Source organism: Cryptomeria japonica, chromosome 3 (genome assembly GCF_030272615.1).
Source record: "Cryptomeria japonica chromosome 3, Sugi_1.0, whole genome shotgun sequence".
In the NCBI taxonomy this organism is placed as follows: domain Eukaryota; kingdom Viridiplantae; phylum Streptophyta; class Pinopsida; order Cupressales; family Cupressaceae; genus Cryptomeria; species Cryptomeria japonica.
Window position 1 is genome coordinate 785,424,795 of NC_081407.1, and position 72,089 is coordinate 785,496,883.

At 35.5% G+C, this 72,089-nt stretch overlaps 2 protein-coding genes across 14 annotated transcripts; one reads left to right on the forward strand and one right to left on the reverse strand.

The window, feature by feature from the left end:
- Window positions 1-1,178: 1,178 nt before the first annotated feature.
- Window positions 1,179-50,501, reverse strand: LOC131069610 (uncharacterized). Of its 13 annotated transcripts, none has more exons than XR_009372100.1 (9): window positions 50,050-50,495; window positions 37,510-37,614; window positions 34,553-34,694; window positions 34,150-34,441; window positions 5,956-6,091; window positions 5,712-5,799; window positions 4,598-4,687; window positions 3,991-4,455; window positions 1,434-2,519 (listed from the first exon to the last, which is right to left on the reverse strand). XR_009372100.1 is itself a non-coding variant. In XM_058005138.2 (5 exons), exons 1-4 carry the CDS (start codon window positions 50,171-50,173, stop codon window positions 5,792-5,794), a joined length of 360 nt encoding a protein of 119 aa, XP_057861121.1. In that variant the 5' UTR covers window positions 50,174-50,495; the 3' UTR covers window positions 4,694-5,429; window positions 5,712-5,791. The 13 variants fall into 13 exon arrangements, 2 of the variants coding, with proteins under 2 accessions (XP_057861121.1, XP_057861120.1); XR_009372101.1 differs by lacking the exon at window positions 50,050-50,495 and adding an exon at window positions 41,610-41,698 and having other exon boundaries at window positions 37,523-37,614; XR_009372098.1 differs by having other exon boundaries at window positions 1,435-2,519; window positions 37,523-37,614.
- Window positions 29,012-31,038, forward strand: LOC131069609 (receptor-like protein kinase HSL1). Its single transcript, XM_058005136.2, has one exon. It carries the CDS (start codon window positions 29,175-29,177, stop codon window positions 30,843-30,845), a length of 1,671 nt encoding a protein of 556 aa, XP_057861119.2. The 5' UTR covers window positions 29,012-29,174; the 3' UTR covers window positions 30,846-31,038.
- Window positions 50,502-72,089: the final 21,588 nt, after the last annotated feature.

Sequence of the window (72,089 nt, forward strand, 5' to 3'; positions counted from 1 at the left end):
AAAATTAGATAACCTTACAAGTTTGGAAGACTCAACAAGTTAATTTGTTGAAGAAGGTAAAGTTTTCAACACATTTTTAAGACTTTCCGCAAATTTGAAAAAATCACTCCCCCAAATTTAGGGATGTGACATGATTAGAAGAATTAGGCTAATTAATGAGAGGTTAGAGGGGTTCTAGAAGAGTATCAGCATGCTAATGAAAAATGTAGGAGAATGCAAGTGGAAAAAAATAAGCATTTTTAGATAAAATAAAAAGAATTATTTTAGCCAAAAGGAATGCAACTTGCATTTGTAAGATTTTGCAAGTGGGGGGACTATTCACAAATAAATAATGATTTATTTAAATGCAAAGGGATTTTAATCAAATGTAAATTCAATTAAAAGGGAAAAAGAAGATTTTAATTAAATAAATAAGACTTATTCAATTAAATGGCTAAAAGGTACTTAATCAAACCTTAGTTTAATTAATAGGTTAGACTAGAAGAAATGGATTTTAATGAAGTGTTTAATTTGATTAATAGGCTGATTGGAAGAATAAGCATATTAATTAAACCTTAGTCTAATTAATAGGCGAATGAATGATGCTTAAATGAATTTATTAGTTGTGCATGTTTTAGGTGTACACAATATTTTCTTCTTTGGAGCTTTGAAAAGTGTAGCATGAAACTTGAGGACATCCTAATAATATTTCATTATAAAATTTGCTTCTATTGCACACAGTCAAGCCCTGTTAATGTTAACTTTATTCGTATTTTTGGAAATGTAGCCATCAAGATTTATTTCATGAATTTAGTGATTGATTGTAAAACTTACATTACATTTCAACTATTTGCATACATTCTTCATCTATAATAGAAATACACACTCATTACAAACTTTGGCCTTCAACCAAATTATGCAAACACATTTGTGTTAATGTACTCTGAAATTTACTCGCTATAATATTTTTTACTCAATGCAGGGAACTCAAGTTAACATTCACAGGGAAAGCCATGTATGGGTACAAGATCCTGAAGTAGCTTTGGATTGATGGAGAAGTTAATAAAATCAATGGACCTTATGCTACAAACCAAACAATAAAATGCAAAGATGGTAAAAAGCTTAGACACCATACAACCATCTTTTGACATCTTGTTAATTTCATATTCGCTCTTTATTACATGAAATATTGCTATTTTATTTTTCAGCGTAATCCTTTTTCAGACATGTAACTAAACAAAACAATATAAATCCCATTCATACCAATTTTGGTCTATGTATCATGTCTCTTGTTAATAGAAAAAAACTGGGAATATATCTATAGCTCTCATTCCTTAAACACATTGGCACACTTGTATGATATGCATATGATGAACCAATACAAAAGAACAAGTATTGGAAACCTCAGACCTCATCTTTTTGTTATTGCAGATGATTCCTACAGGTACACAAATTTTTAATGTGATCAAATTCTCCATACGTTTGACAGATTTTGAAATTGACAGCACCTACATACATTGCGTCTTTCATCTGTTTCTTTTCAATTGATGTATAAAATACAAAAAATACATCATGGGACTTATAAAATATTTCCCATTTTTATTCACTCTAAAAAAAATACAATTGTTGTATAGATAATTACTTACAAAAATAAAGTCTTGCAATTTCTACAAATTCACTAATTTCTGTTGTAATCTTGTGGGCTGATTCCACACCTTATTCAAGACTAATGCAATGCTTAATGCATTCAGTTCCAGCTTCAGTTGTCCCCTTCAAACCATCTTGCTATGTTGTCTAACATATGGTCTGTCGTGCATAGTTTCCTGTGTTTGAACGCTATGTTCATAGTTTCTTTTGGTCTATATATTAGAACATGTGAATCCAATGATTAATATCCCTTATATGAAGATCTGGTTCAGGCTATTGATTCTGGTATGTTTACAATTACATATTGTTGCATAGTAATTCCTTTCAGTGGTTGCAAATATAATTATTTTTGAAAACAATGCAGTAGAAATTACAAATTTGATAAATGTGTTGCAAGCGAACTTGACAAATCATGCATTCTGGGAGAAAATCTGCAGTTTTATATAGTGATGCAGTCACCGGTTATGAGGGACCTCAAAGAGATCAATCCGGACCGGTCAACAAAAGTAAACAACAACGGAAACACAAGGATATGATGGAGGCAATGCATAACAAAATGAATTATGAAAACTAATTACAATCAACCGGAAACATTCGGGTTACAATAACCGGTCTACAGGCCTGCTCAAAACATGCTCAATACAAAATAAGTCACAACCGGGACCTCAAAACTTAAGATTTAGCTTCTATGTTTTGTCTACCACCTTCGATACATTCTAATGCCCAATTACAATGATTTATACAATCCAAGAGGATCCGAACGGCCCAAAAAAGGATCAAAACTAGAATAACAAGACCAAACATGTAAAACCAATAATAAAGTCTTCAAGCAAAATCCAACTCCACAGATTCTGGTGAGCCAAAGCCAAAAAATACATAATGAAATGCTGAAACTGCAAAACAGAAAGCAAAACAGAAAATAATTTTATTTATTTTTTGTTGATGCAAGATTGCCAAATTAGTTGAGATTACATGCTTGCTGAAAATATTTGATTTAAAAAATATAAAAAATCAATGAAGATGATGAAAAATTAAGCTAAGAAATTTTAATTTTAGTAAATTTCAGCAATGAGAACCATGATGGAAATTACAATGAGCATAGCCTGATAATATGAAAGGAAAACACCTTTACAAAATACAAGAATCAATTAGGATGATGGTGCACAAATAAGATAAGAAATTATGATTACGTGACCTCCCCTTCTTGCTCATGCATTCTTTGCTACAAATACAGTTCAATCAACTCAAACAATTGAACGGAGTAACAATATCTCTTTTTCTTGCTATAATGGAAATGTTCAATGCATTTTTCTCTTTTGTCTCAAGCTCCATTTTTTATAGCAACAATGAGGATTAAGTTTTTCACTTCCTCCAACAAGTAACAATACATTTCATGCATCTTAAACTTTCCCTAAAATTCTCTCGAACATTTTAAACCTTTCTTCCACATGCTCCACATTAAAGCCTCCAACACCACACCATCGGCAGGAACACGACACTTGCGTCCCTTGTTACCAATACCACTAAAACTTTGCTTCTACGTTGCTATACTGTTTCTATAGGATCTGATTTGATCATATCCTCTCCTTCACCGTTTTACTACATAGAGGGGGGTTTTAAGACAATATTTGAGACAATTTTTGAGTGAATTGTCTTAACTTGAGACAATATATAACTTACGTATCGTCTTAAATATTGTCTTTAACCGAGTGTCTTAAATTATTGTCTTAAAAAATTGTCTTTATAAAGACAATAAAAAACACCAGAATTATTGTCTCTTGAGAGACAATTGTAATTTTGTCTCTATAGAGACTATACCTATAATAGAAAACATATTGTCTCTATAGAGACAGATATGTAGATTTAATCCCACTTATTGTCTTTCTTAAGACGATAAAAATATTCTCATTAGAGAGTACCACTTTTGTCTCTCAAGAGATGATATTAAATAATGAAGTTTCAAACATAAAATATCTCACTATTCAAATAAATCAATATTGTTAAATATAAACTACAATATCATTGATTAATTCATGTTAGGGCACGATGGAATTGAACCACCATCCTCCTACTTGTAAAGTAGGTGCTCTTCCATTGAGCTAGCACCCTTTAAAGAATAATTTTACCATCCAGAATCTTGGGTCTCAAAACACCCTTTGGTTTAGTAGTGAGTTTTAAGGCTGAATAATGGTTGAGAACATGTGAACATTGCCAGTGATTTTGTGTTTTTATATTGAACAAATTTTCATTGGATTGTTGAATTGTTTAAGGCTAGACAGTAGACTCTAATATTCTTGATTTTCATTTGAAAAAGCACAGTTTTTTACATAGTCAACGAATGTTAACTAACTAGCTTGAGCTCACCGTGTGTATAGTCGATTCATAATATGCATTGTCCACTTCTTTACTTTCCACCATTCCCAAGATTTGTGTTGTCCTGGATCAGTTGGTTGCCCTTGTGAAGGAACTGGCCTTTCCAACATAGCTAAAAATAGGACCATCCAAGCATTAAAGATGTTGGGATAAAAGAGTTGCTTGGCCACCTCTAACTGCATGACCACATCACTACATAAATTCAAATCTAAAATTGCAGAAAGCAATAAGGTGCACATTCAAAAATAAGTTAAGTAATTTAATGTACATTTTGAATGCAAAAGCATGCATATGTATATAGATGACCAAAATATTTTATAAACAAGCTTGATAAGCTCTGCTATATCCAAAGTAGGATTTGAAACTTGAACAAGGCGATTGAAACTATTAAGTAGAGGAGGAAATGCCTCATCAATGATAAGATATGTAGGAGTTCGCTCATCCTCAGACTTGAACCTTGACATACACAAAATAAAGAAAATTCTTAGTCAAAGATTGACCTAAAGAAGAAGCCAAACAACCAAAAACGAATATTTATTCATACTTCATTGAAAGAATTCTCAGTACATATAAAGCAGCATATACTCTTTGATCTTACAAATTATGTTTGACCCAAGGAAGAAGGCTAGGCCATTGCTCTAGATAATATGCATTTATAATACTTTTATGGATTTCTGCAAACTGTGCCCTGTACACACAAACAAGATATGCAAATCAGTTGTATTACGACCCTTAAAAATGACGAAATAAGATTTTTGCATCTACAACTTGTAATGTTGATGAAAAAATAAATATAACACCAAAAGGAAATTAGCAGAAAATCCAAAAAACTGTGTACATGTAATACAGATTAGAAAAAGAAATCCTGTGATTTTGACATAACTCAAAGCAAAATGTAGTAAAACATTAAAAATTAAAGTATATGTTTACAAAATAGGCATATCTACAACCATAAGAAAATCAGATCAGAAAATCGAAAAAAAACACAAATGTTTGTAAGACAAAAAATAAAGAGTCCAACGAGTTTGGCATTACTAGGATCAAAAAACTGTAATTCATGCACAAAATGAAGTAATTGTTTACAAAGTAGGTGTAAGTCAAACCTTGAGCAAATCAAACCAGGAAAACAGAAATTGTATAAATAATTTCAAGGAAAATTAGAAAAAAATCACAACTGTGGTATCACTCAAAGCAATAGGCAGCAAAGCATGGATAAGATAACATAGTATGTTTACAAAATAGGCATGTGTGCATTCCTTGAAGTCATGATTTTGAGTTATCAAATAAAACATTTCAAATTATGTACCTTGATGCATAGAAAACTAGAGTCTACATCAACAGGCACAAAGAAAATATCTTGAGTAATCCCCCTTATAGGCATTCAAGAGTGTCCTAGCCCCAATCTAGAGTGGTGGAGAGTTCCGACAAATCTGCATGTGACAATACTGAACAACTATTTCACAACTAAGAAAGGAATTTATCTTTGTTAAATTGAGATAAGAACATGGATTTGAGCCAATTAGATAGCGAACTTTTACAATAAGAATAATCATAAACATATTTGTACGAAAAAATAAATCAAGATAAACAAGTGATAGAACCGTAAACATATTTGTAGGAAAAATTAAATCAAGATAAACAAGTGAAAGAAAGATAAGTAATTGCAAGAATAATCCATAGCTAAAAAATTTTAACGTGTACTAACTACGTACCTCAGCAAAGGAGGAACACAGGCTATGAATTGAAGAAGATTTTCTCTAAATATTGCCTTATCGGCTGGTGATATCTTCTGCTATTCTCCTGCCACCATGTTGCTCAATTTTAAAAAATCAGATATGCAAATAAATTTGGCTGGTGAAATCTTTTGTTGTTCTCCTGCCACCATGTTGCTCAATTTTAAAAAATCACATGCAAATAAATTGAAATAAAACATAGATATGGTCCATATAGACGCACTAGGTTCATGAGGTGCCCAGTTTTTGCCTATAGGGTTCTTGAAGTGGATGCTTGCAACCTGGGGTACTGTCAAATCACAATTCCCATCAACAATAACTTGTAGAAGCCTGACAAGATGCTGAGGTGTGAACTGATACTGTAACACAAACATAAGCATCATGAAAAATTAGTTGAATAACACATAAAGCATTAATAGCAAGCAAAGACATCTTACATCAAAGATGTCTATATATCTTACAAGCAAAAGAAGCCTAATAACAAACCAAAAAAATATTTCATTATATTCAATTCCAGAGCTGCCACTGAAATAGATGGAGAACACCAAACAATACTTAAAACTAGAAAACTAGATTATTTAATATGCTTCATATTCAAAGCATGTTGTTAACGTACTCTGAAGTATCAAGTGCCACATGCCATCACTACAATATTCCTTCCATCAAAAAATTAATTTTCTAAATTAAAATAATTTTTGATACATATCTAGCGTAAGCTAACACTCCATTGTTAATCTAGTCAAGACAATCCCCTGCATTCAGAAAACATTTATTGCAACACATGGTGTTTGTAAAATGCAACAACAGTGAGACACTATAATAAAGACAAGATCATCTATGTTAGAAAAATCTTTCTTGATTAGGTTTACTGATGTCATGTTGAGTTCATCATGTATCCAAGCCCAAAATGTTGTGACTTTGTAATGAAAATGTGCTTATCAGAAGACATTTTTATTATATTACAGGCAACAGATTGGAAACTTCAGCAAGTTGTAAGGGAAACTAATATATAAATGTTATGAAACTTCTAGATGTTACCAGCAAAAGAGGGAAATACAAAAGAACTTTATACATCATTTAATTCTGAGTTTGGTTGTTGTATATGATAATCCCAAGTGGATTGCAATCAAATTTTTAATTCAAAAATTATCCACTGTATCCAAGATAGGGAGACTGAAAAGATTGCAGTGTAGGGACAAGATGGTCTACAGTAGGTAAACAAAAAGAAGGAAGTTGGGATTATTATCAAACAATTTAAATATATATTGTTTAAATTTACAATTAAATTCTTACAACAGAAGTATAAATATTACAAAACTAGAGACCATTTTGCTTGTAAGTTGAGGATGTCTTTTTTATTGTCATTCTAACGGTTGTGGGTTTTCCAAGCTATTTAGGATTAGTTTCCTACCTCATATGCTTGTTCTATATCGACTTTAAGCCTTTATGTATATGAATTTTACACGCATAAACAGTTCATATTCATTCCCAGAGCTTTCAAACAAGTCCCTGCAGCCATTACAATGAGTAGTATCCTTGATAGAATGAGCAACATAAATGATATTTTGGCATTATATTAAGGCCAGGTATCCTATTAAATGTATCATGAATGCAGAGTCAAGTGCAAAGACAAAAATGCACCTCATCGATAGTTTAGATCTTCTCCTACATCTTTGCAGTAGTTTTACACTATATGTTGTGATACAATCGACATTTTCAATAGGCTAGGCAATTTGGAAACAGTATTTCTAAACTAACAGCAGGTTCTGATTGAATAAGGAAAATTAATTATAGTATGTGTAAAGTTTAGATCCATTCCCAAGTATACAATATACTTCATACACTTAACGTCTGGGTTAAATGGGTATTATGTAGGCAAAATACTACAATCTAATAATAAAATATCAGGTTTAAATCCATTTGTATCTTTGAGTAAAGTCAGAATAGAATTCTACAATCTAATATTATTATAATAAAATGTTGGCAAGACAACATCAAAAATTTAAAAAAATTGCACCATGTGAATGATTTAGTTTCATTCGTATATCTTTAGAGCAAGTATGTACCATATGATTGATGTAGTGGGTACTATAGTTAGTTGGACAAGGCGTTCTAAGGGCAAATTCCTACAATTAACAACAAAATACTGGGCTTGAATCCATTCTAGCACCATTGGAGTAAAACTGAAAAGATTCCTGAATAGTGAATTCTAATAATAGAATATCAGTATGACATCATCAAATAAGAAAAAAATTGCAATATATGCATAGTTGAGTTTCATTCCTACACCTTTGGAGTAAATCTGATCCATGAACTTGATACAGTGATCTACATACTTAATATAGTGGGAATCAACAATTACAGTATGTAGTCTGAGGGCATATTCCTACAATCTAACAACAGACAATCATATTAAGAACATTCCAGCATTGTTGGAGTAAGCCTACAAAAAATGCTTGCAATCTAATAAGTAAACATCACTGAGGCAGAATCAAATAGTGGGAAAATGTGCTGATTCATGAATAGTTCAAATCCATATTCCTAAATATTTCAAATTATCTTTGTTTTATGCTTGATGTGGTGTGCAGCTCATACTTGTAGATTAGAACAGATATTCAGGTGGCAGATTCCTACAATCTAATAGGAAAATATCAAATTTGCATCATCTACTCCACGCCTGAATTATGTCTGTAGATTCTTATAATCTTTAATAGTAATAATAAAATGTCACTAAAACAACATCACATAGGTGGAACCTTATGAACAGTTTAGATCTATGCTCACATCTTTAGAGTGAATCTGTACCATATGCTTGATACCGTGAACAATATCCAAGATACTTCAATAGATTAGGTGTTTCTAAAGGGTACATACCTACAATCTAGTAACAAAACATCAGGGCTAGAACCATTTCTGGCATCTCAAGAGCATATCTGCACGGTTTATTACAATTGAACAACAAAACACATCACTTATACAACATCGAACAAAGAGGAAAATATTCTTGGTGGTTCAAATCTAGAACCATATCTTTGTAGTTAGTGTCTACCATTTGCTTGATATAGTGAGATGTATCTGTAATACATTAAGCATCAACATTAAGAGAAGCATGCAAAAGCATGGGATCTGTATCTGTAATACATTAAGCATCAGCAAAATCTTGATACAGTAAGAGAATAGCTTACTGTATGCAGTCATGAAGTATATGTAATAGTCACAGTTTGCAAAAGCATGGGATCTAGTCCAAGTACAAAGACAACATTTGAGTAAGAAGACATTCAATGAAAAGACACAAGCAAGAAGATATAGGTCATAAGACATATGTGACAGAAACTTGAAACAGTATGTAGAATGTAGCCTCATGAAGCATATCAGGAACAAGTACATGAAAAAGTGAGTTAACTGTGAATGACCAAGTGAAATAAAATACGCTAGACACAACCATGAATTATGATAGCAGGGAATAGTTCAAAGGCACTACTTCAACATATAGTGACAGCCGCCGCAAAGCCTGCAGCCGTGGCCCTAGGGCCGCTTGTGTATGCCGCCGCCGTGAAGCCTGCCGCCATTGCCCTAAGGTCGCCTGGGCTTGTCGCCGACGCTGCCCTAAGGCAGTCTGCTGCAACGAAACCGGCTGTCCAGCTCCCTGTACCCCCTTTAACGACTGGTGAGACTGCTCTGCCTGGCTCTGCGACTGTGAATGGGGGCTCTGCAGGGGTCTTGCCTGGTGCTGGGAATGGGGGTTCTATGGGGATCTCCTCTAAGGTTGGAGATACGGTGTTTTCAACGCCCTCTACTGCTGATCAGGATGCCTGTAGCTTGAGGCCTGTGGCTGTTACTGTATGCAAACCTTTGGTTTGCAAGGTGTCTGATGATACTGATATGGAGAGCATCCACACTTCCTCGGTGTTTGAAGCGCATGGTCTGATTTGCAGGTTTCAAGGTTTCTAGCCAAGCCTTCCTCAGTTGCACAATTGGATTTCTCAAAGTTGGGAACCGATCATAAAAGGTTCAGTTAACATCTTTCCTTCTGCCAAGGGTTTTTTCATTTCCAAATTTGAATATGAAGAGGATAGATCGAAAATCTTAGGTATTAATCCTTTCAGCTGGGAAGACAAATTTATTTTGATCGTTAAACCCTGGTTCCCGAGCTTTAACCCATGCACAGATTCATTTAATGAGATTCCTATTGGGTTAGGCTCCCTAACCTTCCCCTTCATCTATGGACGGACTCTCTGCTAGAGGAAGTGGGGGATGCTTTAGGTGAATTCTTAACGATTGATAAGGAATCTTTCCAGATTTATCACTCTACTTATGCTCGGATTTTGGTTAACATTGATGTCTCTAAAGGGCTTCCAACTAAGTTAGAAATCAAATCTTCTTTGGGATCTTGGGTCCAACTGCTTGACTTTGAAGGTATCCCCTTTAGATGTCGAAAGGGCTTCCAGACCGGACATGTTGCTGCACGGTGTGAAACAGATAAAAAGAAAAAAAGATCTGCTACTTGGTGGAAGGGGGCATCCTCTAAACACTATTTTGTTAAAAAGAAAAGCTTCTCCCAGGTGGTGGCACAGGTTCCTCAGGTTGATGAGCCTCTGGTTGCTGCCTCTGTTCCTCAGGAATGTGTGGATGCTTGCACCCCGGGTTCTTCTTCAGACCCTCCTGCGTCCCAAATTGCTGCTGGATCTTTTGTTGTCCCTGCCTTTGCTGTTCCTGCATCTTGGGCTGCTGGATCTTCTGTTTTTCCTGCCTCTCTGGATGCTGGTTCTGTTCCTCTTGATGATGGGGGATCCTCTCTTCTGGTTCCATCCTCTTGGCAAAACGCTGCTGCTAGGGTTGAGGAGGGATGGATTACTGTTAAAAGTAAAAAATCTAAATTGTCCCAGTCCTCTTTTGATATGACCCTTAGATCCCACAAGGGTAGGACAAATTCTTGATCCTTCCTGGTTGGGTGAGGGCTGCTGGCTTTTTGCAGCCTGTTGGGCTTTGGTGGGTGTATTGTTGTTCCCCTTCTTTTGTTTGGTTATGTCGAGTCTTTATTGTGTACGGTTTCTTTGAGAGAACTTTCAAGGTTATCTTTCGGTTCGGGTTATAGGTCCTTCTAAAAACTGTCTTGTAAAGGGTTTCTGGTCCCTTAAAAACTTGTTTTTCCTTAATCAAAAACATATAGTGACAGAGATCCGCATATGATATGATGATAGAGACATTGACAACCCTAGAAATTAACAGATTTGCAATCATTAGGGACAGCCCCTAGAAAAATTAATAGATGATAGTATCAGGAAAAAGTGAAGAGAAACCCCTCAAATTCCTTTGAACAGCCTCTCGAGGAAAACTATATAGCAACATTTAATGGAAAAAAAATAGTTAAAAGATAGTCAAAGGCCCGCACTGTCAAAAAGTAAAGAAACCGACCCACAGATCAAAGACATAGCAACTATAGTGCTTTTTGACAATGGAAAAAGCAGTAAATAGTCTGGGGGGAAAAGGTTTGACAAGCAGCATAAGAGCATGAAAACCATAGGGTTAAAGGGAGTATTTATTGTTTAAGGATCAAAGAAACCCCTCACAAAGACATAATACAAAATGCATAGACCAAGCAAAGATAACTTAGTTTTGTCTTGAAGAACAATGCACCAGAAACACAGTCAAAGAAGCACTAAAGGGCAGTCTGAGATAAAATAAATGAAGGATAGTCTCATGATAATGTTCATTCACATTGAGTTAGTTCATTCACATGAACTAATTTCATTCACATAAATTGATTTCATTCACATGAATTGATTGCATTCACATGAAGGATAGCCTAAGTTAAAGCATTGAGTTAGTTCATTCACATGAATTGATTTCAACAAATGAAAACCCTAGCTTCAGGTTGCAAGGCATTGATTATTCATGGCGGCCAAAGCCTTTTACATCTTGAGCATAGTAAATGCAAAGTTCATCCAATGCATCATTCAGTTTGGAGGGGCGTGGGAAAGTTATCTCAGAGTTTAAAAATGAGTAAAGAAGGCTTCAAGACAAGTTTCAGGCACGAGTGATTCATGAGAAACAAATTTATAAGTCTTACTGTGCCTCATTCCCTTACTCTCACAGATAAGGAAATGTTGAGAAGGTTTGGGTAAGGAATAGATGAGAAGGAAGCATGAGTGTGGATACACGTATTGAATAGTGAGGAGGGTTTAAAGCTTTGTAATGCTTTATACGAGCTATTTTGCAAAGTTTTGACAGTCTAGTAATCCACAAATCAGCCTCTGATGCTATGTTATTTGTAGAACTTTGTTCATGATCTATGATTTTGGTGAATTTTTGTGATAGATGGAATCAAGGGTTTCTATGCAATACTTCAAGAGATTTCTTTTTTCAACCCTTGATATTTCAAGATGGTAATAACATAACCCTCTATGCATGAATACCTAAGGATTTATTTGTTGAACTTGATAGAAAGTAAGGGCAGACTTATTTTTACACAGTGCGCAAAGAAAAGCCTATAAAGGACAATTAGAAAGGGTTGTCTAAGTAGACCAAAGGGAATGACACAAATTCACTATCAAAACAAGAAGCTTATGATAGTCCAACTTCAATCAATGACAACTACAGCAGTCTAAAGACTCTGAAACAATGTCAAAGTCACAATGCATATCAGTCACTGTAAAAGATAGCCAAACAAAGCATATAAGTTCTCACTTCTTTCCCAACTTTGTCAAAAGACTCAAAACAAAATAGTGAAGTCAAAAAGGATAACAATACTATCATGATTGTCTCAGTAATGATAAGAATCACTAATGAACAAATCATGCTTCACATACATCACTAACAGTACCATAGAATGCAGAAATAAGAGAGTGCAAAAAATTTGTCATGTCAATGCATATGAAGTGATGGAGCATGACTAACGCGAAGAAAGTGTCCCAGACAAAGGACAGTCCCAGATCTATCTCTTAATTCAATTTGAGACACAGTAGCAAAACTTCAAAGAGTAAGAAAGAAGCAACCCTCACAAAAGAGAAAGATATCACTGTCAAAAACAGAAAAGATACAGTCTATCAACAAGAACACAGTCCAAAGAAAAAAGTATTGCCAAGCCCTATGAGGAATACATGAATACAGTCATGAAGAAACAATCCATTATTTGGGAAACAGACAAACAATGAAACTCCAACCAAACAGTGAACAAGGAGCAGTGAAGAATCATATAAAAAGACAGTAAAAAGGTTAAGTGGCAGTTATGAGCAACATCCACTGTTATGATAGATCTAATGACCATATTCACAAACCAGTATAAGAATAGCAAAGCAAGGTCAATCAAGGAGACAACCACTGTTCAAGGAGCTATGACTGTCTAAACAGAGCATTCACAGTCATCCTAAGGGCAAACAAAAGACAGCACAGTTTTCAGCTTTTTTAAAATTAATGTTGGGGTATACTTCATCGAGCAAAACTATGGTAGTGTGTTGATCAATACATAGTCCTATAACATAGAGGAAAGATCATTACCTAAACTAACCATATTAGAGGTCTGAGACAAGTTTGATAACAGCAGTGACATTAGGAAGATAATGAAGAGAAAAGATCAGAAGCAATGGTATAGGATGTCAAGTCAATAAGCACAACATAGAGTATCACTCTCTCTAAGCAGTCAATGGGCACAAAAGAATCATAGCTTTTGAGAATCCAATGCATCAAGGACTTGATGTGACCTATTTCACACATCGCCCCATTGCAAATGGGGACCCCCTATTTTTTTTTGCTTTTTAGGGTTCTGTTTTGGCATCGCATCTGCTAATCACCAGTCATTTTACAATGAGGAGTTAGAGTTTTTGAGAATTCATCCCAAGCCAGATTGAGAATTTATGCTTAGAATTGAATTTGAACGCTACCAAAGTGTGCAGAAGGTCTGAAGGACGAAAATCGCAATTGCTTCGAGTCATTTCAGACAACTGCTATTTTTAGAAATTTTTGCTTTTTTTGCTTTTTTTTCTACTTTTTTAAAACTGGCATCTAGGTTTTGTTCTTTGAGCTATTTTATTACTACCCATTTTGTCGGGATTTGAAAATCTCGCCTCGAGATATAAAAAGCAGGGCTTCGACAATTTTGCTTTTTTCTGAGATTAGGGTTTTGTTGTTTAGGTCATTCTGATCCTACCCATGTCTTCATATTCGAAATTTTTTGCTTCTAAGTGTAAAAAGCAAGGGTTTGAAAAAATTTCTTTTTTCTGAGATTAGGATTTTGATCCCCATGTTCTCAAATTTCAAAAATGAGGTCTCCAAGTGCAAAAAGCAAAATGGAAATCCAAATTAGGGTTTTTGTCCAGATGAACCAACAAGGTATGAACATGGCATGAACACTGTTGACCAAGTCAAAAGAAGGCAAGTGGAATGGCACATCGAAAATTTCGTCCAGGATGAAGAAATAAAAATGGCAGACAAGTTCAACAAGGTTCAAGGGTAGAATGGCAGACGATCAGTTAAAATGTGGAAGAAATTTGAGCGGGATCAATTTAAAAATTGTCCAAGAAAAATTGTCCGACAAATATTAAACTCCTACCGAGGGTTAACTAACTCATGGCAAGGGTTACTTACTCTTGCCTAAGGTTAAGCTTATTCATGCACCAAAAATGTCTAACAATTTTTAAAGTGCACCTCATGTCCAAGCTAGAAATTCTTTCCAAGTCCACGTTAAAAACATGGCATAAGGAAGATGTGCAAAATTCGCCAAAGCTTGACAAAGAATGTAGGGCCCACTTGAAGATGGCATAGAATAAAAAATATAAAATTCCTAGTTGGCAATAAAAGATGACTTGGCAATAAAAGATGATATGACATTCCAAGAGAATTAAAAATGGCAAGTAAGATGACTTGGCAATTAAGGAAAAAATAATTTAAAGAAAAAAATAAAATTGTGGCATGCCTTCCTCAAATTCGAATTTCTAGAAGGAGATTTAAAACAAATAAAACTTTCTAAAACATGATGGAAGCTTCTAAGGATAAATTCCAACTTTTTAGAGGGAGGATAAAACAATAAAACTTTTTAATTTTTGAGAATCTTCCAAGCTTCCTTCTAGAAGAAGGCAAAGGGTTTCAATTTTCTAAAGATGGAATAATTATAAAACACAAAGCTTCTAGAAATTGCTAAGAAGCTATAAAGACATGATGCCCATTCATTAATACTTTGTTTGCCAAGAAGAAGTTTGTATAGCAAAGAAGGAAGCATCAAAACTCTGTCAAAATTCGCCAAAGTTGAGAGAAGCTAGTAACTTCAATGCATGATCAGATTATCCAACTTCAAAATCTGTCATGTCTACAGGTTTGGAAATCAAAGTGAACAGCTCTCAGCCATAAAGATTATTAGATTCATGCCAAAATCTAATCATATTATCAGATTACCTTTGCAAAAGTAAAATAAATTCAAGGGTTCGAAGAAAAAAAATTCAAATTCTTCAGAGGAAGCAGCTCCAAAATCCAACTAGATTATCGAATTTTCAAAAGAATTTGGATGAGAAATAAAGCAAAATCAAGGGTTTGGATAAAATAAGTTCGATATTCTCCTTAAATTCACCATTGATAACAGTTTGAAGGACAAAAATTTACCTTGAACATCTCCAAAAGGAAGAATAAAGCAGGTCCAAGGGTTTGAAAGGGACATTCAAAAGGTTCAAGTTTGCCATCACCAAGGTTTGCTGATGAAATTCTGAGTTCGCCATTGATCATCCTTGAATCTACCTTGGAAAAAGAATTCAAATCTGCACATAGATTTCTCATAAATCTTTCAAATCTGCCAAAAAGTAAAATTCATCCAAGATCGTTCAAGACAGCAAATTGAAAGTGGACTTGCCTGAGGAAGAATAAATTCTGCCCTGTCAAAAAAAAAGTAATCTAAATTCACATTGTCAAACTGCTGCTATCACGGTCAGCAAGGAAGTTTTAATCATTTCCAAACCCTCCTTGGAAGAGGAAGATTTTTTATATCCGATATACATGTGATAACCTTCCAAGTTTGAAGCGAAGCATCAACCAAAATCTATCCAAAGATGTGGAAAGTCCGCCCTTTCATATCCAAGGAAGAAAGTCATCCAAAATTTGCTGAGGAATAAGACATGTCCAAAGATTTTGTCCAAAGAAAAAACTAAGCACAAAATTTGAGCAAATAAAAAATTGTCCAAGGATATGAGAACTTCGCCCTGCCAAGAGGAAAGCCTTCGAGCATGCCAAACAATCCAAAGCATGAAATTTTTCTTTCCAAGAAAAAGATGGCCTGACAGATTGGAAGACAATTTGTCTGATCATACTTCCGAAGCCTACCAAGATGACATGACAGAGCAAGACAAATTGTCTAATTATATTTCCAAAATGTGCCAAAGACAAGAGGACATGTGACTGTCCGAACTTTTCCGATCCATAAAAAATGAAGGATGATTGTCCAAGAATATTCCAAGTCCGAGGACAAGCCAATCGACATGAAGCATGCCAAGACATAAAGACTGACACAAATTTGTTCCAAGACACAAACCTTAATATGTCAGACACATTCAAGTTCCTAGTTTAAGACAGCCTAAGAGGGAGAAAACATAAATTGGCACATTCACAGTCAAGACATAAGACAGGACTGAAAATTGTCTAAGCAGGTTGATCAAACTCAGACATGAATTTGTCCAAGGCATAAATGAAATATGTGAAGATGTCGGATCAGGGACCTCAAATTTGATCCATTAGACAAGAAGACCATCAAGCTGGGATGCCATGAGGAAAGACAAATTTTGACAAATTCACATGAAATCAGACCACCAATCAAGCAGGAAAATAAATTTGACAAGCACATGAAATCAAGGGTCAATCAAACGAATGGGTGGATAAAGTTTTGATACATGAAAAATGGCTAAGTGTGGAATTTCCCACAACCAAAAGAATCAAATTTTGACTGAATGTTGGACAGGAAACATGAAGAAAGAAGAAGAACAAAGAAGAAAATAAAGAGGAGATGAATCAAATTCTTCTCCAAATTCAAGACACCTGAAAGAGTCTCCGGGCATCAAGAAAGAAAAGTCTCCAGACTTGGCAAAAGTATGCAAAGAAATTCCAGATTTCTTGAAGGATTTCATTTCTGAAGAGTCAAATACAAGCTCCCACGTGCAACATAAATTGGTGGCAAGAAGAGTATTCCAGACAAATTTTCATACAAGCAAATTTTCCGACACAAATTAGGGAATTCAAGTCAACATGTCCAGGTTCATTGAACACACTACCTCTCAGCAGAAGAAGGGGGTGCAATCCTAAAAGATAGCATCTTGTGCCACTTGTCTCTCATCCGATGGATATTTGATCTATTTTGGGAAACCCTAATTAGGGTTAGGTTGTTTTAATCTCGGTCATTGATTAGAAATCAATCCTGACCATTTAATTGTAATTGGGGAGCCTATAAATTGAACTCACCCCTCATTTGTAAATCATGGGAGCATGTTGCAAAACATGTCGAGATAAGCAATTGTTGCATACAATTGCCAAAGTAATAAGTAATGCATTGTTCGAATTGATGGTGATTACCTCTTTTATTTTGGAGTTGGCATGGTTCTTATCCCTCATCATAGTTTAGATTTTATTTCATGTATGTAGAAGAATGAAGGATTTGATAGTTTAGATTGGTGAAACTTTTTGCTCATACTTTTGTTGGATGGATGATTTTCATTCGATATGCAAAGTTAGTCTGAGCTTTTGATGTGGATGCTTAACTTCTACTTTGAGTAATATTGTTCAATTGTTGGTGTTATTCGTAAGTATGAAAATCTTGAGCACAACCTTAGAAGATTGCACATGCTTTGCGTAGTTGTCCTAATTCTGTCAAACAGTTCACTTGCGTATATATATATGTGTGTCACATCTTGGAAATTAATAGAATAAAACTGCGAAGGAAAAATGATGTACAATGTATAAATTTTGTGATACGCCAAGCCTGGGTTAGCTAGATTATATTATTTTGTTCCAGCTTTGCTCATTCCAACTTAAAGTGGTTGAATCTTGTTTGTTTACTTACCTGTCAGAGCAGAATTCATTTATTTATTTGTTGCTCTTTCACTTCCTTACTCTCTGCGATTTAAGTAAGGCATAGATGAAATCCCATTGAAGAGTTGATAGAGGTCAATGAAAAGGATTGGAACAAGGGGAAAATAAATAAGGGCAATGGCGGAAAACTAGAGTGGGGGTGACACTATTGTTTGACCCTACAGGGTAGCGGCCAGCGTACACCCAACATGGTTAACCCAAAATAAGCGGCCATGATTCCCATGCAAGCTTAGGCATTTATAAACTAATTTATTGGTTACTGTTGTGTTTGTGTGACTTGTATGCATAGGCTCACTTGCAGCATGCATCCTGCATTTGTGCATCAATTAATTGGTTGATTGTAACCAAATTCATTGTATTTCCACAGTCCATGGTTGATGCTATATTTTATTGACTAGTATGTATACCCACTTGTAATATTAAATGAATTTATCGTTGGTGCTGTGTTGGTGTGATTTGTATTTATATCCTATCTTGCAGCATTGTATTTATCTGTGTAGTCTACATTTATGCATTGATTTATTGATCGATGTTGTGTCATTGTGACTTGCATGTATATAGGTAACCACTCCCAGCAATTTTTGTTATGCAACTCGTCTCCCATATGTTTTGTGGTTTAGGAAGTTTTCTTATTTCTAGGCATATATTTGCTATGTTTATATTTGGGGTTGATTAGTAATACATGAACATTGATTATATAGAAAAAATTAACTTAATGAGAAATAATTGAGCTGAATAAAGGATAATTGAATGTGTTATATGTAGTAAATGGAAATAAAATTGAGAATTTAATTTATAAAGTCTACAATATGAAAATTATCTAAAATTTTAGGTTCAATGTGTAGTCACTTTTGACTGCCTTCTTTATATAAAATGATGAACTTATTATGAACTTATTGAAGTGTAAATGCTGTGTTTATTCATTCATAAATCTACTTAAGAAAATAGGGGAATGTCTTTCTATTTTTATATATTAAAATATTTCTACCCATTCATTTTTCAAGAATTTCATATTTACTAATCATTCAATTACTAGACTATCATAATGTGTGCTATTTCATAATGTGCATTATTTGTCGGAAGAGCTGAGATCGAGGAGACACATCCAAATAATCAACTCACAAGGTGCATAAAGCTAAAAACAATCAACACATCAGTGAAGCTAAAAGCTAGATTAATTGAAGTACATAATCAAATGAGAACATCTCAATATGTACAAGATGGGTTTTATTAACAACAAAAATGGGACTATCATTGTGCTCAAAATCTTGCATGATTCTTAAACATTTTTAGAAGAATTTCTTTAAAAAAATTAATTATTTTTGTAATATTAATCACAAATACCTTCCATTTACCTAAATTTAAGACAATTACACTCAACTAAACCCTAAAGCCTAAACACCTTCATACTTTTCGTAGTTTGCCACGCATGTCCAATTTCTCAATTGTTAGTCCAGCTTTCATCTAGATTAATGCACCATGCATAGACGTGTGTGGCATGCTAGCATCCTGCAAAAATATGTGGTCATACTAACTATTGAGACATTACACTTGCCACATTTCAGCAATGTAATGCCTCTGTCAACCTATAATGTCTTGAGAATCCTTCTGACCTTGCTATTTGGTTCAAAACCTACCTCCAACATTCAAATTTTGAACCCGATTCTAGCATTCTTCCATTCTCTTATTCTAAACAATATTCTTACTTGGCTCTCTACAACTTTTCCCAATCTCTAAGTTCATATTGTGCTTGAAAAACTCCATAGATGCTACATTGAAAATCATCTAATACAAGCTTTGAAGAATGATCTAATACAAGCTTTGAAGAATGTTGTTGCTTCCTCACAGTGTTTGTATGAGAGCAACTCTATGTCGCAAGGAATTTGCTCTCTCTTGCCAAGGAAGTGGTAATCTTAGCATATTGTCGTACTTGTACATTTGATAACATATTGTTACTTTCATTACATGTCTATTGTCTCTTTATTTGTCTTGGCTATCTGTGAAAGTAGAAACACCAAAACACTTTAACATTTTCATTACATTTCTATTATCTCTTTATTTATCTTAGCTATTTGTGGAGTGGAAACACCAAAATAGGAGGTTTGACTACAAAAAGCTCTTATATAGCCACCCAAACAAATTTCTCTGGTCTTTTGTGTGTAGGTGTTGGAGAAGAAGATGTTTGGTGAAGGTCCTTAAAGTTGTCCACTATTATTGGTGATTTCTCTCCTTCCCTCTATCATTTTATAGTTTAGCTTCATTTAAAGTACTCCTTTCAATTTTTATAACATGTTAAACCTATTATTTATAATACATTATCGATTCCTGGACCTTCGACTCCATATAGGTTACTCTATTGTCTTTCTATCAACAATCCTTGTTTTCTATCTATATGGGACACTAGCGCACTGCACCATCATCTACACACCATACAAATGTCCCAAGAATTTAATTCAACTCTATGCACACTAAAAAACTATATTTTGCTAAAAATTAGATAAACTTTAAGGTAATAGTTCCCTCGAAATTTATCTAAGTGGAGAATAAGAATCTAAGCTCTCTAATGACAAATTACCCTTCATCGTAGTTCACGACTTTTCACTATAAATTTTCATATTTTTGACATACTAATAGTTTATGTAGTTTTATAGATTAACTCAACAAAATTGTCTAATAATTTAATATTTATCTCTATTAATTGAATCTAAGTGGAGAGTAAGAATCTAAGCTCTCTAATGACAAATTACCCTTCATCGTAGTTCACAATTTTTCACTATACATTTTCATATTTTTAAACTAATAGTTTATGTAGTTTTATATTAATTCAACAAAATTGTCTAATAATTTAATATTTATCTCTATTAATTGAATGAATTTCACAAAAAAATGATTGCATATTCCTCCCCCAAAGAGCTACATAGGATTACTCTCCTAAGACTAACAAAATTCAAAATATAATGATATTTTATATAATTTTAGATTAACTCGTCAAAATTGTCTAATAATTTAATATTTATCTCTATTAATTAAATGAAATTAAAAAAAAATGATTGTATATTCCCCAGCATAGGATTGCTCTCCTAAGACTAACAAAATTCAAAGTATAACACAAAAGAGCCGTCTCTTAGAAATTAATATCTGTGAGGTAATCAATGTGAAAGTCAAAATGAAAATGAGAGTAACTTTTACTATGTGGAATGACTTAATAATGAAAAATGGTCTAGATTAAGATTTCCACCTTCGTTGCACTCGTGGATTGGAGACAACGCAAATTTGAAATAGAAAATATCTAAATGGCACACAACAACTTGGAGATTGAAAATAAATTTTGACAGAGCCTCAAGAAATTAAAATACAAGACCAATAACAACGTGGAGATGGGGGCTTATCTAATGGCCTTTGAATATGTATAGGAAAAGGAATAAGAAATATTGATATGGAGGTTGATTCCCGAGTGTGTATCATCATAACAACTACAACAATATCAAAAATTAGAATCTTCATGTCTAGGTTAATATGTTTTGTTCTCTACTTGAGATGTTGAATGATTTCTCCTTGACACATTTATAGAGAGTCCAACCATGCACTGGATTTTCTATCTAGTTAAGAGAAGAAAATCAAGATTTCTAAACTTTTAGACACGACATCTTCTTTATATGGGTTGGACTTGATTCTTGAGGCAGAGGGGATTGAATCTGTCGACTCGTTCTCAAATTGATATTTTGGGGGGCATATCTTTTGTTGCTAGTCTCTGGATATTCTTGATGGTACTTTTATTCTTGCTCCTGAGACGGTTATCAATGAATGCTTGGGGGCTCCAATTTTTGTGGTATACAAAAATGGAGAATCTGATTCCGTGTGATTGTATGCAAGAAACACTGCCTATTCACATTTCTCAACTTTTTCTCGTTGAGGATGATGGATTCGTCAAGGCTATAGTTGAGATCAATAGGCTATCAAAAAATGGAGATGTTCGAGTGCATGATATAAGTATTTATAAAGAACTTCTAATGGTGGCCATCTTTCTCTTGGGTCAAAAATTTTGAGGGAATATTCTTACACACAGTTTTATCAAGCCCAACACACTAGACTATTCTTTATAGGCCATATCCATTCTCGACAATAACCCTACAGAAGGAATACACCAACGTTTTCGACATCGACGCTATCGAGGAGGAAAAAGATTATAGTAAAGGTATTTTAATCTACATCGTAGAGATGGGAACATCTGTAACAACATGTAGGTGTTTGATTTTTTGGGGGAGTCACTACCTCGACAACTTCTCCCCTGTATAGATAGTGAGGATCTTTGATGATTATGAAGGATTGAGATTGCAAACTACCCCGTGGTTCAATTTATTAAAAATAAAGTTGTAAAATGCATTACAGCTTCTTGCAATGGACTTACCATATGAGGTATTCTCCTTCAAATATATAGCTACCAATATGTCTAAATTATAGAACTCTCTAATGATATTTAAATACAAATCATTTTTCCTAACATTAATATATAACATGAAAGACCAACCAATTAAATATTTCATCAATAAATACATCAAATTAACTAAATTATACTAAAACTAGCAATTGCATTTTGATGTGCAATAAGTACGCCAATGATGTGTAGAAGGGTGATTAGGAAAAAATGGTCTATTTTTTTACATACATTTGTATAGTACATGAGGTCAACTGGTAGGTCATTTAGCTAATGATGTTGTTTGTGCAAAAAAGGTCTCAATGGAGAAGTGGTAGCTTCAAATCAATTATGCATCCACGTATATGGATCCCAACATGACTGCAATAAAATCTCTAAATCCAAAAGACAATCAAGCTTTATTACCACTAGACTCATATTATATTTGCAATAGGGATAGAGGGAGAGAGGAGGATATAAAGAGGGAGAGATATACGGGGAAGAGTGAAAGAAAAGTGGTAAGAATATAGGGAAGAGAGGAAGATGGAGATGGAGATGGAGATGGAGATAAAGGGAGAGAGAGGTATAAATGGAAGGAGAGGGAAGAATAAAGAGAGATGATTGAGGGATGGATAGAGATGGAAGCGATACATATATAGAGAGGGAGAGATATCAGGATAGAGAAAAATTGGGTGATAATGAGATAGACAAATAGGGAGAGATGGATGAATAAATATGGAGAGTTAGAGATAACGAGGCGAACAAATATAGATTCAAAATTATACGGAGAGGTAAAGAGAGAGAGGGAGGGAGAAAGATGGATGGATGCATAGAGAAAAGGAGACATGTTTAGATATAGAGTAGGATAGAGGAAAACAATAATCAAGATAAAGATAGAGCAATAGTGGAAGAGAGTGAATGAATAGAGAGATGTAGAGAGATAGAGGGAGGAAAATATAAGGAGAGATGGAAAGAGGAAGGGAGAGAAAGGATAAGAAAGAGAGAGAATAGGTAGAGGGAGAGAGTGGAGATCGGGAGGAGAGGGAGAGAGATAGATAGGGGGGGGAGAGGGAAGAAGGGGGAGAAAGGGAGAAAGGTAGACGAGGGCAAAGAGATAGGTAGAGAGACAGAGATTTTTTTTAAAATTTAATCAAGTTAAAACTTCAACTAACCTAAACTTTCATTTGTTAATATAAATTATAATATAGTATCTTTTATAACACAACAAAGAATTATTCATGAGAAATAATTTTATAATAAATTAAAACATCTTTTCAAACACAAGAAAAACACATTAATAAGAAATAATTTTTAAATATTAATTTTATATCAAACCCCTCTACCCTTACAGAAAAGTCGAGTAGAAAATAAAACAAAATAAATGCATACTCAATATTAAAGAAGTAATTTCTATTAAAAAAATATATTGAAGAAAATTATATATTTGGATGAATGTTTTAAATGTATATATGTAGGTCAATGTATATATGTTTAGAAGATAAATGAGAGTGTATTGTTAGGTTAAGTAATAAATGATAATTGAGAGATTGAGAGGGGGGGGGTAAGGAGTGTATGTTTATATGAGTGAGAAAGAGATATGGAAAAGATAGAGAGGGAGTGAGAGGGAGAGATATATATAGAGGAGAGAGGAAAAGTTGAGAGATATAAAAAGGGATTGATAGGGAGAGAGGGAGATATAGAGAAACGAGAAATATAAGATAGATATAACCTGGGAAAGATAAAAGGAGTGAGTGAGTAAGAGAGGGATAAATATCTAAGAAGTTAGTTGAAAATTTAGATTATATCATATAAGTTAAAAAATTAAAATTCAAAGTATAATTATTTTATAATAATAAAAAAATTCATAAGACGAGTATAATTATGAATTTAAGAAATCTGACATTAGTTTCAAGGAGGATTGCAATTTTGCATGGTACAATGGTCCATTATCTTTGGCAAAGTTGAGCTCAATTTGTTTCCACATTAACCCTTTTTTTGACTTGGAGGTGGAACTTATGGCTAAGATCGTTTGAACCTGCTTTTACAGTTTTTCTTTGGTGCTTATGAAAAAATTGATAAGTCGGCGACATAACTAACTGGTAGCTTTGTTAAGGTGGATTCTGACACATGGTTTTTAAAACAGCTTTGTGAGAGTATGCACCATAGCTGACATTTTTAAACCCTTGCTTGGTTCCATTGGAATCCTTTCCTCACATCTTGGCTTCAAAATGCGCACTTTAAAGGACTGCCCTTTGGATGTTTCTATTGTCACAAGATTGGGTAAAAAATTGTTGAATGCTTTAATGCCATTCCTCTAGGTTTCTTAATTCTCCTCCCTCTTTTTTACATAAATGGATTCGAAAATCAAGATAGCCAGACAAGGCCTTTATCTGGAAGAATCGCAGTTTGTTTTTGGCTTAAGGGAGAAAAGATCTGAATGGTCCATGTCCTATTCAGTTATGGATATTTTGGGAGATTCCAAGCTTTGTATAGGAATTCTGCTCTTCCCTTTGATTGATTGGGGGAGCCAGGCAAAATCTTTCAGCGAAGGAAAAAGCTGGAAACAATTGAAGGAGAGTTCAACCTGGGTTTAGAGAATTCACAAATTAAAAAATTTACTTATCTGGGTTTGCCCTGCAAAAATGATTCCCAAATGATGGATGATGTGGATTTGATACATTATCATTTAAGGGGAAAAATGAGGAAGATCATTTATTTAACTCAAAAAATTTATTTTAACCATTGCTCAGGACGGTGTCAAAAAATGAAAGCAAACTGTGCGCCCAAAGGAACGTGTTGATGAAGTCTGAAGAGGAGAAGATAAAAGGAGGAAACCACAGCTTATATTGAATACTCTATTAGCAAGTTTTGTTCAAAGGAAAGCTCTCTCTCTCTCTTCGCTTTCATTTGGGCCTGCTGGTTTTGAAAAAAAAAATGGAAAGGTAGCTCACTAGGTAGATTTGAGCTTGATTGCTGATAATCCATAATTATTTTTATATTCAAATCGCACTTGACTAATGCCGACGCTCTATCCTTAAATCGATAGTCTTTATGACTAATCGTTGTAATCAGGGATGCGCAACGTTAATCTTATCGTGCCCTCTCCTGACATAAAAATTGATCGACGGCATTAACCGCTTCCATGATTAATCTTCATTGTCTTAGTCGGTGTTGTCAATTGATGATGAGTTTTCAATTCCTCATTCCCTCATCGCTAAATCAATCCATATCGGGTTTTAAACAATAGTCAACGCACCCATTCATTATGGCCAAATGCTGACAAATGGAGTGTCTTCGTGTCTTTTCACAAGGACATTAGTCTTAACATAGGTAGTCATTCATTCTTATTGATCACAGTTTATTCCCTGATTGATGTGTTTATGCTTTTACGGTTCTTTTTATTTGCTATGTATCTTCCATCTTCCACGCTATTTCAAGGCAATATTCATATTAATATTGTTTATATAATTTAGGAATGCCCTATATGTTGAAGGGTCTTCTAATCTTATATCGGTAGATATCTTCACGTTTACAATCATTCATCGTTGCTTAATGAATTGCAAGTTATCTTTAAAGATAATACAAGTCATATCAACAATATGTGATCAAGGATCAGGTGATCATTTAGAGACAAATATTTTATTACAATTTTTTTTTTATATAGAAATCTTAGACAAATCAATGGACAACTAAAAATTAAAAAAATAATACATATTCATACATAACTATGCTTATCTATTCCATGAAGATTATAACACTTATTTTTAGCTCCAACAAAAATACAATGTAAGAAAAATTAATATGCCAACATGGCTACTAGAAGGAAAGGCATGAACTATTTCAAGTCCAATTGACCGATCATATACATCTATCATTATCTTTCAAAAGTATCAAAGGTGACATATGGAGGATTTAAGAATAAACAATTCTTATTCTATACTGAAAAAATTAGATCAAACATGAACACATGAATAAAAGATGTAAAACAAAAGCTGCTTTGACTTGTGCATACAACCAAGATTGATATAGGAATCAAAATATCAATTTTGATAAATTGAATCGTCCAAGAGCTGGATACATATAAAGAAAACTGAAAAAAATCTTGACTGTAGATGTAGTCTAAAAATAGCAGCAGACTTTGTTAACAAACAAATATAAACATAGGAGTCCAACCGTGCAGAGGATTTTCTATCCAATTAGGGGGTTGAGAAAATCAACGACATCTTCTTTATATGGGTTAGACTTGATTCTAGAGGCGTAAGGGATTGACGATGCTTGTCAAATTCATCTACCGACTCGTTCTCACATCAATATTTATGAGTCAATGCTTGGGGGCTCCAATTTTTGTGGTATACAAAAATGGAGAATCCGATTGAGTGTGATTGTATGCAAGATATACTGCCTATTCACATTTCTCAACTTTTTCTCGCTGAGGATGATGGATTCGAAAAGGCTATAGTTGATATCACTAGGCTATCAAAAAATGGAGATGTTCATGTGCATGATATAAGTATTTATGAAGAATTTCCAATGGTGATCATCTTGCCCTTGGGTCAAATATTTTGGGGGAATATTCTTACACATAGTTTATCAAGCCCAAAACACTAGACCATTCTTTATAGGCTATATCCATTTTCAACAATGACCCTACAGAAGGAATCCACCAACATTTTTGACGTCAAAGCAATCAAGGAGGAAAAAGATTATAGTGAAGGACTTTTACACCTTAGAGATGGGATCATCTGTAACAACATACAAGTGTTTGATTTCTTTTTGGGTCACCACTTTGACTACTTCTCCCCTGAACAGGTAGCGAGGATCTTTGAGGTTTATGAATGGTTGAGATTGCAAACTACCTCCATGGTTCAACTTATCAAAAATTAAGTTATAAAATACATTACAGCTTGTTGCAATGGACTTACCATATGAGGCATTTTCCAAAATTAAGTTATAAAATACATTACAGCTTGTTGCAATGGACTTACCATACGAGTCATTTTCCTTCATGAGGCATTTTCCTTCAACCATATATAGCTACCAATATGTGAATTATAGAACTCTCTAATGATATTTAAATACAAACAATTTTTTTCAAACATTGAAACATAGCATGAACCTCCTAGGACCAGAAACATAGCATGAACCTCCTAGGACCAGCAAAGTTGAAAAATATGATCAATTTTTAAAAAGATTACAATTAGTGTATGCCGAATTTCTGGATTAAATTGTGTTTTTTATTTTTACATCCAATTAACATACATACCATACTAGAGATGAATAATAGTGCAAGGAACATATCATACTACAATTTATATACTAAATATGGTGCAAGGAACATACATATCATACTCGAGGTGAATAATAGAGAGATTTATTTTTTGAGCAAGTCTTTTCGAATGGACATGTATATCTTCTATAGGCAATCAATAGAAGACTTGATTCTAATTTTTATGCAACTTGTTTCCCATGGTTTTTTTTAATTGTTCTAACACATTGGTCTTATAACTAGGCAAGAATATGCAATGTTTAGATAATGGGGTTGGACTAGTAATTAAATAATGGATATATGAAAATATTTTTAAACATAATAGGTAAAATAATTGAGTTGAATAGAGGCTAAATAAAATGAGTTATATGTAGTACATGGAACGATTTTTGAGAACTTAAGCTTTTCAAGGCAAAGTCTAGAATATTAACTTTATCTAAAATCTACTTAAGAGTCTAGGGGAATGTCGTCTTCCTCTTCATGTTAAAATGTCTCTACTTATTCATATATGGATGCTTCATTTCTTGAACTATTTTATATTAATAGACTAGCATAATGTGGGTTATTGAGAAAAATATTAGGACTACAATGTGATCAAAAACTTGATTTATTGTTGAATAGTTTTAGAAGAAGTGATCAAAAAACTTTAATTGTTTTCATAACTTTAATGTACTAATGTTTTAGAAAGTTTTAGAAAATGAGCAATCATTTAATATTAATTTCTATGAATTGAATGACATTCGCAAAAGTAATTGCATCTCCCCAAAATATGCTTAAGATTACTCTCTTAAGGCTAAGAGAGTTCAAAGTCTAATAAAGAGGAGCCCTTGCTTGTAGTTTACCCCAATCACCTAACCTTTCAAAGCACATAAATTGGCTTTTTGTAATAATCCTAACTTCAATCTCAAAAAAACAGAAAAAAAATTAAACGAAGCATCTTAAGAAATATTTATCTTTGAAAAAGGAAGCAATGGTAATAATTAGAATTTTTGAGAGAGGATAAAAGCTTATAATCTCTAAGCAACGAAAGTGCATCTACGATCCAATTTAAATTAAATAAATTAATATAAACTGCATAAACATATATATTTTTTTAAATGAACTTAAATTAAATCTTCGATCAATAAATACATAAAATAACTAAATCATATACTAAAATAACAAATATAAATATTAATCAAAATAAAAAAAATAAAAAATATAAGCTTTTCTCCTATCCAACAAACTGCTTGACTTTTAAAATGTTGGGAGAAAAATAAATTCGATACTATAAGCTTAAAGTAATTTTATTGTTCATCATTTTCTAGATAAGGGATATGATTTGGAATTTATATTAATTGCTCATATTGGCTCTTGATTATGTATCTTTATCTCAATAGGTATTTCTTAAGGGCATCGTCCGGGTGGGGGGCCCTCCCACCCAGTTCACCCGCCCCCGCAATAACGGCTTTGTCTAATGGAAAGAGGTGGGTTATCTTTTCGTGAGGCATGGAAAATGGCCTTGAAATTCAACGGAGAATGTATGAAACCGTTCTGGAATTGATATTAGTTTTCTCAATTTTCCATCGCGTGGACTAATTTAAGTCAAGCCCGCCAGTCAAACACATGAACATCTTTTTCGAAAGTACCGAAGGTCACGTGTTGCTTCTTTAAATAGCTTTTCGAATATATTCTGCAAAGCAAAAATTTTCCATATGCAGTAATCATGCTCCGCCGAGCTCTCCCAGTCCCACTTCTTTTTTTCATTCTCAACTATTTGCTTTTGCTTCAATGCTGCTCTTCCCTCTCGCATGATGGCGTTATTTTGCTTCAAATCAGGAAGGAGTGTTGGAGCGACACGAGTGATGCTTTGAGCAACTGGAACGAGTCTCACCAGAATCCATGCGCTTGGAAAGGAATCTCCTGCGATACATTAAACACTGTTACCAGTGTTGATATCACAGGTGCCCTGATTTCTGGCAACCTTACTTCTGATATATGCAGCCTACCCAATCTTAGAGACTTGACTCTCCAAGGCAACGCTTTCAGCGGTCCTTTCCCGCGTGGCCTCTTGGACTGCAAGCGTTTGCTAAAGCTCGATTTGTCCAGCAACCAGTTCGCTGGAACGCTACCTGGTTACATCTCAGAATTGGGAGAGTTGAGAGTCTTGAATTTATCACATAATGCTTTCCGTGGCTCCATTCCGACTTTCCTGGGCAATTTAACGCAGCTGAGGTCGTTGGATTTGTCGCATAATAATCTCTGGGGTGATATCCAGACTTCCTTGGGCAATTTAACGCAGCTGGAGGAACTAGGTATGTCCAGGAATTATCTTAAGGGCTATATTCCAACCAGTTTAATGGCTCTCTCAAATTTGAGAACACTGCTTCTCTTTGAGAACAACTTGTCTGGGTCAATTCCGACGAGCATTGGCCAACTGAAAAGCTTATCCAGTTTGGATCTTGCCATGAATCAGCTTCACGGCACAATTCCCCACGGCACAATTCCCCACGGAATTGTCAATCTCACATATCTGAGTGTTCTCAAATTGAATCTCAATCGGCTTACCGGAAAGGTACCCTCTCAGCTTGGGAAGCTACAACAGTTGACTATCTTGAAGCTGTACAACAACAAGTTCTATGGCTACTTACCCCAGAGTTTGGGTACATACTCCAATCTCGTTGAAGTTGATCTGATGGAAAGCGGATTCGAAGGCCCTCTGCCAAAAAATCTCTGTCGGGGAGGAGCGCTCTATCGCTTTAACGGCTCTTCAAACAATTTCAGCGGTACTCTACCTTCGTCCTTTGAAGATTGCAAATCTCTCCGCTATCTGTACATCAACAACAACAATCTGAGCGGTGAGATTCCTCCTGGGCTATGGGGTGCTTTCAATCTGAAGGAATTGTCTCTTGATAACAATAAGTTTGAAGGCAAAATTTCAGCTGCAATTGCTGAAGCGAAGAATCTGACTCGACTGGTGATGAGCAACAACCATTTCGAAGGAAGAATACCTGCACAAGTTGGACAGCTGACAAATCTTCAAGTGTTTGAAGCCAGCAAGAACCGCTTGTCAGGCCCCATTCCCCTCGAGCTCGCGAGCTTAAGTTCTGTCGAGGTTCTCCAGCTGGACCATAATTTTCTGTCAAGAGAAATTCCCAAGGAAATTATGACGCTGAAGAAGCTCGTTCTGCTCGATTTGAGTCACAATCGACTTACAGGCGAAATCCCTTCGGAGTTGGGACAACTGAATCTGAGTAATTTCAATGTATCCAACAATTACTTGACTGGACTCATTCCTGAAGATCTGGATAATCCTCGTTACAAACAGCGCGTTCTACCCAACCCATGGCTATGCGGGGGTCGGAAATTGAGGATACCTCCGTGTTCCTCTCCATAAGCTCTCAATGGACACTGTGAAAAATGACGCCATTCCATTTAACAGAAAGCCGATGAGACATACATCCTCCGCAATTTGAAGGAGTGCAGCGTTGTTATAAATAGAGGCACGTAATTCCCGTAGAAAGTTGATTTGTATCGAGCAAGATAAGATCTCGATATCCAGACTCGATGTAATTGTTTTAAATAAATAAAAAGATGTTTACTTGTGTATAAAATCAAACTGTGTTTGCTGTTGCAAATTTTATGTTTGGTGTAGCAGCTTTTATTTATTTGTGCATGTATTTCGAAATCCATATGATAGGTGAAAAATTGTCCATATAAACAAGAGCGAACATTCTGATTCTGTCCGATAGGTGCTAAGAAGAGGCCGCAATAGTTCATTTGAAGGAAAACTAAGCATCACAGGCAGGTTCTAATAATGAAAGAATATGGTATTTGAGCATTAAACTATTTGCCTCCTCCCTTGTAATACGGGTGGCTATTCGGCAAGGGCAACAAAAGTTAGAAACTTAAATCCTGAAAATACTGACTTGGATTCTGCAATTTATGACTTCGAGCTATCAGAAGCTTCCCCTTGAAAGTGCATAAGAGGGTCTTCTTCAAGATGAACATCATATCATCCAGTAACACCAAGACGTCCAATGAGTACTCATACACCAATCCAGTGATTATTAAATATTTACTAATAGCTTTTTAGGTAGCTTACTGGTTTCAAAAGTGTGAAAAGCCTAACATATAAGGTTATAGCTTACTCTTCGTTTTAACTTATATTCATGTTTGTTGGTGGATTAGGCATTAGTATCATGCAGGAAACTTGATCATATCTTTCAAAAGCTTCTTTTCCTCTGCATTCAGTATTCTTTCTTAGGTTAAAATGTTAACATACAGTGTTCATGAATACACGCATCCATGTGTGTTTCTGGCAACTTGCCCCTAAATGGGTTTGTTTTCTATGGCTGTTTCTTGTGCTATTCCCTAAGATCTGTGCAGGGAGAGAGCTTCGCAACAATCCAAAAATTGTTTTTCCAACTATCCCATCCAATGCTACAAGAAACTTGGTGGATGTAGATTCTGAAACAGCGGTTATAAACAGAAACAAGGAATGCTACAGCGAAGAAACTGTTTTCACACACATGAATCTTTTAGTTTTATTCATTCAGAATGGATTACATCATGCCTCAATCATGAGGTCTTTCCTCAGCTCAATACAAATCAGACTTTACAAGCTGCATCGAACAGCACGAGGACAATTCTTTATAAGGATTACCTTTCTTTTATTTTAGAGTAAACTGAACTGCTCTGTTCCATGCATTTAGCATTCACAAATATATAACTCAAATTTACTTCAAGACTTCTCAACTAACAGTCCTAAAAAATATCATCAATCATGTATAATACATACGCATCAATACAAACAGTGGAACCTCACAAAAATATAGCGAGTAAAATAAACATACATAACCAAGTTATTTGTATAATCTAATAGATGCTTGGACAGTTGGACTAGCATATTATCAGTCTTGATGGCATTTCTTTGTCTTGTTTCAATAACTGTTGTATTCATCTTTTGAGACCTAATGAAAGTTAAAATCCCCAATATGGAATGCAGTTATCTGTTCGATGGAATCGACTCCTAATGTGAACATGTCTGTCATAAATACAGATTAAAAGAGGGGTAAAAATTTATTCAAACCAGAAGAAACATACAGCAAGGGCTTTACACAGCCCTGTCAAGATCCACTAAGTGGTCCAATTTATGAGACAAATCCATAGGTAATTGATCCCTATCCACAATGTACCAATTTTGCATATGAGCAGAAGCCCATTTGACCAAACAATCCGCTACTCCGTTCCATTCTCTAAGAATATGATTGAAAGTGATAGAATCCACAGAAGCACACAAATTAAGAATCTGTTTAAACCAAAGCTAAATGCCAACAAACATCATCTAAAATCCACCTATTCAACAAATTCACCACCACTATGGGCTTGGTTCAATGGGCTTAGGTGAACCAAGCCAATATTTAAATATATTCACAACAAAACTATTGGGATAAACTAAACCTTCGTTTATATCGAAATGGATGATCAAGAACTCTTAAAGTTAAATCTTAAAACCTTTGCAAGAAAGCAAGGATAGTTTAAGGTGTTTGAGAAACGGAACTTCACTTCAGTAAAAGCATAGTAACTTCACACCAATAAAAGCATAATCCAGATAGCATATAGAAAGGTGGGAATACCTCAACACGGAAAAGTGATTACAAGAGTCTAAAATATTACAAACTTCAAGCTTCCAGAGTCTATGAATTATTGTTGAAGTTTTATGGAAAAAATTGTAAACAGAGATGTTGGTATTGGCAGAGCGTGATGGTTAAGTTGGAGTGTTGTTCTTATCATCAAGATTCAAACTCCACTGGGGTATCATTGATGATTGTTTATATCAGACATGAGGTATTCCATTTGTGACTTTACTAATTCATAACTCCAAATCAAAATCACTTACCCCTTTTAAAAAAAAAATTATGAACAGAATTTTTTGTACATTCAATGTTTGAACCAATTCTTGTAAATTTTTTATGTATCATCATGATGGAAGAAAGCATTAAATTTTTGGATTTCAATCTTGAACTTGATATATAGGTAACAAGTTACAAGGAGAGCTCAGCTAGACCTTAGAATAAAAGAAAATTTACTTAAATTATTGATCAAATCTTCCAGCCCAACCCAGAAAGAGTTCCATTTGCAGGAATACACTATAATTAAGCCCAAAAAGTGGAAAATTAAAGGATGGCAAATGTTCGCCACTCCTGAACATTATATTCCAAAATGTAGTTTTTTAATTGACTTTCTATTGGGTTCTCCAACCTTGTTTGATGAAAAAAAAATGTCAATCTTGCTTACAATGTTCGCCCCATTTCCATTCATCTTGTTTCCTGGATTCACCTATTGGGGTATCTATGGTAAAAGGGTGACACAGAAATTTTAGATAAAATTGGAAACGGATTTCAAATTTTTTAAAAAGTATGGCCAATAAGAAGCCATGACCATTTACAATAAAAAGAGGCCAGAAAAACATCATGCAAAACTCAATAGATAGACAACTAAACTGGGTGGAGCTTTGGAGCTTTGTGGTTAAGGCAGTTTCCTTGCATCCGTCTTAACAATTGCTGAGCTCTTGGAAAAAAATTTACTTTTATTTTAGATTACATTCTATGACCTTTCATCAGATAAGAAAAGCCAGTGAAGCCAGTGATGTTTAATGATTGTTATTAATAAAATATAAGTTGAGACAGCAGGTGTACCTTATCAATATAAGTTTGGAGAGTTTCAACTACAGAATGGATGTAACTTCTGACCATAGGGGGGCGACCGCATTGCACTGGATTATTCATATACTTTCTTCTCTCAAAAGCCGCATCATCATCATCGATATTTATTCCCCTTCCCAACCAATCAATCACATATACGGAGAAAATGCAGTTCATACTGTACATACAATTATTCAACAAATAGCTGTAGGATAGATACCCCAAACATAAACCACAAAATTGATGGCAACTTCAAGAAATTCTGTTGACGTACGGATAATCTCTCCTGCAAAGAAAAATACGAGCTGTAAAAACCATATCCAATATAAATTCAAAAGAAAAAGGTCAAAAAAATTATATACGTCAATGACAGAAATATTAAATCTCAATTTTTAACCTTGACGAGAGTGTTTAGAGCGATCCATGTCTACGCCAAAAAGACCAAAGAAAACATACGGGAGCAATCATGCTTTGACCAGCTCTCGCTTTTTTTTCATTCATTTCAGCTAGTTGCTTTTGCCTCCCACCACTACAAATAGCTGTAGGATAGATACCCCAAACATAAACCACAAAATTGATGGCAACTTCAAGAAATTCTGTTGAAATATTAATATACTATCCATTGCAAATTGGTCTAGACTAATCAACTATACATTGTATTGAAATATACTCCAGCTTCCAAAAAAATTCCCCTTGAACTCTATGCTCCAACAACGAACAAAGTTGTGAATATCATTAATCTATTAAGCATCTAACCATATATTGGACCCTTTGTCATGCCCCTAAACTAGACTGCAACCACTATTTATAACAGACTAAGGGATTAACAACATTGAGGGCCGACTCAAAACAAAAATAAGTAAAATTAAACTAAATCTATTTAAGTCCAACCTCCAAGTATATAATGCCTTACATTAGAAAACAAATTTTATATTGTTCGCTTGTTGCAAGGTGTGAGCCCTTGGTCTCCTTGTACTATGTAGCACAGTGCTCAGGTTTGTGACATTGCTGAACTGCCTCCTGTGGATTCTATAAGTTTAGTGGTTGTATCGGGCATTAACAGGTCGATCTTTTGGTGCAACGACAACCACACTTGTAGCATGGCCGACTCAGAAAGGATAAAACTAGATTAATAATTGAGTGCCAAACTCCCATGTTTAAACACCCAATTCAAAGACACATATAAAAGATGGTTAATCGCCCAAGTTTAAGGGAATGAGGGTAAAAATACAAAAAGAGTAGATTTAATAAGATAGCGAATTGAAGCAGTAATTATGATTAAGGACAGCGATTTACCAAGTTAAAAGCAACAGTTAGAATACAATGAGACGCCACTTGGGAGGGACATGAAGAGAATAGCTGCCAAAAGTCTGCTAGGACGGTGCCTAAGAGATATTCTGACAGTGTGTTGATACCCTAGAAACCCTACCAAAAAACGGATTTAAGAGTATGAGCCGCAAAACAATTGTAGTAATCTTTCAAAAGCTCATGGAAGAAGTCATCAAGAGCCCATATAGTGAAGGCATTAAGAATGAGGGTACCTTTTCTTTGGTTGCATTCAAGGATCAAAACAGTATTGCACGCCTTGAAGATATTGCACTAGCATGAAGTCTTAGAACTGTCAAGAAGGCTTTCACTACTTTTATTAAAAGCAAAGCCTGTGCTAAAAGTTTTCATGGTGATTCTAAGATAGAACAGAGATTTCATTGTTATGGAGCATGAGAAATGGATTAGATTATCACTCAACAGAGATCAACAGTCATGAACAGGGGCAAAGAATAGTCATGAAGAGAAATATAGTCCAAGAATATGCTAAGGTTCATTAGAACAACTATGACTAGCCATAACCATCATGCTAAGCCAAACATACAATAGACCTAGTACTGATGGAGAGATCAAACCCAAGACAATTCCAGATCCATCACAGTGAAAACAAGAGGCATCCATCATATAGTAGCATTTGTAAACACTATGTCATGGACTGTCATGAGTGAATAGCCATGAAGAGATAACAATAGTGATGAAAGGATAAGAGGGCAGTTACAAAGGTGGAGTGAAATGGATTTCAGTCCTTTCAAGCTTCGTAAGGACAATATGTTCCTTCATAGAATGTTTTGTTTATACTTGTGGAAGGTTAGTGTTCCACAAGGAATGACATGTTTCAGTCATAAAGGAGCTTTCAAAGACAATGAGCCTAAAGAGATGTTGAGACAGTGTTAGCATGCAAAGGCTTTTTTCTTGCAGCCAAAGGGTAGAGCATCAAATGATCAAGTAAAAGTGCATCAAGGCTTTTTTCTTGCAACTTTAAAAAACGATCCTAGTAAAACAGAAAGTGCAACTTACAAGTGAAAAAACATGTGATTTCATGAACAAGGTATCCACAGAGAGGATAGTCCTAAGAAGGACAAGACTTTGACAAAGATAATACAAGTTCAATGAGAGGGCAGGCCTAAAACAAGTTCGCAGTATGTATACAAACATAGGATCAAATGAGAACAGGGAGGTATCAGTCTAAACTACAATAGAGGCTTTGTGCTTTTGAAGAGATAGTAGTCTCGGTTACAGCCAAAGAGCAGCAAAGTGTGGAGAGTTATGACAGTCCAAAGGATTTATAGGACAATTATATTGAACTAGTCAAAACTAAAAAGGGAAATTGCAGTGCTTTAAAGAGTGATGAGCCTTGTAAAAAAAGACTTCAATGACAATGTAGAAGCATACCACTATCAAAGAGGCAACTGCAGTCATGACATCAAGGGAACAAGTGATCAGATATTAGTTGGGAAGAACTCAGATGGTGTTGGAGCAAGTGATGATGGAAAATATCAAAAATCTAATTTTTCGGTAGAGCAACTAAGTCCTAGAGCCTGACTTTAAGGGAACAAGGGCAGTGAGTCATCAACAACCACCTACGCCAGCACTCCAATCAAGGAACATAACATGAACATCTCTTTCAGACCAACTAGGAGCTTGTTAAAAAGTGGTTCACTACATAAGAAAGATTTCCGATACTGTTTGGGGAATTCTTTTGGTTTTTTCTTGTATACACAACTGAGATACAACTTGTAGCTCATTTTTCAAGTGGAAAATCAGTTGTAACATGCATTGTAATCAGCCTTTTCTTGAAAATCAATAAAGATTTGTTGTTCCTGCTTATGTTTCTTGTTATTTCGTTATGGTTGTATGCTATTTTTGAGAATTAATTGTGATTTAGCAAGTCCTATGTTTTCTTCTTCATCTACACAATGTTAAACAAGCAATGATATGTTTAGGACTATCCAACTCCAATGTTGCAGATAAGAAGGAACCTCGTGAATCAAAACCTATAATTAAAATTGAAGTGGAATGCGTTTGTACCAGTTTAACAAACCTGGAGTCCTCTATGCTCTTTCCTTGGTAATTCGCACAATATAGTGCCCTTTTTCTTTGACATCAAATAACAAAACTTCTCTAATGTAGAATCTGAAAATTTGAGAAGAGAGAATGAAGTTAAGGAAAACACAATCTGTAGAAACAATAAAAAATGAGGAAATTACAAAAGCACCGAAGAAGCAGCAAAACTTGAAATAAAAGGAGCAACAGAAGACAGATTAACATCACAACATTCTTTGGGTGTAGATTTTGACCTAAATCTCATGGTCAAAGGAGAAATTTTAAGCACCACCTTAAACATTTCAAATATCACTATTGTTTTATCTAAATTTTAACTATTAAAGACAGCAAAAATCAACATGCAAATACAAACCCTAACACTCTGTGTCAATATTTACAAAAGACAAAAAAAATTTGCTTCCTATGACAAAAATATGAGACATGGAATGTTCATGGATCACTCCCATTGAGCTCTACATTGACATTATTAATGAACCACAAGTCAGTTCCCTACATAAAATTCATCAAACCCTAAACAAAATGGGTATTCAATAACAAATATCAACATAATTGTTTCAGAATGAAATAAAACACAACAAAAAACAGATTCGTCCAAAAAAAAATCACTAAAACCACGGCAAGGGACTTAAGTTTTTGCTTTCAATATGCCACTGAAAGAAAATGGGCATTTTGTCAAATAGTTGTCAAACACTCTGAAGAGCTAAAAACAATGGAAAATGAGCAAAACAATCTGTTGTTACAGAAATAAGAATTTGTAAATATGCAAGTATTTATTTCTCTAACCTCAATGATGTCAAATACAATTGCCATTAAGAATGAATCTAGAGTGGACAACACTTAGGATAGGCACTATTGTTTTATCTAAATACAATTGCGCTAATGAATGAATCTAGTGTGGCGAACATTATATATTAATTTCAAGACAAACAACATACAAACTAATAAAAAAATCTAATTAAACAATTGTCCAATTTAAAAGACAATAAAACTTAAATTGCGAGATATATAATCACTCACGTATGATGATCTATCAATAAAATGACCACTCAAAATTGTTATTCGCTTCTTATGCAAAATATAAAAAAAAAAAAAAATTAAAAAAATTACCAATAAAGTGACCAAGAATTAAAGTAGATACATTTTTCATACGACAATACAAAAGATGTACTAAATAGAATTTGGGACAGTGTTATCCCACAATGCCTATCATCAGGGGAAATACTGAAGTAGCATAGCAGTTCTTATGTCTCAGAGGGGCGCATTGCAGGCAAACAGTGCATAAAGCTACTTCATGTAATAAAATTTTAATTTTTCTTCTTGTCAATATTTACCTATATGGAATAGGATCTGCTCTGAGAAGTAAAACATTATTTCAATGGGGCTTTCCTTGAATCTAACTTGACGTAGGTACCTTCCATCATAGGTTAGAGGCTTGATAAATTCAATAAAATGACAATAAAACAAACTAAACTGAGATGTAATGACTACATGGTAGCACATCTATCTATAGCAGTAAGGCATTTGCAATTTCCTGTTTACATGAAGAAAACAAGGGCAGCAAGTGAGGAATACAGCTCAATGATACATAGTTGACTACAAAAGGCCTCGCTCCCATTAATGAGAAGGAAAACTAATCTTCAAATTGAAATAAAGCATTGTACATTAAATCTGAATATGAAGCACAACAGAGAGGAAAAAGCAGGGCTGTAAATGCAGTGAATATTTGGATGAGGTAGAAACCATTAAGATCAAGGCCTTCTGCCTCCTACCTGAATTCATTTTCTGCAATTGACCAGAAACATATTCAGACTATGTGACATCTTACCTTTGAAAGAATTGTTGCATGCTTACTTAGGAAGGATTTCTACATGCTACTTACTATAGCTTTAAAGGTTGTGCTACATAAGGCAAGTTTGATGTGCCTTGGGTTTCCTCCATATCTCTGGGATTGTCTCTTCACCATGGCAGATTCCATTCTGTAAATAGACAGCATAATGATGGTGCTGACAGTTATATGGGATGCCTGTTAGTTTAAGGGCTTGCATTGAACACTGTTGGTATGTCACCCTATGATGCGTCTGATACATTACAGAGATAGCCCATGTTTTGAGGGGGAAAGAAGGTTCCACATCCGTGTTTGGTTTCATATGACAACATATCCAAGACTGTAGAAGCATCATACATTTACAAATAATCTCCATTACTATGGAGTAAACTGCTCGTGTATGCAAGTAACAAAGTTTTAGATTAGGTTTTGCTAAATGTGGAACCATTGACAAAGTCTGTAAACCGTTTTTCAGAATACCTCAAACAGGCATCGTCTCAAGCAATGAAATACAATGACTACAGGATATGCATAAAGTGTATTTGTTGAAGGATCTGCAGAAACTTTCAAATAAATTCTATCAGCAAGGATAAAGCATGGATGAAGGCACACGGACGGTTTGACAGAACACCCCGAGGAAATGTACTCTCGTAGTATAAATGAAAAGTGTATGGATAGTCATCACGGTGTACGAAACAAAGTGGCAACCTCTGTGGCAGACGTGTGCAATATATGGGAGCACAAATGATACCGATGAGAAACATTATTCAAAATGCTTCAATTATATCGTTTCAAAGAATTATATATATGCAGGCTGTGCACATGGATTTGTTTAATAACTTTTAGTAATTAATTGTAAATAGCACGCATAAAAATCAGAAAGTCAGAGGATTTTTTCAGATGATATGGTTTCAATTGCCCTTCTAGACGCACACGCAGGTTGTGGAACCATAGCAAAGCATGCCCAACTGTTTGACCGAATGTCATGAAGAGATGTTATCGCATGAACACAATGATTGCAAGGACTACACAATCGTTAGATACGTTCAGACAAAGGCAAATTGCAGGTGTAAACCCAAATTCCATAATGTCCACCAGCATCTTCATTGCTCATACCAAAATGGAAAAATTGAAACAGCGTATGGATTTCCGCCAGCATCTTCATTGCTCATACCAAAATGGAAGAATTGAAACAGCGTATGGTGATCCATTGAAACAGAATGTTTCACTTATTTTTGTCAGATATTATAGTTGGAAATGCTCTGGTAGAAGTGTATACAGAGAATGGAAGTGTAGATTAAGCAAATGAATTGTTCGACATAATGCTTGAATTATGACATCTCATGGCATACCATGTTTGCACGAATTGTACGAAATAGAATTGTTGATAAAGCTTCAAAAAATTGAGGGCAAAAAAGGCTAATGTACGCGTATGTAAATTGTGAAAACATAGGCAAAGAACGTTAACTGTTTGGGAAAAATCCTTCAAACAAATGTGATCTCATGGATACCAGGATTGCGGCATACATGCAGGACATAGACAAGGCACGTAAATTGCTTGGCATAATGCTTTTAACAAATGTGGTCTCCTCATATATGCAGCAGAATGAGAGCATTTACTATATGTCAGAATGCTTCATAGAGGCGTGATTTCAAGGAATAAAATGAAATAGAGCAGAATGTGTACAAATGGATTGCGAAAAATTGGATCGACCGACCATAGATAGTAGTCGAGAACCCGTCATAAGAATGGGCCTTGCCATAGCCATGGACCGACACAGCTATGAATAGTCCTAATTTAGTGAGACGGAACCTCACCAAGTCTCCCAATGTTTCTTGAAGCTGGACACGCCCATATCACCCCATTCGCCATTCAAAGCCCCGAACCCGCCCGGGCACTCAACTGAGATTATGTTGTATGTAATAACGATCACTCGGGAGAGAGAACCACTCATAGTGCCACAATACTTCGAGGATTTAAGGCCACGGTGAATGAAGGAGAAGAAGGGAAAGCTTTGACTCGAAGATCCCCAGGCTTCATCACAAAGGTATGCCCTCTCGGTGGGATATAATGAAAAAACACTTACAAACTAGCAGTGCAATGGGTACGCCAAACCCTACTGAAGAGAAAAAAAAATTAAAAAATGAAATAAACCAACAAAGAAAACACAAACAGGGTGAGCTGCATGTACGGAGGATGTGGAAGCAAATCCCAAAACCAGGGGCCGAGAATACATACCTGTAGTTTTTTATCAATTTACAAAGTCATAACCAGGGGCAGAGGCAAGAAAGCAGCCGCAGACAGGGGCAGACACTGGTGACCAATCGGGCTAAGACAATTAAAATAATTTAAATAATAGTTTAAATGTTCAAGACAAAATATTAATTTTATCTTAAAAAAATCTTGAACTGCCCTCTTATGTAGTATTTGTCCCCACTGGGCCTCCCTATATGAGACGGCGTTATTTTGCTTGAAATCGGGAAGTAGGATTGGAGGGACACCAGTAATGCTATGAGTAACTGAAAAGGGTCTCACCAAAATCAATGAATCTCTTGTTATACATTTAACAATGTTACCAGTGTTGTGCGCTGATTTCAACCAACTTTGACTTCTGCTATGTGGGGCTACCCAATCTCGAACACTTGTTATATTTTAATTATTAATTAATTATTGAAACACTTATTATATTTTAATTATTAATTAATTATTAAACACGGTCAATGCTACAATATGGGTGCTGTATAGACAAAGTTCCCAATCTCTCTGTGTTGACTTTCCAAGGCAATGCTTTCAGCGGCCCCTTCCGACGTGGCCTCTTGCACTGCAAGCGTTTGCGAAAGCTCAATCTATCGAGCAACCAGTTCGCTGGAACGTTTCCCAGTCATATCTCCGAATTGAGTGAGATGAGAGTTGAATTTATCACACGATGCTTTCAGTGGCTCCATTCCGACTTTCCTGGGCAATTTAACACAGCTGATGTCGTTGGATTTGTGGCAAAATAATCTCTGGGGCGATATCCCGACTTCATTGGGCAATTTAACGCAGCTGGAGGAGCTGGATATGTCGCAGAATCATCTCTGGGGCAGTACTCCGACAAGTTCAATGGTTCTCTCAAATTTGAGACTACTGTATATCTGCGAGAACTTGTCTGGACGAATTCCAGTGAATATTGACCGACTGACGAGCTTATTCGATTTCAAATGTATCCAACAATAACTTTTCTGGACTCGTACCTGAAGATCTAGATAAACCTCGTCACAGGCAGCGCGTTCTTCCCAACTCGTGGCTATGCGGAGGTCAGAAATTGCAGTTACCTCCAATTTAAAAGATCATTTCTTCAATATAAATTATTTGGTTAAGTTTAAGTTGATAGAAACTACATTGAAAATTTAGGCCGATGATCTACAATCCAACTATAGCAAAAAGCGTTAATTTTTATGAATTGCAAAATTTTTGTTAGTATCCTTTGTCTATTTCCATCATCTAGTCATACATAAAATCTGAGAGACCATTTCCCCCTCTCACTCCTCCATTTCCTCCTTTCACAGGATTTTAACATCCCTCCAAATACTTTTTCCTTGGCTAGGTATTTTTTATTTTCCTACACCCTCATTTTATTCGTTTTACTTCAATGTCGTGTTGGACCTAGATACCTTTTGTCACCACTCCACTTCGCACCTATAATCCCTCATCAAAATTCCAAACGTATCATTCTTTACCTTTTTCCTACAAGCCCATTCTAACTTTTCCTATAAACTTCTAGTGGGTTTCTATACCTACATTTCAACCTGCTTATAAATAATTAATTATATAATGACCAATCGATGGAAGCATATTGAGGGAATAAATGTTAGATCAAATATTTAAAGGAATGAGTCTATTTTCTTTTAGTTTTTTTTTACAAAGCTCTTTTTTTATTTTACTTTTTTCATAAATGTCATATGTGAATATGGTGTCATTATTTTTAGACCATCTAAAGATTTGTTATGAGATATTATCACAAATGTTAATCATATTTTTTATATTTTTAATGTCGATATGCATTCTACAGCAAAGGGTGAAGTGTGACCGTGTTAATATTAACTTTTATCTTTTAGCTTAATTTTGACAATCATTCACATGTCAAAATATTAATATTAATTATAAACTCGAGATATAAATAAACACCATATAAAATAAAACATACCATCATTCAAATTATAAGTTTTAGATAGATATATAAATATAAAATAAAAACAAAGATATTTAAAAATAATCCATTATTTCATAATTATAGTATTCCTTTAAAAAAAAATTATATTTTTTTTATTTTTTATGTTTTATGTTTTTTGAACAATGATAAGTAGTTTAAAATTTAAATTAAAAAAAACTACATGTCAATTATCGAATAAAAAAATTGTATCTAAGGAAAAAGAAATAATGTAAATACAATATAATTTAAATATTATTATATGTAGTAAATATAATTTAAAATGAAATAAAATAATTTTAAAGTAAATAAAATAGTTTCAATTGATATCTATCGACATTTCTTTGGATAGATGTATTTAAGATATCTATACTAGTTCCTATATCAAAACTGACTTATGATTGTTCCAAACCCTGTGATTTGTGTATTGTCAATGCTCAAACCAATCTCAATGGTGTTTTGTCTATTGAACACCTTTGTATTGTTATAATTAGAACAGTTTATGGATTATGATCTTCAAAAGATATTCCTAAGGAATGGTCAAATTGAACGATAACATATGTCGATGGTTTAGGTCGCATACTTCCAAGTTTGTATACAATATTTCGAATATATATCCTAGAACTCCATTTACAAGACCAATTCCTATCCAAAGGTTTAAATCTAACGTCTCTTGTAACCTTCCCAATTAATAATCCTACTTCAATTGTATTAAAACTTCTCATTGCATGTGATGGGATGCTTTAATGAGTATAATTTATTCATATAATGATTATGAACATCATCATGTGTAGAAAACAAATGAACATTGTTATCAGAGTCTTCATTTCTTGTTGTGTTCATGCTCATATTGATTCTTGTCATCAATTGCAAGGTTTGCATCACTTAGATCTAACAATAGTTGACAAAAACTTTGTTGCTCAATGTCTTCTCAGAAACCCAAAAGCACTAATGATTATTCTAGAAATAAATTCTAGGTAACACCTTTACGAATTTTTATTAAAAAATATAAAAAATTCACATCACTCTGAAAAATCTCGTCGACCCTCTCTGATACCATGAAAAATAATTAAATGATAATTTAATAATCGGATAAATTAATTACCAATATACAAACGTATATAAAGGAATTACAAGACGATGAGCTAAAAAGAAAACTATGCATTCCTATAAAATTCTAATAGTTAGTATCCTACTAAAATATTGCCCCTAGGTTAGGTTACACTCGAGTCTCATGGAGGGGGGCTTCCTAAAAATTTTAATGGGCAATGAGATTTTTTAGGATTATTTTAAAGCAATGGTACCATGAATTTTATTATGCAATTTTGATTTAAAAGTTTAAACTTCGAAATTTAAGGAAGTTGGTGTTCTCATTCATTTTGTTATTTAGCATATTACATTTATATGAATAAACAAATATTTTTTTAAAAAAATGCCCATGAATTTTGTACTCTAATTCAGCTTAAAAGTTTAAGCTCCTAAATTTAAGGATGTTGGTGGTTCCATGAACTTTGTAGTGTAGTTTAGGTTTAAACTCCTAAATATAAGCAAAATGGTGGTAAATAAATTTAGTTTTACTTCTAAATTTTAGATGATTAACAAGTGGCATAAAATATTCCTAAGCTAGTGGGACAATTTCTAGCCCACCCCACTTCCACTAGCTTAACTTTGTACGGCCTAAAACATTCCTATTTTTTAGGAAAGGATTCCAAATAAATAGATAGCCAAAAAAAAATCTTCATGAGACCACCTCTTCTTTAAAAATAAAGCTTATGCCCTCCATGAGACCCATGCCTAATTGATAAAAATTGAAAAACTATAGATACTTGACAAGTGAAAGGAAAAAACCTAAACTAGTGAGACAATTTCTAGGCCCCCACCTTTCTTAACCGCTGAAACTAGTTTTTTAAAAAAATTGTAATCGTTCCCGTAACAATTTTAATTTTACTTCATCAGACCGCCTGCACCTAAAATGTAGATCCTGACCCCTCATCAGAAATATTGTACGAAATATTTGGCAGCAGTCCTGCTTCGCCCGGTTCTCCCTCTTTTCTTTTTCATTTATTATCAAATATTTTGCTTCAAATCAGAAAGGGAGATTGGAGGGGCAGCAGCAATGTTTAGAGCAGCTGGAACGAGTGTCCCCAAAATCCATGCGCTAGGAAAAGAATCTCTTGGGATACATTCAACACCATTAACAAAATTTCATTTTGTGAAATGTACGGGAATCTCTTGTAATTGTGCAGATTTATGCCTGAAAGCAACAGGAATGAAAAGATTCTCACACACGAACAAGGAGTTGGCCATGGAAGTAAAGGAAGATTTCAGTAATATATTTTCCAAATCCTGCTGAGGACTTCTTACACTCAGTTTTCCTTCTAGACAAGAACTCATCAGATATAGCAGCAATTGAGAATACAATAGCGTTTGATTATAGACAGCAATGGACCTTGCATCGTCTCATTGTGAAATATTTCAAAACCTTCCATTTTAGTTATTTCGCAAAGTTGCAAGCAAAACATATTGTCGACATAGGGTTCGTTGATCGCTGGGCTGACACCAGAATATGCTCTATTTATTGTTATCAAGCAAAACATATTGTCGATATCCTCCGGATTTGTGTATGTTGAAACGTGAGAGTGCATTGTTACCAGGCGTCAATGTAATTGTACAAGCCTGTCAACACGACATTTCCGAACTTCACAGAAATGTTTACCGTCCCAAATTCCGCTCTCCCGATACAGAATTGGTATACATATTAGCACTAATTATCTGGCCCCTGACGAATCCTTTTGAAGAGAAAAATGGCCAGGAGCTGGATCCAATGAATTCTTCCAACAGACTAGCTTTTGCTTTCCGCCAATCTTCATCCCGGTAAGCCGGTAGCGACGGTATAGTTGAAGCTTTGCCGAGCAATCTCAGATTTATTGCCACCAGAAATTGCCAGAATCTATCATTACAGCACGCAGAGCCTTGTTCGACACGTTGACCCACCAAAGAGAAGCACCCTCTGTGTCACAGTCCGAGACTACCTTGTCTGGACAACTTCAAAACGCCAGTCTTCGTCTCTGTGGACACTGTGGGAAATGACACCTTTTCATTCAAAGGAAACAGACAAGGCATACATCCTACGCAATTTGGAGGAGATCAGCGTTATTGGAAACAGAGACACGAGATTGTGCACAACGAGCAAGCGGTAGCTGTTAAGAAGATCTGGAATAAAACGGGGGAGGTGGAAGCCGTGGAACTCATCTGGCAGGAAGTGGGATTTTTCAGGCACGTCAACATGTTCTGTTAAGCAGATCTGGAAGAAAATGGGGAATTGGGACTCTTCCGGCCCATCAACATCTGCTGTTAAGCATATTTAGAATAAAATGGAGAAGTAGAACTGTGGAACTCTTCCATCAGATCTGGAATAAATTGGAGAAGTGGGACCCTTTCAGCCCACAAACATCTGCTGTAAAATAAATCTGGAATAAAATGGGGGAAGTGGGACTCGTTGGGCCCACCTTATGTTGTTAAGCAGATCTGAAATAAAATTGGGAAAGTAGGACTCGTTGGCTACAAGTAGGCCTGGAATTTGACGGCCATCCCTGCCTGTCATGAATTTTTTTTATGACGGTTTAATAATTTAATTGTCTTTCATTTTACGTTTTTAAAAAAATGTTAAGTTTCAATTTTTTTTTAATTCGTGAATAGTTTAATATAATTTTTTTAAGCTTCACAGAATCATTTTAGATTTTTGTATTACAATATTTTAAAAAATTAGAAATGATTATATCTTATCATTTCAATTGTTAGAAGTTTCTATATTGATATTTAAGACAATTTTTAAAAAATATTAAAAAATAAATTGACAAAGTTTCTAAATTTATATAAGAGAAAACATACTAAACATTCATATAAAAATAATATAAAATTAGAAACAATTATCTCTTAATCCTACCATTTTAAAATATTCTAGAATAAATTCATATATTTATAATAAACATTGTAAAATAATATATATCAATATATATTACCTATTATAATATTTTATGGCTTATTAATAATTTGAAGTGTCATATATACGATATGTTGAAAAAATAGCCTGTGGATACATACGGTCCATTAATTTTATTAGTTGTAAAATACGATTAAAAGTGCAAAAACAGCCATATAACCTGTCAAATTCAAGGCCTGGGTACAACAACATATGCTGTTAAGCAGACCTAGAATAAAATGGAGAAGTGGTCTTCACCACATCGAAATTTGTTGTTAAGTAAATCTGAGAACTTGGATTTGTCGGATACATCAACATCTGCTGTTGAATGGATCTGTAATAAAATGGAAAGGTGGGACTTCTCCAGCACACCAATATTTGCTGTTAAAATAATTTATGCAGTTTTCACAAAACCTGTAGTCTTCTTTTTTCTCGTAGAGGACTTCTCTCCTTGATTTTTTAAAAAGAATCTATTATAGCCTTTTTGAAGGCTTTAATTTGATTTGACTTCCTAAAAATCAAGAGCTTCACATTTTCAGAGGTGACTTTAGACCTTGGCAAATGATACCAAATCTTCTGTTTGGCTTCGATCTCCTTTTACAAGAGTTGGCTTCACCTCTGAATGGTGGCTTCTGCGTTGACAGCGCAGAATTAACTGTGAAAATACTTTGCCCGTTCGACATGGGCAGCTTCCCTTACTAAAAAAAATATCAGCAAACTGTTGTGATCTTTGCCGATCTCCTCTGGTGGCTAAACTTTCTGCTGCAATTTCTTCTCTTTGCGTAAAGAGGAACAAAGAGCCATATCCTTGGCTTCGCTGTCTCAATCTTCTATGTGAACGATGGCTGCAGCAACACAGATTCATGAACAAATTCGCCAAGCCTTTCTTTAAGGCTAACGGCTTCCTACCAGGCAGCACCAACTTCTACACACTTTGGACAGGGGCCTCCTTTGAGGACAACAATTTGATCTTTTGTATGGCAGATGAAACTTTATTTTCCCTTGGGTAGTGGCTTCTTCACACCGACATCTTAGCTAACTTGGGGCAGTTTTCCCAAAAAAAAATACAACTTTCTCCTTTTTCACAACAATAGCTTTACAAAGTTGCAGCCTATTTTTAAACTGATGCGAACACTATCCTCTTGGTAGCGATTTCTTCCAGGTAGCCTTCTTTACCCTTGTCACTGGCTTTTCGTTTGGCCAATTTCTTGCTTAGGAGAAATGACTGCAGGGTGCCAGGTTTTCTTGAAACAAATGGTTGTAATGGTTTGTAGATACTTCAAACTCCTCGCTGCGGCGGTGATATCTTTGAATGCAGATCTTTCAATCAAGCGATCCCTTTGTGGCTGCTGGCTGTTCAAATGCAGCAATCGTCCTCCTTTTCCAGGGATTTCACATCATTCTCATATAACACATCTGGCAGCGGTCTCTTCCACGGTTATTGATTTTTTCTCATTTGAGATTCTTTGCAATTGATTTTCTCCTCACAAACTTTTCTTTAACCCACGATCTTTTGTATAACTTATTTCAACAATCTCTATCTTCAACTGTATTTTTAATTTCAATTGAAGAAAATTAAAAACAAATACAAAAATTGCTCTGAAAGCATATATCTTTATATTTATTCAAACTGAGATTACAAACTTCTTGGTTGAGTGATCAAGGGTTAAATCATCAGGTCTGCCTCTTTATATAGAAGTCTTAGACAAATCAATAGTCAACTAAAAATAAAAGAAAGCACATACACAACTAAAATTACAATTTTATTCTATTTTTAGAAATTCTATTCATACAGAAAAAACTGCAATTGAATTCATGCATCATTATGAACAAATTAACATGCCAACAGACTCTTCCAACACACCAACATCTACTGCTCAGAAAATCTCGAATAAAATTGGGGAAGTGGCTCCAACGCTCGCTGTTAAGAAGATCTGAAATAAAATGGGGGAAGTGGGACTCGGGCACACCAATATCTGCTATTAAGCATACGTGGGATAAAATGGGGAAAGTGGGATTCGTCGAACCCACCAGCGTCTGTTGTTAAACAGACCTGGAATAAAACGGAAATGGGACTTCTTGCACACACCAACATATGCAGTTAAGCAGATTTAGAATAAAATGGGGGAAGTGGGATTCCTCCACACACTGACATTTCCTGTTAAACAGATCTGAAATAAAATGAGGAAATGGGACTCAGACACATCAACATCTTGAATAAAATGGAAGTGAGACTCATTTAAATAAAATGAGGGAAGTGGAACTCGTCTAATACACCATCTGCTGTTAAGCAGATCTGAAATAAAATGGACAAAGTGGGACTCTTCTGGCACAGCTACTGTTAAGCAGATCTGGAATAAAATGGGGAGGTGGGACTCATCCCGCACATCAGAAATCTATTGTTAAAAAGATCTGAAATAAAATGGGGGAAGTGGAACTCGTCGGGCACACCAACAACTGTTGTTAAGATCTGGAATAAAATGGGGCAAGTGGAGGTAGATACTTACATCTTGAAGCTTCTCGGTTGCATTCCAAGCTGTTTGTAAACAAGTTCATGCCCAACAGCAGCTTTCGACAGTCTGCACGTTGGCCCAGGACCGCAAGCCTCGTGGGCTTAGTTATATGCATCATGTTGCTCCTCTCCTATATTGCACAGGGATGTGAAATCGAGCGACATTAAAAGCTTTCTCTTGAGTGAAACACTTTTGGTCTGATAATACCATCAATGCGCCCCCCCCCGGCCCCCATTAAAAGCTTCTTGTGAGTTGAGCAGTCCTGACGAAAGCATCTGTCCATTTGTCATTGGATTGTTTAAGGGTTTGAATCTGATATTCAAGCTTGAAATGGCATTCCCCAGACTCTTCTCAGGATGGTCGCCCATATTCTATCCTTGTGGGAGGAGTACCTTTTTTCACAAGTAATGATGGCAACTTCGTGGAAATCACAAACTTTTATTATGTGAACCAAACTTGTCGTAGTGCGCACATGGATTTCGCTTTTAAGCAATTTCGTAGTGCGTACATGGATGTCGCTTTCGATATTAAAGATGAGGGAAAATGCCAAAACGTGAATGACCCGCAATGCATTTAATCGTCTTGACTTACAATGCGTCCATTAGACTTTGCGACAATTAATATCAATTCCAAATCATATCCCATATTCGGAGAAGATGACTCACAAAAAGAATTATTGTCATGCCCATCAACATTTTGAATATTATTTCATACAACATTAGGTGGTGGTTGTAGCTATTTTGGCTCCAAAACGGTATGTCTTTACATGATGTCGAAGGCATACCATTCATGTCTGAAATGTCCATGAGACCGACGTGCCTGGGACCCACTGATGATATGGAGGTATTTGTCGTGGCAATGACATGGATGATGTTGCCTTTTTGCGTTGACGGAAAAACTTGCTCGTGGTTAACATTTTTCCGGTCAATGTCACGATGATGCAACGGTTACATCGAGCGAGGCGGTTAACATATCGTCGGCCACGCGGTTTACATTTTTTGGTAACCGGCTTTATTGCGTCCACGAGTTGACTAACATCGGCAATCACGTGTTATGGGCACAGTTTTCAAAAAAAAAAATTAATTTTGAATGAAAAATCGATTTCGCAAAAATTTTGGATGTATTTTGTACAGGAGCTGCATGCAAAACACAGTGGAGGCGAAACAAAATATTCGACGGTGTAAATCCATGTCGATCATGGCATCACAATGTCCCTGGTTGAATCACTGAGCGAAGGAGTTGCACTTCCATTGGAGTTATAAGTATGCATTGTCAAAATATATGTGGCTCCGAAGGGGAGGACAAAAGTCGACCACATGCATAACGTGAGTTGTCTGGGTATATCGTTATCACCTGTTAACATGCGGGCTTTTTCATGTGCAGGGATGAGGTATTGTAGCGCACAAGTGGGTGGGATGATTGAAGATTGTTGTGTAGGGTTATGGTGGCATCAATGAATTCAAACCCTAACAGATAACAATAGTTTTATCATTCCTTTGTCAACCCTGTGTTTTCGGTTGCAATTTTTTATATCATTTTTGTCGCAGAGGTGGTTGTGAGTGTGCCATTGGGAAGTGTCAAGAGGACAACGATTTGGGTGGAGGCTTAGGTGGTTGCGGTAAGTTGAAACCCTAAGACATTCAATAATTTTTTTTTTAATTTCCTGTGTCATTTTGTGTTCTGTTTGTGAAAATTAGGCATCATTTTGCAGCATGGTCGTGTTAAGATACCAAGGTTCATTGTTTGTGGGTTGGCAGAGTGAAGAAGATCTACAAGATTTTAAAGGTATGTATATTTCCATAATTATATGTGTCAATTTTCCATAGTGAGCAGAGCTATTAAAGATGAAATGCTCGTTCTTATACATGCACATTAAAAGCCAGAAAAAATAATAATAATTGTTGTCATGTGTGTGTGTCTGTGTGTGTGTGTGTGTGTGTGTGTGTGTCTATATATATATATATATATATATATATATATATATATATATATATATATATATGTGTGTGTGTGTGTGTGGGTTTGGCAGGCTGTGTATATTTTGGCTCTTTGTTGAAGGGCGTCTGATTTTTGAAGGCTTGGTTGTTGATGGCTCATTGTTGAGGGTGGATTTTTGGGACTGCAGTTTTCTATGTCGTGGTGGGCGTGAGCTATGTTTGGATTTTGTTTAAAACCTACAGGATTAGCATTGTTTGTTTGCAGTTTGACATGTGCTAGTGTGTGTGTGTGTGTGTGTGTGTCAATATGAAGCAATATACACACAGGCACACACACATATATATAGAAAAGGTGATGCAGATGATCCTTTGACCCTGCAATTCAACAAACATGTCCTTTGCAATACAGAGGAAAACGACAGAATAAAACATATACAAAAGAAACTATGGAAATATTATGCTCTGTTTCCATTATTCTCAGTTGCTCATTAGATCAAAAAAAGAAAACCTAAACCTAGCAGTCTCTAACCCTAACGCGACAATATGCGTCTATTCTGGCTCCAAAATAGGCAAATATTCGACATAGGTTGAAGCTATTCTTGCTACATGTAGAGGCAAACAAGAAACGCAAACAAACAAGGCAAACCTTGGTGATTTTAAATAAAATCCAAACCAAAGCAGTAAAAATATGAGTTATAGAGGTGGATTTCAACATACCCCAAGCCGCAGCACGACACAAAAAATTGCAGTCCCATAAACCCCCCTTCAACAATGAGTCAGAATAGACGCAGGTTGCTTCAACAAGGAGCCCTTCAACAATAATGTTTTCGTTCGTGCATTAGTCTTCCTTTTTCCACATTAGGTAGATAAAAGAGGCGTGATGTTTTCTATCATCAAACAAACAGCAGATCGACTTCTAATTGTCAACAAACAGTAGATGAACTCCTAAACAAGAGCAGGTCATGCACATAATCAAGGAATGGTTGCATCAACCAGTCAACAACCTGATTTTAAGGAGTCTATTTGCATCAAAAGGCAAACCATAACATGTAAACGAGGTCAAGACCATGTAAAAGAAGCTCAATTTGAAACAGAATATTTTACCTCACTTTCTCTTTCATGTAGCTATTAGGTGCCTACCACATGTATTTGCATATATATTTATTCTCGGACATGTATGTTGATGCATGTCGTTGGTACGATAGGTTCGTTTTGGAGCCAGAATAGACGTATCTCATGTATGTCGATGCATGTTGTTGGTACAATCGCATTTTGAAGCCAGAATAGACATGTCTAACACAAGTTGGACGCACCTAATCTCACTCGAAAACTACAGAATAAACATATATGCAAATATATGTGGGAGGCTATGTGTATTGTGGCTCAACAGCAGACCTATCATACCAATGACATGCATCGACATTCCCGAGACATGCATACCATGCCAACTTGTTGTGGTGCTCAGACCCACGGTATGTGATGTGGAGTTGTTGTTGAGTTCTCAGTTTCACTCCTCGAGGCCCACACAAAATTATGTGGACATGATGGAGGACGACCATGGCATGCTTCGTGGTTATCTGAGGTTTATTGTGCATAACACGCACATTAAAAGCTTGTGAATGAAGGAACCACGTTCGGACAACATTCCAGTAGGAAGAAGAGGTTGCGAGCTGCAAAACTTGGTACGTTTTTCAGAGAAAAGACTAGCATGAAACTCAAGTTAGTCTCACAACGGGATGCCTCTATTGTGGCTGCAAAAAAATAGTATGGGGAGACTAACACTCCATGTTCGTGGCAGGTTTTTAATTGTAGGTTTTACATTTGATGGTTGCCTTTGTCTAACATGATGATGTCAGCCTGTATGATTTGTCTATTTTGGAGCCAGAATAGACACAACATCTTGGGTTGCGTCTATTATGGCTCCAAAACGGACCTTTCGTACAATGTGTTAGCGATAGGTTAGTCAATCACAGTCGTTAATTTCAAAATCGACGATGTAAAATGCGTGTGCTAGTCTATCTGTACTGTCATTTCGGAGCCAAAATAGACACGTCCATAAAATATAGTGTCAAACATGTAACTAAGTTGCGTCTTAGTTGGACCATAGTGTTGATTTCGAGTCAAAATAGAGGCGTTTATCCTTGAGCACATAACAACAATACCAAAATAGGTGGCTGATATACACGGCTCTGACACTATGGAAAATTAACACATAATTTAGGTGATATTTATTACTTAGTGGTAGTTTATATTGAATGTTAAACTGCATTTTCATATATGAACATTTAGGTTCCTTTTCTTTTGAAATGCATTTACTTCTCAATGTAGACTACCACTAGCATTAGTTATCCATGTAAGTTGTTGATTTTCAAGGACTATTGAGCAGTCCCCCGGCAAACGTCCAAACGTTCCTAGGTTGTTGCTCTCTCTCCCTTCTTTAATACTACTTGCACCGTAATGTGCCCTTGTTAATAATCTTTGGGCTTGTGCAACTTTTTGAAAGGGGCTTGTTATATATATAACTTTTTGAAAGGGGCTTGCTAAATATAGGTATAGTTTGTTGTATATAATTTTTTTATGCGATAGAAATGTATGTATAAATTTCAGTTCTTGATCATGTAATATTAATGTCCTTACTTTTACTGAATTTGATAATGATGAAAATGAACAATGCAATTGGCTAATGCATTATATTCTATGCTATAGATGCACCATATTAGACAATAAGATATTATTTTCCAACTTGAATGCAGTATGATTGTTATTTATGGATCTTCGAGTCATGAAACCAGTGTTGAATATATGAACCTAAAATCCTGATTCTTGCGAACTATGTGTTATAAATTTGTATATATTCTGTTAATTTGCATGAGAGTGTTTATGTTCATCCCGATGTATTTGTAAATCTAAATTATCAATGTTTGTGATGTTTGAGAGTTACATGTGCTTGATTATCCAAATCCGATTTGAAATGTTATTTGGGGTTCTATTTCAGATGTCTCTGGTTGGCATGATGAACTCCTCATGTGTCTATCCTTCACCGTGTTTTTCTTTTCCTTTTGGGAACTTAAGACTACGTTATTAATAATATTCCCATATCAACAAAGAGATGGAACCTTTAGAGTTGATACTCGTTTCAAAAGACACGTGTCTTCTGAATAATGAATTGGAGGTCTTTGTACCCATTAATTACCGTCAAAGACTTTGTTAATGGTAATGAATCCATGTGTATTATGTGACATAGAGTGACCATCTAAATTGTTGCACACTCGTTTTACACCGTCGATTTTGCAATTAGCGGTTGTGATTGACTAACCTGTCGCTAACACGTAGGAAAGGTTCGTTTTGGAGCCAGAATAGACGTAGTTGATGTGTTAAGCGTGTTTTGCATCCTTCTTTATCAATCCTTAACAAAGTCTAGTTTTTGTGTTGTATTTTGGATGGGGAGAACACATGAAGCCTTTTTGACAGCATTGGCGATGGATCATAGTCATTATTTCGTTGCAATTGCAACGAAATATGTTCTACAGCGGAATGTCATGAATAGTTTATGGCTAAACCGTTAGTTGGGTTGTACATAACACAACGACATGCTAACTTTATATTGCAATGTGGGAATAATCGGTCGTGTGTTGACTGTGTCATTTGTGGTGAATGTGTGGTGTTATTGATAGTGTGAGGAATATCAATTGCATCTTGTTTTTTTTTCAGTTCAATCATGTCAATTGCGTTGAGAAAAAGGTTGAGGGAAACTATTGATCTCAATTATGGGTTACTAGACCTAAAGGCAGATGATCTCCTGGGAGTTGGTCGCGTTCACTTCCTAGTGACACGTGACATTGTCCTGCCTGAAAGCTAAGTAGTTTTAATGGATTATGCAACATGTAGTATTCCTTGGTGTTGTCACTGTTTAATACTTGTGACTGGAGATCCAATTTGTATACCAAAAGAGAGTTAGGCTTTCAGATGTCGGACCAGTTTGGCATTCAAATCTGAAAGATTCAAGAGTTGGGCTTTTACATCCGGGAGTAGTTGAGGATTCAAATCTGAAAGAGTCAAGAGTTGGGCTTTCAGATGCACGACCAGTCAGGGATTCAAATCTAAAAGATTCAGGAGTTGGGCTTTCGCATTCAGGACTAGTTGAGGATTCAAATCTGAAAGAGTCAGGAGTTAGGCTTTTAGATGCACGACTAGTTGAGGATTCAAATCTGAAAGATTCAAGAGTTGGGCTTTCACATCCAGGACTAGTTGAGGATTCAAATGTGAAAGAGTCAGGAGTTGGGCTTTCAGATGCGGGACTAGTTGGGGATCCAAATCTAAAAGAGTCAGGAGATGGGCTTTCAGGTCAGGGACTAGTTAGGGATTCAAATCTGAATGAGTCACAAGTCAGGTTGCCAATTTTGAACCCATTGTCAAGTCGACTTCTCAGTGACTTCACAACCACATTGGTAATTATTTATCATATATATATATATATATATATATATATGGGCATAAAAAGCATATATATTTATAAGTGAAAATGTAGATATATATATATATGGGCATAAAAAGCATCGATGATGTGTGCTATTTTATTTAACAACATTATGATAGTGGCTCTGCTGGCAAGGAAGATAAGGCCAATGGCAATGTAGATGAGGGTGATTATGTTGATGCTTCAGGCGATGAGAGTGAAAAAGGAGATGTTCATAGCGAGCACGAAGTGAGCATAGAGCAGGAGACTAAACGACAACATGATTCTGTCAGCGCTCACAAACAGGAACAAGGAGGAGGGGCGAGTAACAAGGAGGTTCACTATTAGTCATTTTTTTTGGATTATCTTTATAATGCTTGATTAGTGCAAAATTGAATGTGATGCTTTGTCTCTGTTGGTTGTGCACAACAAGCCGATCACAAAAGAGAACATATTAATGGCAGGTTGCACTACTTTTGTCTATTTCGTTATTGTTCCCACAATGGAGGCCGTCAGTTTTGGGATCCGGGGAGGCTTAATATGCATAAATCCAGAGAACATCAACTTCCATTATTGGGGATTGCATGACATAGTCGTGAACTACGTGGTAGTGGACAACGCAACGCAGATCATATGAAGAAATCGTTGATGTACTTCAAAAAGAGGGAGTCTAATATCGAATACCAAATGGGTGTACGACAGTATGCGAAAAAAAATGTCACTGACTGGGTGTGCATGAAATATGGAAAGAAAACACGTGATGAGATTCCTATTAAGGGAAGGAAGAGATAAAGGAAGCAATGCGAGTGTACGATAGCAGTTTGGTTAGGCCGACAAGAAGGAAGAAGGTTTTAGAGTTATTGGAAAGAAAGAATATTGCAATAGAGGTAATTTGCAGTGATCGTATTGTTTTTCAATTTACTAAATTCCTTTAAACATATGAAGAATGTCTTATTGAGCTATCCTATCCTATTGCCCAGAGTTTAAGTGATAGTGCAGGCCATGGTGAGGAGGTTCTAGCATTGAAGGCTAATCACGAAACAAACGTGCCAGTGAATGAGGTTGCATTTGTTTCGTTGGGGAAGCAAAAAAAGAAGAAAGTTGTGAAAAAAACAAGGTTGACTTCAAATCTTGAAATAAATGAGGGTGCATTTGTTTTGTCAGGGAAGCAAAAAAAGAAGAATGCTGCAGAAAAAACAAGGCGGACTTCAGATCTCGAAACAAACGTGCCAGTCAATGAGCCTACATCTGATTCATCGGGGAAGCAAGAAAAGAAGAATGTTGCAGAAAAAACAAGGTCGACTTCAAATGAGGCCACACATTTGTCATCGAAGGTGACTGCCTGTTGGTCTGTCCATATGTATGTTTTCATTGCATGGTATGCTTTGCACTCCATTGTGTAGTATGTTGACTATTTTGTCCATGTCATTGTAGGCTGATTTTGATGGGCTCCGTGGAGGGAGCATGGAGTGTCCTGTGGTATTGGATGACACGGATCGTAGTGTGCCAAAAAAGAAAGTCAAAAACCTTGGTCGTCTGTTAAGTATCAGTCTATTTGGTTGAAGAAGCTGAAGGAGACGTTGAATGAAAAATTGGGTGCATGCAGTGGTGAGAAGATTACGGAGTAGTCTCCTGAATTGGGGCAGATGATGGACGATAGGAGAAAAGAATAGTCAATGCAGTTGCCTAATGACACCGTGTGTAGTGTTCCCTAAAAACCAAGTCCAAAATCTCGAGCGTCTGTTAGGAGGAAGAAGGTGAAGGAGATGACAATTAAAAAATCAAGTGCATGCAGTGGTGAGACGATTGCAGAGCAGTCTCCTGAACTGGGCTAGAGGTTGGAGGATAGGTGCAAAGATGAACAGGTAATGCGACCTACCATTGTGCATGACATGTAGTGCTATATCATCACATGGTGTGTTATACTATAGAGTAACTCTTTTTTGTATGCAATCGGTCATGGTATTGGACAAGAAACTTTGGAAGTTTGTTTGGAGGGAGAAGCCAAAGGAGACGTTGAATGGAAATTTGAGTGCATGCAGTGGTGCGAAGATTGCAGAGGAGTCTAGTGAATTGGGGCAGACATTGGAGGATAAGAGCATAGATGAACAAGTATTGGGCTCTTATTTTGCATAACATGTGGTGAGAGGCAGTGTTATACTGCAAAGCATTTTTTATGTTGTTTTGGTTTATGCCTGTTATCTGTCTTCTTGTTATTGCCTTAGTCATGTAAAATTCATCAGCCTTGGTCCAGTAGTGTTCGTAGGCGTATGGGTTTAATGTGTACTTACACTCTTGTACAATGTGGCAACATAATCCAATAGAAGAAAGCAGTGAGAAAGAGTCTGGGGGAAATGATGATGGATGTACAAATGCAGAGCGTGACCGCAATGGGGGTAACGGGTCGGGAGAGACAGTTATTTTGGTACTATTGTATTACATTGTCATGAATTGATTTGCCTATGTTTGATGGTCAGCCATAAAGAATTCTATTCAAGCGACCACGTCCACTCATTATTGATGCAGGCAACTGTGGAAGACAAAGAAGAGTGCACCAATGAAGATTCTCACATTGTTACTGTTGGAGTTGAAGTCCACCTACTAGTGGATGAGGCAGTGGTTGGGGAAGGCATTGTTGATGGCCTGGGGAAGGGTGTAATGTGCATACTATTCCAATCCCATGAGATTGTGCTAAAGTTCGCATCGTGAAAGTCTTTGATGCAAATGCCTAGCTGCCTCACCCAGGTCCTTTTGTCGATGTCTTGTCAGATTCCCTAAACTCATGGGTGGTGTGGCCTATTGAAGACTTGGTATGTTCCCCAGTCGCAGTAAGTTTCAAAGATGACAAGATCCCTTCCTTTGTCTTCTCATTCCATCGTTTATCTTATTCCAATGGAATGAAATAGGTAGCACTCATATGATGTCATTTGTATGTGGAAGGATGAAGTTGGCGAAAGTGTCGAGCCACATAAAGAGGATGTTAAACGCGACCCTTTAATCAGACGGGTAATTCAGAGGCTACGATCACTTGGCATCACCTCTCCCGAGTTGCATAAGCATGAGAAGAAGCATAAAGCATTTTACGGTGCTGCCAATTCCATTGTGCAATCCAAATAGCGGAGGCAATAATATTTTTCGATCTGCGTTGTTGTTCCTCTTTCGTAATATTTACAACGAGATACTTTGGTGGAATATCAGTCTTGATAGACTATTCAGATGGGATTTGGAGATGTTATATTGAGATGGCTTTTACCTTACCATAGTTTAAACCCTCTCAATTATTGTTTTCATTTTAAATGAATTGTACTTTATTTTTAACCTTTCTTGTTGTTTTAAGCAACATAACTATAAAGGCTTGATTTGTTGGACTGTTTCATGGTGATCCTACACCATCAACTACCCTTTAATAACTTCAGAAACCTGTCTTTGGTGCGCAATATTTTTAATAATGATAGTGGATGGTAGAATAAAGTTGATGATAGTCGTTTATTGTTCAAGTTTTGTTCAAGGTCTCTTACTTATTGCATATGCATAGGTTTTGTTATTGCGTAGCAATAAGGTTCCTGCAACTCTTTTACGCATACAGATCAAGTGAAATGTTTGATTGAAATTATGAACCATGTGCTCTTTCCAATGTAGCTTATGATAGATCAATATACCATTGTTATTGTTTGTTTTTTAACACTGAAATTGAAATGAATTAACAACAAAAAAATAACAAAACAAAAAAATTAATTAAAAAATAGCAAACTTGTGTTATAGTTTCATGGCAAATGTGTAATAAGTTGGATGCAGGACAACGAGTGGTGAGTGATGGAGTTATCTTCCCAAAACATGGATTCCCAATCAGTAGGTAACCTGTCACCCAAGTGCCCAGTTTAGTGAACATGTTAACTTTAGTGAACACGTTAACTTTTGTATTCTACATAATGTTATTCATGCAAAAATATAACAGATACCTGTTCGTTTCGTGTTCACATAAACTATTATTTCCTGCATTTTTCATGTTGTCTTTCCTAGTTGTGTACTGATACTTCTTTTTTGGCATTGTTTGCAGAGATGGCAATGGGAAGAGCAGGGACAAGAAAAAGAAAGGGCATTGAAATATCTGTTATGGAGAATAGAACGCCTGCTATGAATTCACAGGTGAATGGGATGCCCGATGTTCTCACCTCCGACGATGATTTAGGTAAATCTGTAAGACAACCACCACCACCCTTTGCAAACTGGAAAGATGGGATGGTCAGAATGAAGTTTGATGCCATGCGTGTAGAAATGCTAACGTAGAAGGTTGAAATGGCCCACATTGAAAATGAAAGGCTGAAGGGGATTGTTTCTGATCTTGAATGGAGATTCATTGAGGTCAAAAGGAGATGCACTGAACTCAATAAGAAATGCATGGAACTCAATAACAAGGTCATGGAATTTGATGATAAGAATACATACCTTGAGTTGGAAGTGTGTAGATTGTAGATGGAGAATGAGAGACAAGAGGCTAGTGCGTGAGGCATTCGCTAAAAGTAGCAAAATCATAAGTGACCAGATGCAGGGCATGCTAGATGTTTGTGCACGACGCACTTAGTACTGGAAACAGAGGTATGAGGAGGTGTTTGTCTTCATAACTAATGAAGATGATGGGAAGGATGTGCCTCCCCTTACTCCAACCACTGGGGGAAACAAAAGTGATTTAAATAATCAACCTTTGCCTCCATAAGAGGCTTGTACTATTACAAAAGTTTTCTAGATGTATATTGTTGACCCATGTTGAATAAAATGTCAATAGTGGTGCAGACTATTTGTAATCAGACATATTAGTATTTTGTCCAATTCTTTCATTTAAGAAAACACTTTGTATGCTTCATGAATGATTATTTTCAATAAATGTGATTGAGTTCACTTAAACAACTTCAATGGTTGATGAGCAGTTTCTTGTGTTTGTTCCCAAAACCACAGATTGGAAATCAAAGAGTTTTGCCACTTCTCTTAATGACTTCTGAATCAGTCTTGGCCAACAAATCAGAATGATTGATAAATCAAATTCCCCTGCACTTTAGGCTTCACTAAACCAAGGCGGGTGAACCTATACCTGAAACCTAAATCTGTAAGTTAAAGGTTTTTATATAGCGAATTTAAAAGAACCAGTAATTGTAAGATGGCAATTTTTCTTAACTTCCACCTGGTTATAATACTTGCTTATTGAAGACTGGAAAATGCTTATTTATAAATGAAGGATTGTAAAAGATATGCTTATATTAATTTAAAGTATGCTTCCTTTAATGAAGATTTCTCTGAAAATACTCGATTTAATCACATCAAATCAACAAAAGACCAGTGCCTTCATCCCTAATTAATTTCACACCACTTCAATTGAGAAATCCTACGTATAACCCTAGAGACAATTTTGATAACTTATTCTTATAACAAGACCATCACTTCAAAGGCATCTCTATGAGTTGTAATCATAACATAATATGCATTTTAGTCTTATTGAATTTAACTTCTCTCTGAAAGACCAATAAGACAATCTGAAGTTTGCCGATCAACCCTTCAATCTGATATTCAAAATGAAAAATAAACTGAATCACAAGTACATAAGATAACAAATCAAATTAATCTACTTAAATAGATTTATTATAGGGAACTGATCAACCAATTGAAAGGTAGATACCATCAGAGATAAAGAAATACTTGATTTTTTATATTAAGAATGAAAGATGAAATCAGTTGGTCTCAACACATATTGTCCTCCTCCAACTTAGTATTTCCAAAAACAACTTGCATAAGTACTACATAGGATATCGTCTTTAAAAAGAAATAGAAAATGAACAATGTTCCCTCTTTCTAGAAAGATCCCCTACATATAAACGAGGCTTTAGTTCAATAATGAAAAGGCATACCCTTTCATTTGGAATCCAACTAACTAAACCTAACTAAAAACTAAGAAGTTGTTAGATACTTGGTTAATCCCAAAGACACTGAGAGGGGAGGTGAATCAGTGTCAGACCGATAGATGAAAGATTTAAACTTATTTGCAATTCTATAACTGAAATTAATATATCGGTAAACAAATAATAATGCAGTATAGAGAAATAAGAGAAACACCATCAATGCACACCTTAACACAAGATATTTTGGTGAGGAAACCCAGTAAGGGAAAAACCTCGGTGGGATTTGTGACCCACAATATTTACTCACTAGCCATATGAATAAATATTACTCATTACAATAGGGGCTTGCATATGCAGGAAGGCCAACAACCTAGAGATCACTGCTCAACAACAAAATTGGAGTCCTAGTGACTACAAATTTGGATGGTTAAATCCAATATAATGTACTGCTTCAAAATAGCATCTGCAATGTTGGATTCAGTACCGGTTTAAGCTTTGTCTAATACCTCTGCCAAAACCTTGTCACAGAAGAATCTTCACTCTCAAAATAAATACATCAAAGTGCATAAACAACTATCTGATATCATATCTCTATCCTATCGCTTTCACCTTACAAAAATTTCCACACATAATTATATTTACAAATGACCTACAAGATCTCATACATATATGAGTCTTTACAATACATCATGTCGGCTATACAAATAATTAATTTACATTATAATGTATTTCGCATAAACAAAACGATATCCATGTCGGCCTCGACTGCCGATATGATTTGTTGTCGGTGTAAACTAGATGTCGGTGTGAATGATCTTTGTTGTAGCTATCGGTGCCAATATGCGAAGTCTATTGACGGTATAGCCTGTAGAACCTTGTTTCCAATGTGTTTCCATCAATGACAACATCAACCATTCTCATTTGAGTGTATAATGCCAACAATCTCCCCCTTTGGCATTGATGGCAACACTCATGAGAAAAAACAAAAACCAAAACTACCAAAACTGAAAGTGCCCCCTTAGAAGATGATCTCCTTCTGTCCTTACACTATACATTTTTCTCATTATTACTCCCCCTTTGACATCAATGACAAAGGATGTCAGAAGTATCAAAAATTCAAAAATTTACCAAGAAACCTAAAGCCGGTTATGCAAAACTTGAAAAATATCTGCAAGCACTAAGTTAAGACCTTACAAAAAGTTAGAACTGTCAGCAATTATATCTTCAGTCTTCCTGATCATCCCGGTTAGATAATGCATATGTTGCTTCAGTGATCTTTCTCCTTGAATCGATGTCTTAGATATTGCATTCTGGTGTGTTAACAGGTTGTCCAATCTAGGACCAAGTTTATTCTTTAGCCCCCGGGTTTTCATCCTCAATCTAGCTTTTTCCTTTTCAAGATTTTCAATTTTCTCTTCATAAATTGCCATTTCCTAATCCAAAACATATGTCAGTTCTGAAGAACCAATCAAGTTATCTGCTATGTCATCAATCTCTTTCTGTGTTTGCTTAATGTGTTCATTAATATTTGTTGTCACATGGTGAGGTTTGCAAGCTTCTCTATACAATTCCTTATATTCCAAAATAGTGGAGTTCAGTGTCGGTAATAAAGAATTAATCTATTATGTATAGTCCTTAATGGTTTTGTTAATGAATTCTCCCTTCTCCTTATTAATCCTTTCTTGAATAGTCTCCTCATTAATATTATCTATAGACTGAATGTTAGAAGAAATAAATTTAGACAATGTGTCTAATTTAACTATAGAGCCAACAATGTTATCTACCTTACATGTTGGTGCTATCATTTGAAAAATTGGTAAAGTGTCATCAATAGCCTTAAATGCTAAGGCATTGCATTTAGTTATCTTCTTAATAGAATCCAATAAAACATCTGTCACATTAGTTGGTCTGAAATCCATAGTGGATGTGCTAGGTTCTAAAATGATTTTCTTCTTTGCTTCATCAGATACTTGTTCAACTGCCTTAACCACTTCATCTTTCTCTTTCTCTGCCTTACTCTTATCCACTATCGGTTCAAGTGTGATATGTTCTTGTTCTTTCTTTGTCGGTTTCTCTACATTCTGTTGAGTGTCAATATTTAAAGATTCAGATTTCTTCTCAACATTCTCAGAAATATAAGTTTTATCTACTACTATATTGATATCTTGAGTGTCAACATTCATTGTCAACAAAATGTTTGACTCTGGATCAATATTGTCTGTTTTTACTTCCTCTGATTTCCTTTCCTCATGTTGATCTTGTATCTCAATTGGTGCCTCTGCCACTACCGGTGGGGGTAAGTTATCCTTAATAGTTAAATCAATAACACTACCGACTTTATTCTTTCCTTTATCACCCTTATGGTATACCTTAGTAAATGGTTTATCAATTATTTGCCTATCCTTCTCTTCCTTCTTCTCTTTCTCAACAAAGAATATATCCCACTTATTTGTTGTTTCATCTGCTATCTCTTTTATTATGTCGGCCATGAGGCTAACTTTTTGGTGACCACTAGCAAAAACTGTCTGGTTGGCTTCAACAATTAAATCATCTATCTCCTATCTAGAATTAACATGGTGAACCGCCAACAGAGCCTCAACCTTCAATTTCTTATCAAGTTCCATAATATAAATTCTTTTGGCTTCAAGTCTCAGATATAGATCATTTGGAAGAACATCTATAACCTCAATAAGTACCTTCTTATATATGTCTAGATATAAAATTATACTTTCATCAATGGTATCCTTATTAGAATCTTCAAATGAATGATAAAATCTATTAACATTTCCAAGATTGTCATCCTGAGTTATTTCATTTACAAGCTCCTCCGAGGAAAGAGTATCTGTTACCTTAGGTTCTGGTTGCTTCTGTGAAACTTTCTTCTTCTGATCACTGGGCTTTCTCACAGCCTGTTGTTTATTTCTAAGTGTCCTTGTTCTCTTTGGAGATGGAGCAGGTGCTGGTGAGGATTTCCTTTTCTTCCTTTCTACCCTTTTTAATTCTGTAGCCTTGTCATTGTCGGTCTCAGATGAGGTAACAATTGGGGAAACATGTGCTACTGGTTACTATTCAGTTTTACTTTCTTTCATGCTTTCAGCAACACCACTCATCTGATCTAGTATCATCAACCCCTTCTTAACATCTGCAACAAACTTTGAAGCATCTTTCAATAATTTATCTCTTTTCTTCCTCTTCTTCTGTATAGTTACATCACTCTTAATGGTTTTTGCAGTGCCAAAGATCTTCTCAGTCGGTTCCCTTGGAGCATCAAGAAGTATCTTTGCATAAGATTCAATAATGTTCAAGCCCACTTCATAACCCATCTATGTTATCCAAATAGTTCTAGGAGTGTCTGCCTCCATCCATGTTTCATCTCTCTTAACAACAAAACATATATGTTTGTCATATTTGTCAACAATTCTTTGAGGGATTCTTACCCTTTCCTTCATTTTAGCTTGAAAGTTCTTAAAACACTCTTTTACCTGCTTGTCACCATCATTACCCATGTCGATAATTGCTTCCTTGATCTATTTTCCAACAGGGATATCATATGCAAAGTCCTTGTGTCCTATACGAGGAATCTCCTTTGAGAAATAAAGCATAAGACATACAAGTAGATTTCCAAATCTGAAGGTTCCTTTCTTATCACCTTTAATCTTACCCAAATTATCTATCAGTTCATCTTTCAACCATTCACAAATATCAATTTTAGCACCGTTCTTCACCATTTCATGAGCACTGTGAATGCATAGACTAGAAACAAAATTCATCCTATTGGTATGAGCAACTTTGTAACCAATCACCATACTCACATACTTGATATTTTCATCAGTTATATCACTAACCCTAAGTGACCTGTTATCAGATGTTGCATCGGTTAAGCTCATAACCTATTTGTTTGGGATTTTCTTTTTCTTATCAGGCCTTGTGCCGGTAGAAGGTAAACCAATAACAGCCTTAATCGCCTCCTTAGTGATCCTGAAAATTGAATCTAGCCATAAAAATTCACCGTGAACTCTATTAAGAACATAACAGACATTTTCATCTAGAAATTCAGGAATGTTCAAGACATCTACAAATACTAAGTCTTCAACAATCTTGTGCTCTGGTTTGACTAAACCTTGTTTATCAATTATAACATTCATGAACATATTTTTCAAATCCTCAGACCCTAAATCTTCGATGTTACAATGAATGTATGCCCCAGGGTCTTCAACAAATGCAAATCCCTTTGGTATCTTAAAAAATGCACCAATGGAGTCATCCAACTTTGCTATCTTAGGAATTATCTTGAAAACGGGTCTATGACGCTTAATATTTTCCACCATAGTAGGGTTTGCAATGAATTCAGGAACGGAAGATGAAGAAGCCATGATACTAAATAAATACCTTTTCTCTGCAAGTGGAAACCTTTGAATGCCCTAAAAATATCTTGTTGCTTCGCCTCTTGAATACCTTTGCTCTCTTTTGCGCTCTTCAAATATTTGAATGCTTGGTAAGTTGAAATGGGAGATTCATCGCACTTTATAACCAAAAAGTTAGCCAACAACTGCATTAAATGCTTCTCCGGTTAAGTGAATACTTAACATGTCTGTCAGTAAAGAAGAATTAAGACTTCCTACCTCCATCTAAGGGTAAAATGCATGATCTTCAATTAGTTGCCTTACCCCTAAGTATTACTCCTTAGCTAGAGGAAGAACCTCCTATCGATGTAGGATTGCTCTGTTATGCTAGTGCAGAGACAAACTCATCATTTCTTTGATCTCTCTTCTTGATACATTGTTTAGTGAATTCTTGTTTGATTTAATTTACCTTTTCCTTGCCTTTTTCATTAGATCCTTTGTTGTTTGCTGATAAATTCTTGCTTCTACAAAATTTGGCAATATGCCCAATCTTGTTACATGCATAACAAGTTACATTGTTTCTTTGAATTGCTTTTCCATAACCTTGACTGGTTTGAGTTCTAAATTGATTAGATAGATGTCCAAATCTACCACAAGCATAGCATTTTACATTCATTATGCACGTCTGAGTTATGACCATATTTATTGCATTTTGAACATTGACCAGTGGATGAATTTGTATTCTAATTATTCCTATATCTGCATTGATTTGCTCTATGACCAAATTTGTTGCAATTAAAACATTTGCCATTGAATTTATAAGCATTAGGTTGCCTTACTGGTTTGTTGTGATCATGATTGTTTGTAGTTCCAGAACTTTCTCCATGTTCAAATCCAAGTCCAATTGTCTCTCCATCAGGTTTTTGACTTTTCAGCATATCATCAAGTTTGTCTGAACTATTTTTGAATTTGTCTTTGTATTCATTTGCAGTGACCAATTCACCTTCCAGAGTACTAACTTGTCTCATAATTTCCTCTTTATCATGTTGCATTTGATTCAACTTCGTTTTAAGCGCGTCATTATCATAACCAAGCCTTAGAGATTCATCAAATCTTTCATTAAGTCTTCTTACCAAATCTTCCTCATTCTTCTTTCTATCTTCAATATCCTTGCATAGTCTCATGGTTAGGTCTTGCATCTCATTCCTCATGTTACTGTTCTCTTGTCTCAATTTGTTTGCAATATCTCTAAGAGTCTCCTTTTCTTCATCATCTTGTTTTTTCAATACTCACACAATTCCTTTCTCTTACTCTGTGCCATGACTAGGTTTTGTTGAAATGCTTTAATGAATTCCCGAGCAGATCTGAGTTCCTCTTCCAGTTTGATATTCTTTAATTTTTCTACATCAACATCTTCAAGAGATCCTTCCAACTTTTGTCTTAATTTTTCCATCGGTACCAGTTTCAGAATCTTCCTCAAGTTGTTAGGCTTCTACAAATAGAGGACTAGGCTTTGATACCAATTGTTAGATACTTGGTTAATCCCAAAGACACTGAGAGGGGGGGGGGGGGGGGGGCGAATCAGTGTCAGATCAGTAGATGAAAGATTTAAACTTATTTTCAGTTCTACAGCTAAAATCAATATACCGGTAACCAAATAATAATGCAGTAAAGAGAAATGAGAGAAACACCATTAATGCACACCATAACACAAGATATTTTGGTGAGGAAACCCGGTGAGGGAAAAACCTTGGTGGGATTTATGACCCACAATATTTACTCACTGGCTATATGAATAAATATTACTCAGTAGAATAGGGGCCTGCACATGTAGGAAAGCCAACAACCTAGAGCTCACTACTCAACAACAAAACTGGAGTCCCACTGACTACAAAATTGGATGTTTAAATCCAATACAATGTACTACTTCAAAATAGCATCTGCAATGCTGGATTCAGTATTGGTTTAAGCTCTGTCTAATACCTCCACCAAAACCTTGTCACAAAATAATCTCTGCTCTTAAAATAAATACATCAAAGTGCATAAACAACTATCCGGTATCATATCTCTATCCTATCGCTTTCACATTACAATAATTTCCACACATAATTATATTTACAAATGACCTACAAGATCTCATACATATATTTGTCTTTACAATACATCATGTCAGCTATACAAATAATTAATTTACATTACAATGTATTTCGCATAAACAAAACTATATCCATGTCGGCCTAGACTGTCGGTATGATTTGTTGTCAGTGTGAATGATCTTTGTTGTAGCTATCGGTGTCGGTATGCGAAGTCTATTGCTAGTATAACCTGTAGAACCCTATTTCCATCAATGACAACATCAACCATTCTCATCTGAGTGTATAATGCCAACAGAAGCTAACTGACTAAATTAACTTGACTACTGGACTCATTACATAAAAGCATTCGAAAATAACAGTTTGAAATATTTGGGAATAATTTTAATCTTTAAGGGCCTCGCCACATTTTTTAATATGCTTAAAGTACTCTACTAATTTGTAGGTGTCTGCATCTTGGATCAGGTTCCTAACAACGATCTCCCATGTGATGAACTTTTCCATCTATTCCATAGTCCCCTTTAATTCAACACCATCAATCTAAGCAATATCGAGGGTAACATTGAGAAGACTTCAACACTCTGAGATCCATTTGTCTTTGTCTTTAATCTCTCCATTCTAATCAATCAACTCTGGGAAACCCTGTTGTACTATTTGTTTACATTCATTGTATTCATATTGTAGTTGTTCATCAAATTCATTGTGTTTCACCAACAATCTTTCTATCTTTTCAATTTCCTTGGATTTTGATTTGGCCATTGTCCTATCATGCAATTTAGTTCACAATCTATTTTGAATCCTCTTGTGCAAAACTGCATTGTCCACATTCTTCTGAAAAAACATCCAAAATTCTCCTAGAAAACCTTGTAGGGTCTTAGATCTTGTGGTTAGGAATACAAAGGCAGTATCCGCTCTTACAAACTACATTTGTCTAGGCAACTTTTTTATTTTCTTGTTGCAGCTCTTCGCACTTCTTCTTCCACTGTGAGTTATCGGGAGAAAGAACCAGTGGTACTGGTTCTCCACTTCTTCTTAGTGTTTCTTCATACAGTCCTTTATATTGGTCTCTTTCCCTTACTATCCTGATCATTTGTGCCTTGTTGAATTTTGAAATATCAACTCCAATATCTGCATAAACAATAGGGTCAATCTCCCCAACCTTAAGATTCATCATATGGCCATAAGCTTTATCAACATCAATGATTTTAGGCCTTTTATTAGGGGGGTACAAAGCCCATAATCGTAGAGCTTCTTCATCTTGATCAAACAGTGACCCAATAAATACATCATTAACACCCTGTACATCTAATTTGTAATCCTTATTCTCTGAGTGTACCAAACTATCAAAAATGAAAGAAGCACTAAGATCCCATCCAGGGAACAAAATCACTCCAGCCTCTACGAGCAACTGTTTTCCCTTCTCAAGGGTCATTGTGACCAACTCAACATCTATTTCCTCTTTCAACCTTCTTAGCAATTCGGCTTCATTTTCTGGTGTGATGTTGGGAATGGAATCCCTCAATTTCTTTCCCTTGAAATTATATAAAAATGATTTGAATTCTTTTCATTTAATAAAAACATCATCTTCAACAAAGGCAGAATATTCTTCCAACTTAGAATCACCATGAATCTGTAGTTTTGTCATAATTTGTTCCTGCATGTTGGGCTCCTCTTCCTTCTCTACTACTTGATACCTAGAGATGGTTGCACTCTCATCAGATTCACTCTCTGCTTCTTCCTCCTCAATTCCAATTTCCAGCAATTTTTGTTTCTTTTATGTCAACTCCTTATTTAGTTTATCAATTACCTCTTGGGCTTCTATATCTTCCATATTTATGAAAACATCTTTTGCTTCTAGACTTGAGTGGAGATAATCTAAGAATGTATATAACCTTCAGGATCATAATTTTTTCTAGCATAATTCTCAAACAGGTTATATTCTTCCATTAGTTTTCTATCAATGATTTCATAAGCTTTTGTGGACACAATTGAAAAATCACCAAAACTTAATGTTCCAGGAATGAAAGCTTGTTTGCGTTGATCAACAAAATGCTTAGCATTTGACACACTTAGCCGTCGTACAATCTCTAAATAGGCTATCTTGTCTAGGACTAATTTGGGCATCATATAAGGGCTTCCTTCAAATCCAAATATTCTGAAGCATGTGAAATCTTTGTTTACAAACCAGTCTCCCCAATTGTGGTCAACAATTTTCCTATCATCAAAGTCCTTAGGCCTTAGGAATCTCTTAATTTCGTCAGAAATGGATCCTTCACAAGGAACTCCATATATTTTATACAATGGTTTTACTATAAGCTCTTCAAATTTAATGTTATTGGATCTCATATATCGAGAGTCCCAGAGTGATATCCACATTTGCACAAGTTGTTCTTCACCTTCCCCGTTCCTTGTATTTAATTTGAGGTCTCCTGGCCATAAACCACTTGTATGTCCGTAGAACATAATCAAATGCATTAGCAATGAGTAAAATTTGAAAGTAGGGTTTTGATTATCCCTTAGGTTTAAAAAACCTTCATGCAATTTTTCTACCAAGTATGCAGCATAATTAAAGGGCATGGGTTCATACATTTGTATGTCAGAGGCTAAAACCTGTGGCCCAATACTAGCCAAATTAGGCACCTGAACCCCTCCTACTTGTCTGCATGACATGTATGTATACTACAAGTAATGCCTAAATAAATCAATGCTGAAAGGAGGCCCATCTTCCTCAGTTAGCTTCCCTGGTTGTGTTTTATGAATGGCAAGTTTCCAACCAATGTATGTGGTGTCCATCCTAAGATACTCTTCTTCTAAATCCCCAAAAGACAAGGGTTTGTCAGGGGTTGGGTCTAAATTAAAAACCTCATTTACAGTATCAGCATAAAACCTTATGAAAGCATCACCATTCAGGAATTGAATACATCTCTTCATAGAATTATAGTTCCTAACCATAACCTCCAGCAACCTTATGTTTACAAAAACATTTAGGAGAGTTAACTTACCCAAATCCATCATCCATGGATTACAGAGTGGAATCTCCTTGTTTCTCCTTAGGTAATGAAAAAGGAACAATTCATACCTCCCACCTTTGTCCAAACATCCTTGACCTCTTTGTATTTATCTTCCAATCGGTCTCTCCCAGGTAGGTGTTGCTTCGACCTTATGGACTTCGGGTCGGGTGCTTGCATTTGTTGAATCATATCTTCATTCAATCTTCTCATAGGAGGTGCATCTTCTATCTTAGTCTTTTTCACCTTGGACTCTGAACTCTTTGCCTCCCGTTTCTTCCTGGTTGAACTCGATGTGTCCATCTCTAT

What these genes read in the sequence shown, in the direction of transcription:
- LOC131069610 (XM_058005137.2), bottom strand. Translation starts at nt 50,173, where the DNA reads ATGATGCATATAACTAAGCCCACGAGGCTTGCGGTCCTGGGCCAACGT. An exon ending in CAACCGAGAAGCTTCAAGAT is followed by an intron (nt 37,615 to 50,049) that starts GTAAGTATCTAC and finishes TCAAATTTTCAG; the next exon opens with ATTCTACATTAGAGAAGTTT. An exon ending in AAGAGCATAGAGGACTCCAG is followed by an intron (nt 6,092 to 37,522) that starts GTTTGTTAAACT and finishes TTTGTGTTACAG; the next exon opens with TATCAGTTCACACCTCAGCA.
- LOC131069609 (XM_058005136.2), top strand. Translation starts at nt 29,175, where the DNA reads ATGCTCCGCCGAGCTCTCCCAGTCCCACTTCTTTTTTTCATTCTCAAC.